Raw genomic sequence first — 63844 nt, forward strand, 5'->3', positions numbered from 1 at the left:
TAATTTTGCTTATTTTGTTTTTAGTAAATGAAATTCTCATTGAAATTATAATAGTATTGAAATGAAGTTTTAATATTTGAACCAAAAATTCATTTATTTTCACGTGTATAAATTATGTTGCATATAAAAGAGAAATTGAATGAATAAATTAATTTGATTGAACAGTAATAATTAGATTTTTTTTTTTTTGGTACAAAATTAGATATATTTAATTACCAGTTTTTCATAAGGATACAAATATAACTAATGTTCATTTAATACTTCTTATCCAGTGCCCCGGGGGCACTGATTAGCAGGACCCTAACTTTATATCTAATATCCTATTCTAAATTCCTAAGTGTGACATTTAATGATATTTTTAATTGAATAACTGTTCTAAATTTTAATGCAGTTGTACCATCTATGCATCATATTATATTATCATTAATCTTTAATATATATTCCATTTTTTAATTACTATATAATTTCATGTAATATAAATTCGGAATCTTATATAACTCACTTATCCAACAATTACATTTTTCTTATTTATATATAACTTTTATATTCAACGAAATTACATCTATTACTATTAACCACACCAATTATTTGTCCTATAATCTATTATTATTACCAACAATTTCTAAGTTTTTTTTATACTTACTTTATCTACTTACATGTAACATCTCATTTAATTCGTCATACAAACTAATACTTAAAACTTAATTTTACGTTATTGTTTCAATTTTTCTTTTTTTTTACAATTGATATTCTTTCTAAAGTTAATTTTACTATTAATCTAAATATTGGATAAGAAATTTATTTATCAATAATTTTTTTCTAATATTTGAAAACATTAAGGTGAAAAATAATACTATTGTAGATAAACAAAACAACTTTACTACTAATCTAACTTTAATATATGACACAAATTATTATTGTAATAAACAGTAACAACTATACTACTAATTTATCTTCTAAATAAAAAATATATTAATCAATTTTTTTTATTTTACAATTTCATTTTTCTTTCATTTCATTTTTATTATGTATTAAAAACAAATTCTCGTCCCGTACCAGTACCCGTGCGTACGCACGGGTATCCCGCTAGTTTTTAGAAAAATGAAAACACTCAAGATTTTTTGATAAATTCGACAGGTTTAGTAATTTTCTGGTGTTTTGGAAAAATATTATAGTTCATTTCTGATAGATAAAAAAACAAAAACAACAGTATCGGATTTTGTGAAAAATCCGGTACAATATTAGATTTTTTGAAAAGTTTAATAAAAACTTAAATTTTTGAAAAATTTGATAGTGTATTTGAAAAATCCGATAAAAACTTATAGATTTTTTAAAAATTTTGTAAAAATTTATAGATTTTTGAAAAATACGATAAAATTTTTTATAATTTTAAAATATTCGATAATGTATTTGAAAAATCCGACAGTTTAAATTTGGTAAATTTTAAAAAATTAGATAAATATTCATGAGATCTTCCAAACCTCCGATAAAATTTCATAAAACTCTAAAAAATCCAATAAAAGCTTGTGAGTATCTCCGAAAAACCAATAAAAGTTCAAAATTTTCAAAAATGCAAAGAACATACTAGTTTTTTAAAAACATAAAAAATCAATTATTATAAAAGCACCATTCATGAGGGTGTCAGGTAGAAGTCGCGGTGGCATCCCTCAGTTATGCTATTCTATCTAATTAATCTATGGCCCAACAAAGAAATGTATACTTATTATTTTGGACTTCAAAATCCAAGCCTACTTATCGCTGAATACTTAGACCCATACTAGGTTTCTCTCGAGAAGTCGAGAATGTTTCAGAATTTTCAAGATAACAGCACTTTCTAGATAATACAACATTATTCTTCCATCTCCTTTATATACCCGTGCACTCAAACAATTGTGATTCATACTAAGCATCGAAAGCATTTTACAATCAAATATCATTTTACTTCACAGAGTTCCCAACTAACTACTATATTATCAAACATGTCGCTGATTCCAAGTTTCTTTGGTGGCCGAAGAAGCAATGTTTTTGATCCATTCTCTCTCGATGTTTGGGACCCCTTGAAGGATTTTCCATTTCCAAGTTCTGCACTTTCTGCTTCATTCCCTCGTGAGAATTCTGCTTTTGTGAGCACACGGGTTGACTGGAAGGAGACTCCGGAAGCTCATGTTTTCAAGGCTGATCTTCCTGGGCTGAAAAAGGAGGAGGTGAAAGTTGAAGTTGAAGATGATAGGGTTCTACAAATAAGCGGAGAGAGGAGCGTTGAGAAAGAAGATAAGAACGATAATTGGCATCGTGTGGAGCGTAGTAGTGGAAAGTTCTTGAGGAGGTTCAGATTACCTGAGAATGCCAAAATGGATCAAGTGAAAGCTTCAATGGAGAACGGGGTTCTAACTGTCACCGTTCCAAAAGAAGAGGTCAAGAAGCCTGAAGTTAAGTCTATTGAGATTTCTGGTTAAACTTAGAGTGAGACCAGTTACTCTGTTGCTTTAAATTGTGTGCTTTCTTGGTTATAATAATGCTTACCTTTTTGTGGCGTGTGCAAGAAAATGTATGGTGATGTAATTCTGAAATGTTATAAATAAATTATTAAATACTTGTTGTTAGTTCTTCTGGGGTTATTGTTTGTATTCAAATTCTAATGAATCATAATGAATGTTTAGTTGAATGTAAACTAAACAAGAGAAACTATAAATAGAGCTTCAAGTTTAAAAATATCTAATCAACAATCTTATGAGAACTTGCAAAAAAGAGCAGACCCAAAAATAGCATTTTGATAATGAATCTTGTCAAATAGAGTAAGTTGACTTCACCATTCACCTTCTCTTTGAATTTCCCTAAGAAAGTAATTTGATCTTGTAATACTACATTTTATGAGTGGCTGATAAATATGATTATATGAACTTGGTATTGCAAATTGATAGGCAATAAAAATGTATGTTGCCTCACTATGTTTCAAATAAGTCTGAAAATATGTTTCTCAGCTTCAATTAGAGTGATATAATCAACTGGTGAGAAAAATTCCCTTTGATTACAAACCATGGCCAATTAAATTCTTTTGTTATATATTATTCAAGAGTTTTATTTTTTTTTCTTAAAATGGAAATAAATGACGTTTTTCTAAATTGGATTATATAAAAATGAAATCTAGTATATATATATATATATATATATATATATATATATATATATATATATATATATATATATATATATATATATATATATATATATATATATATATATATATATATATATATATATATATATATATATATATATATATATATATATATATATATATATATATATATATGAGGAGGGATCAAATTACACCCGAAGAGTTACACCACGAGTTACACTCGTTCAATAACTACATCTCGAATTAATATTTTTTAAATTCAACCATTGGATTGAAACATAATATCATATAGATCATACCTATAAAGTTTGAGCTTAATCTATAATGATTTACTATGTCATTGAATTACATCAAAATTAACGTTATATGAAAGCTCATTTTGACGTTAATCTTTGGATATCTTGATGTTATAGTAAATCATTATAGATTAAGCTCAAACTTTATAGGTATGATCTATATGATATTACGTTTCAATCTAACGGTTGAATTTAAAAAATATTAATTCGAGATGTAGTTATTGAACGAGTGTAACTCGTGGTGTAACTCTTCGGGTGTAATTTGATCCCTCCTCTCTCTCTCTCTCTCTCTCTCTCTCTCTATATATATATATATATATGACCCAGAGAAAGAAGCAAAATAAAACAGACATGATAGAAAATAAACAAGTCAAAAGATGATTTATTTCTCATAGTAATTAACCGATCCCCGGTCCTTGTCCTTAAACAAGTCAAGCAAATTTGTAATTCGGTAATTCTAACTTATATATAAGGAATTCTTCTGTAATGAAATGTGGAACCGACTCCCACCAATGAATGTCCATCACCCATGCTTGACGGGCTAGTCTATCTGCACATTTGTTTTTTCCTCTATAGACATAGATGAACTGTGTCATAATATTTAGAGTCCTGTAATTTTCCCACTGTCATGGTATTTAAAGCCTTGTAATTTACCCATATGTTATGAAGTTTTCCAAGGCATCATGTTCACTACTACCGAAAAATAATATGACAACAATTGAAAAAGGGATACCACAACATCTGACCAACCGTTGTGTGGTAAGTGGTGGTTGTATGTATGATGTTTTTCACCATGATAGCGCGACCGTGATTATTAGTCAAGAAATTCATAATAACTGCCATATTTTGATTAAGAATTGGATTAAACTTCCTAATCTTAACTCTTAGACATTGGTTAGTGATGAAGGTTTCAATATACTTTCTAACATTTCTAAACTTAGAAAAACATTTAAGAGTCGTGTATTCATCTTGCTTGTCTTGTGTGTTTATCTTCTCTTATTCGATATTTGGAGAGACTTGATATATCATTTCAAGAATTTCCCACATTTCCTTGACGGTATTACATTGATGAACACCGTAAATTTACTATCACCTAGAGACATTGATATATAACTCTTTTTTTTAAAATCTATTTTAAACGTTCTCTTTTTCTCTTTGGTCCAATCGGAATCAGGTGTATCTGCTACTTTATTATTTATTTGATGAGTATGGATAAACAGACCATTGATTATTGTTTCACACACCATTGGTTATTGTTTCTCGCAGTTCATGATTTATACTTTGAATCAAAATTCTAAACCTAGCTTGTCATATCTCAAATCTACTGTTGTTAAAAAGTGGTGGTGTGTTTAAAAAAGATTTCTTTTTGGAAGTCATTTTTCTCCTGAGACGATTAGTCCTTAAATAGGACTTAGGCACTGATGCCACTTATTGGAAATGTGACTTCACACACAAAAAGGGGTGAATTGTGTGTTTTTAAAAAAACTAGGTTTTAAAAAAAAAAGTTAGGATTACAATCTGAGTTAGAAGACATTTTGAAAATTGTTTTAAGATTAAGCAGCAGAATGTAAATTGCGGAAATTAAAGAGTTTAAGGGAAGACATAAGACACATGAAACTATGGAGGTTCAGTCAAACAAAGAAAAAGATCTACTCCTCTACCTAAGAATTGATCTTGATAGTATCCAATAAACTTAAGAATCTTTAGTAGGCTAAAGTCCCAAACCCCCTTATAAAAAGAAAAATGAAGTTTATAGCTAACTTCTAACTAAACAACAAACTATGGAGTGAAGCGTGAGTCTTCCTTCTAAATGGCGGATTAAAGCGGTTGGTCTCTTTTTCATAAGAATCTTGGAGAGGTTAGTCTTCAACCTTCTAAACAAACTTTGGGAGCTTTTAAAATCGGGCTGAGCTCATAAACCTTAAACATTGGCTTTATATCAGGCTAACCAATAACATATGAAATTTAAAACTGAGTTGATCTTGAACATTAACAATATTTTAATACTGAGTTAAGCCTTAACCTTAAATTGGTTTTACCATGGACTAACCAAGAACCTATGAATGTTTTTATCACGGGTTGAACCAAGAGCCTAAACAAGAGTTTGATCACACAATCTCCAAACCAAATCTTTTTATGTGTTTAGCTTCTAACAAAAACAAACATTTCCAAATAGAATAGAATGTTCAACCAAGGTATAAACAAAAGTTTCTTGGTGAACTTACAAATCCACCGTATAGAAAATATAGTTTCCTCACTTGCAAAAATACTTTCTCAAAAAGCACTTCGGCAAAATTATTAGTGAGAGAAAGTAAACAACACAAAATTTTAGAGAGAGAGAGAGAGAGTGAGAAGTGTGAAATGAAATACGATTCTGGATGCTTTGAAATGAGGGAAGAGACCTCTATTTATAGGCTATAGATAAAAAAGGAAATAGTTTTTAATGCACTTTATGACTTTTCAATTGATTGGCAACATGTCCCAATCGATTAGTTGCCTAAGAAATAATCGATTATTGAGTTATCAACGGTAATAAAAGATATTTAATCGTTACCCATCAATGAGATGTTTTTATAATTGTTTAGGGCACATTTTTGACCTCTTTCAATCAATTTGGATAAGGTGCCAATCGATTGGCAAAGACAAAATTTGGTGCAGAGCTTTTCATACAGCTTCCAACTCATCTGGCACGACCTCAAGACATTTTTGAAAATTTGTGTGATTAAGCCATGAACTTTAAAGATAAATAATTTATAAAGTATTCACTCAGACTAATCAAGGTAGGAATTTCTTGTACTTCAAGACTTTGTCAAATACTTTCTTTCTTGTAGACACTTGCTTGAGTTTATTTGAGACGAGGATTGGGTTATATTCAATTTGGTTTCCATCATCGTATAGTCAAATCCAAAAAACCTATTTCGTTGGTTTGCATCTTTAACCACTTAACTGCTTATGCCTGACTAGTCATTAACAACTAGTTGTCACCATTAGACATTAGTTGTCATCATCAAACGTTCGTGTCCTTGTTAAAGGCATATCACCTAAAAAATTAGGTTCCCCAACCACCACTCTTGCTCTAACCCCTATTCCTATTTTAGCTACAAGGTTTTTTATTTCTACATCTGAGGTAGACTGACTTGTGGATGTTGCGACCACCTTGACCGTTGAGGAGTCATCCATGTATATGGTTTCAACAAAGAGGAAACAAGATGGAGATCAACAATCCCATTGAAAAGAGAGTTTCCCTAAATGAACTTGTGTTATTGAGGATGGTGTTTTAAGAGAGATAACTCCCTTATCGCGTGTGCCAACTGTCTTTTCTTTCGGGCTTGCTCATATGCATGAGGAGGCCGTTGTTACTGTCTCGACGTTAAATATGACCTTTGTCCAAAATCTTTTTAATCGGATAAGTGGGAACTTATTTCTGAGACCGTATTTAATATGTACTAGACATCTTTGTTTTCTCTTACTGCTGCTGACATGGGTGACTTCTTAGATCTTGGAAATCCCTCCAAGGAAAGGGCCACTTGGAAAGGGAAATGTGAAGCCATAAAGCTGAGGTGCTCTACTCTTTAGGAGGAGCTGATTGCCTTGCAAAAGAAGGTTAAGCATGTTGATTCTTTGTAAGAAGAGGAAAAGACTCACGACTCTCCTTCTACCTTGGTCACCCGGTTAATTGAGCTAGAGACTGGTCTTAAGGAAGTAGAGAAACAGTATCAAGATACCTATGACGTTGTTACTTAGAAAACTCGTCTGTCGGATGAAGATTAGAAAAATATTTTACTAGAGTGCATGGCTCATACTAAGGTTCTGAAAACCTTTGAGGACAAGGTTGTTGTCTAGAAGGAGTCACTCAATAATTCCCTTCAGCAGACTATGAAGAGCGTGCACCGTATTCGTGATCAAGTCGTGGAGAAAGAAAGGAGATTATGTCTCGATGCCCTCATCTCAACCGAGGTGTTGAAATCGTCCCATCAGGGTTACTCTAGAAGGTGATCGTGGTACCTCAACTTCGGAGGCTTCAGTTTTTTCTCTTTCTATTATTTATTTCCTGTAACACTTTTCGATTTTTTGCACCACAGGTGTAACAATTATTAGTATTTATGAAAAATGATTTACCTAATGATTTAGGTCTTATTTATCTTAGATTTTTGAACTTGGCTCCATTTTATCATTATTGTTGTGTTGCACCTTTTACTATTTGCGAATTATTGTAACTCTGGGGCTTACTTTTTTACCCTGCAATGAAAAGTTATTTCGCCTCAGATAAAGGTCGGCGCTAACGTATTTCCTGCTCTGGGAGTGAAAACCCTAATTTTTTGCTTCACGGGGGAGAAAGTTCATTTTACTGCAGCAAAGTGATCGATGTGCTCCCTCATGCCTTTGTGATTGGTTATTTAGAAATTTCATTTAACCTTTTTTTGTTGCTACATTTGTTTGTTGTATTTAACGATTTTCTAGGGACCATTGAGATTAGAATGTTTTAGTCTTGTATTTGTACGACACTCTGTGTCATAGAGGACTGCTCCTTGGCCAGGAGTAGGATCCATGTCCCTTCCCCTGAGGCTTGGCTCGAATCAAAGAGTCTTCGGGCTCCACCGCCTAACGCTCTTGGATTGGCTAGATCCGAAGGAGGGGCGCCAGTTGCGCAGAAATGTGTGTAGTCTTTATTAGATGAGAAGTTATGTGAGGGATGCGTTAAAGCCATATCAAATGTGTTGGAACATGTTTAGTCTGTATCGGATATGCATTCACGTGAGAAATGTGTTTAAGCTGTATCATATATACATAAGTGTGCTTAGAATGTACCAAGTATACAACCATAAATTTTTTAAGCCATATCAGATACGCAGAAATGCGCTTAGTTTGTATCAGGTACGCAATCATGCAAGAAACGCACTTAAATCGTATCAGATACACATAAATGTGTTTAGCCTTTGATATCAGGTACGCAATCATGCAAGAAATGCACTTAAATCGTATCAGATACACATAAATGTGTTTAGCCTTTGATATCAGGTACGCAATCATGCAAGAAATACACTTAAATCGTATCAGGTACGCAATCATCCAAGAAATGCACTTAAATCGTATCAGATACACATAAATGTGTTTAGCCTTTGATATCCTTGTCTTTGAGCGTTCTATAAAAAAAAAGAGACAAGGAAGCACACATATTGGAATTTGAAACATGTAAAACACTCTCTCAATATGGGTTCATATTGTAGGAACCGAATCAGAATGACACTCCTGATTATGGGTTCATATTCTAATCCAAACATAAATTTTTGGTCGATATTTGATTCTTCAAAATATACAAACATAAACAATAACTATAATATCTATAATGTGGCATGAAAAAAAATATTATAACCAAAAAATATTATAATTCAAATAAATAATAATTAATGTTGTATACATGATAACAACAAAATTTTAATTAAATACAACCTTTTATTGAAATATTGTTATAATTAATTAAGAAAGTGACATTAGAAAATAATTTGATTTGATGCATTTGTAAAACTGAATTTACACTCTAAGGACCCATTTGTTTTAGTTTAAATTTTAAAAAAAATTGTATTTTAAAAGTAATTAAAAAAACTTTTTAAAACTGAATTTTTATAAATTAAGAATTTAATTTTGATATTCAATTATATAGATATATTATATAGAAGACTAAAACAGTCAAAATTATACCATTTTAAAAAAAATATCACTTAAAAAGTTATTCTAAATAACTTTAAGTTTAAGTGAATTTTTGAAAATTTAATATTTAAAAGAATCATAATATAAAGATAAAATATCTAAAATAAAATTTTGTGAAAATTTATTAATTTATTTTTTCATTTGAATTTTTTAAAAAAATCATTATTCAAAATACCAAATGAGCCCACTTTCTTATACTTTTATTTTTCTTTTATCCCATTTCAACACGGAATTCTTCAAAATCAAACAAGGATCAAATCAAGCAATTAAAAAATTTGAAGATCAAAATTAAACCATTAAATTTGAGAGACCAAAATTAAAAATTTGAGAAATTTAAGGGGTAAAACTAGATAAAAATCCAAAGTCCGTCTTTTATTGCTGAATTGTTAAAATAAGTTCTAGACCTTTCGAGGTCGGTCTCCAGAATTACAGATATTTCTAGACCATGATGGTGACAAAATGATTCCATAAACAGCACTTTCTCGATTATGCAAGATTATTCTACTATCTCCTTTAAATACTCGGTGCCTCTAGAGAAGGTGAATCACACTAAGAATCGATATCTACTTTTGCTTACAATTAATTCTAAATTTTACAGAGTTTTCAACTACATAAAAAGATGTCTTTGATTCCAAGTTTCTTTGGTGGCAGAAAGAGCAACGTATACGATCCATTCTCTCTCGACGTTTGGGATCCCTTCAAGGATTTTTCATTTCCAAGTTCTGCAATTTCTGCTTCATTCCCTCGTGAGAATTCTGCTTTTGTGAGCACACGAGTTGACTGGAAGGAGACCCCAGAAGCACATGTGTTCAAGGCTGATCTTCCTGGACTGAAGAAGGAGGAAGTGAAAGTTGAGATTGAAGATGATAGGGTTCTACAGATAAGCGGAAAGAGAAATATTGAGAAAGAAGATAAGAACGACCAATGGCATCGCGTTGAACGCAGTAGTGGAAAGTTCATGAGGAGATTCAGATTGCCTGAGAATGCCAAAATGGATCAAGTGAGAGCTTCAATGGAAAATGGTGTTCTCACTGTCACTGTTCCAAAAGAAGAAGTTAAGAAACCTGATGTTAAGTCCATTGAGATCTCTGGCTGAAGTCACACACAACAAGCTCGATTAATGTGTTGCTTGAAATTCGTGTGCTTGTCTTGTCTTGGTTGTAATGGTTACGTTTTTATGATTTGCGTGTAAGGGAAATATGATGATGTAATGTTAATGTATAAATAAATAACTAATTAGTTTTTACTCTTCTTCCAATGAATGCAAATGAATGTTTCGTTATGTTATAGAACTAAACAAGAGATAATACACTGCAACAAATTTCCATATTACTATTACACAAACAATACTTATGCACTGCGTAGCTCCAGTTTGGTGTCCTCTTAAAAAATGGTAATGCAATTTGATTGTTCAGTGCATAAACAATCACCTATTGGTTTCTCATGTTGGTGATTTTAGTATCATCAATGCATTTTGGTAGTAATGTGATTTACTATAGGCCAATGCAATTATGCGTTAAGTTTGAAACGAGTTAGGGTAGTGCGGAGTGCACGCTCGTCGAGCCAAACGCGTAATTGAATGTGAATAATAGAAACGAGCATAACGTTTCGTTTGAATAGTTGCACCCGTTCCCAACGGACATAACGATTCGTTTGAATAGTTGCACCCGTTCCAACAGACATAACTGTTTTTCCGAAAAGGTGTGTCTGTTCGTTTCTATTATTGGTCTCCTATATAAGGAGTCTTTTGGTCTCGATTTGAAATACGAAATTAGATACTTCCTCTCTACATTCTGATTTGTTCTCCATTGTCAGAAACAGATTGTTCTTCAAGAATTATCCCCGCAAAGATTTCGTGAACCCAGACAAGAATAGGGTCGAAATACTTTGTTCGGAAAGTGAACGAACACGATTCTTGAAGATATCCAGGATTATCATACCGTATTTCTAACAAACGAACAAAGTATTATTCTGATAATCATGGCTGGAGGAGGAAGCACCGTCAAGGAGATGACTAAAAGTTTCGGAAAATTGGACAAGTTTCAAGAACAATAATCGACAACATAAATTCGGGTATGGTTTATTGTTTCTTATAAAAAAAAATATTTAAAGAATTGTGAAAATAATATTATCAAGATTTTAAAGATATTTTCTAATAATTGATATAGAACGGATGTTAAGGTTTTCTATAATTTATTAATAAATATTAATCTGGAAATCAATTATACTTAAATTTCAAAGTGCTGTAAGAATGGTTTGTGATCTCCCTAATAAGCATATTTATGATGAAAATCACATATAAATATTATCTTCACGACATATTCATGCTGATATTTATCATGTAAGCATAGCATTTAAATATATATGAATATAATGCAATTTTGAGAATGTAAACTTAAATGAATATCTCAGTCACCATAGTGCATTAATATGCTGCCGCTATGTATTTATAGCATGACTATTTTATTTCATAAAATTATATATTTAATGGTTGAAGATATATATGCATGTAGAACCATGACTTGCCGCTGTACACAAATATATTGTATCATTTCGCGAATGAAATCAAGTGTGTATCACACTAATTATGTAAATTTTAACTTCTAACGTTAGAATTATTTCAAATGTTCAAGTGAAAAGTTACATATTCATAATTATTTCTTCAAAGGTTGTACTGTATCGGTTGGATGTAGAAAAGTACAGTTGCGAGTTGAAATGGAAAAAACACAACGATTGAATTAAAGTGAACAAATTCTTATCAGGATGTGTTTTGTCAAACGTTTTTATCAGTGTTGAATTATATTTTATTTCCACATTGATTAATTGTATTGGTTCGAAATAAATGATGAAATAATGAAGTAATAAACGGTGTATAAATTGACCATGAATATATGTTGGTCACATTGTCATACGGGAAATAAATTCTTACCGTATATGTACTTGTTGATTACTAAAGGTAGTCAAATCTATGTTTCAATGAAACTTATTATTATAAAACATATAGAGATCATTTAAAGATGATTCATAACGAGATATGGAATTTGAGAATCTTATCGCGGAGGATAAGGAATTCAAAATTCCCACAAATGAAAACCTCGTGAGGAAGGTTCTCTACGGATTTATTGAAAAATAAATCGAAAGTTTGTCAATGATTGTTGAAAAACAAATCGGACTTAGAATAAACAAAGTCTGAAAGGCTAAGGATATAAGACCGAACAAAATCACTTTTCGACTTATTTCTCTTGTGCAGAAGGAAATTGTGAGAATTTTGTTCGTAAGATTCCTATTATCCTTCGAGTGGAAGATGATCATAAAGAGTTACAATGAAGATGTAATTTCAAGGGACTTCTCTTGGAATGATGTTATCCAAGATGAAATAGAATCAACAATGTCAAATCATACTTGGTTGGATGCAAGTGAGTGTTTAGAAGGAAGTATCATAAAGATGGTACACTAAACACCTACAAGTTTAGATCAACAACCAAGTGTTTAGACAAGGAATGTGTTGATTATTTAAACACATATGCACTAGTAGCAAGGGCGGCAACAATTAGAGTATTGTTTGCATTAGTTTTTGCATGAACTTATAGTTCATCAAAAGGATGTCAACATGACATTCCTAAAATGGAGATCTCAATGAGGAGATTTACATGGAGATATTAGAAGGTTATATACTTCTTGTTAATGAACAAATAGTGTACAAGCTTGTTAAATCCTTGCATGAATTAAAACAAGCACCGAAACAATGACATTAAAAGTTTGACTTTGTCATTGTAAGATTCTCCGATTAAGGAGGAGACACACAAACTAAAGGGTTAAGGAACTTGGTATATGAGATTCCGATATGGCCTAAACCGATATCACCAATTTCAATCCGTTGTGATAGTAGTGCCACACTGGCTAAAGCATACAGTCAAATATACAATGGAAAGTCTAGACATTTGGGTATTAGACATAGTATGATTAGGGAATTAATCATGAATAGGGTGATATCTATTGAGTTTGTTCGGTCGTAACAAAACTTAGCTGACCACTTGACGAAGGGGTTAGCAAGAGACTTAGTGAAGAAGTCGGTAATTGGGATGGGATTAAAGTCCATTTAAATCTATTAGTTATGGTATACCCAATTCCCTTCTAATACAACGTTAGAAGCAGAATTCAATGTGGAAAGATCATAGTTAAAGATTGGAGCAATTGTGTTTATCTTCCCAAGGTATGTGCTCAGACCTGCAAGTGATGGCTAGGTTGAAGTATATCTTCTTAATGGTTCTTTTGAAAAATTGCTAATGCAGGTGCAAGATTAAAAGGATCACCTATGTGAGCATGAAGTTTTGCCGCTTCAAGAAGCTTGGACTTGGCTTCCTATATGCTTATTAATGGATAAGGACACATGGCTTGTAAAGTGTCAAGTATGAATAGTAGAGTATTGTAAGAAACATATGTGTACTATATCTTTAGATATTCAAATGGATTGACGGGTTCAATCATTATGACACCTCGATTTTCGAATATTTGGAATGTGTATTTGTACTAAGATGAAAATTCAATCGTAAGACATTTTCTTCTATGCATTTGTTTGATCGTTATACCTGTAAAGTAAATCAAGGATTATACTAAAATGGGGGGAGTTTGTTGGTGATTTTAGTATCATCAATGCATTTTGGTAGTAATGTGATTTACTATAGGCCAATGCAATTATGCGTTAAGTTTGAAACGAGTTAGGGTAGTGCGGAGTGCACGCTCGTCGAGCCAAACGCGTAATTGAATGTGAATAATAGAAACGAGCATAACGTTTCGTTTGAATAGTTGCACCCGTTCCCAACGGACATAACGATTCGTTTGAATAGTTGCACCCGTTCCAACAGACATAACTGTTTTCCGAAAAGGTGTGTCTGTTCGTTTCTATTATTGGTCTCCTATATAAGGAGTCTTTTGGTCTCGATTTGAAATACGAAATTAGATACTTCCTCTCTACATTCTGATTTGTTCTCCATTGTCAGAAACAGATTGTTCTTCAAGAATTATCCCCGCAAAGATTTCGTGAACCCAGACAAGAATAGGGTCGAAATACTTTGTTCGGAAAGTGAACGAACACGATTCTTGAAGATATCCAGGATTATCATACCGTATTTCTAACATCTCATGTCATCAATATAAAATTTTCAAAGTGGGAGTATTTAATACCATAATCTGCAGCTCCCTAGACATATAAAAAAGACTACTTGATGTATGTTGATGCTTCAGAGAGAGATATTTGTGAAAATGATTTCATTTCATCAAAAAGTGAATTACATAGAAGGGTTACATCTTATACACTCAAGCTCCTCTCGTGATAGATAGATGCAGATATTGAGCAATAACTAACTTTTTTCACTAATAGTGATATAGTTGAATAAATCCACTTAGGAAATGTAGAAACTAAGATTAAAGAGTCAATATTACAAGTTGGATAATCTGTTAATAACTTAACAAGCTCTGTCTATAAAACATCTCATGTAATCATCTTTAATCCTTTCTAATAGATTTAATAGAAGCTTCTTTGTATTTAGCATCCAATGATCAATATTTAATAGGTCAGTAGGTTCTTGATGTATTTGGACAGTGTAGTAGCATGGAATCGTTGTTCAGAGTTTTCACTTCTATCCCCGAGAAGTATTTGGGTCTACCTAACTTTTTCTAAGCTAATGAGGCATGAAAAGAGTTGATTAGCTTGTGAACTAGAGTAGATGATAAGTATGTCATCTACATGCACTAGTGCATAAAGAATTATGCCTTGATGAGTGTAAACAAATAATGAATGATCATACCAACTATGACAGAAACCAACCTGAATGAGTGCTTGAGTGAGTTTCTCATACTATGTTTTTGGGGCTCACTTGAGCCCATAAAACGCTTTATTCAACTCGTATAATAGAGTTTTATTTGGATGCACAAATCCAGGTGGTTGTGATATGTAACTTCCTCGAGTAGGGATCCATTGAGAAAGACATTATTTATTGAAGATCCTAGTTGTATATGAGAGCTAATGTAAGTATAACCATGGTTAGAGTTCGCCCTCATTTGGAGAAAGCATTTAATTAAAGCCAAAGTCAAATTGTTCGTTGTAGTCTCTGGCTACTAACCTTGTTTGTACTTTTTGATAGGCCCCATCTGGATTTTCCTTCACTTTGAACATCTATTTGCACCCAACTGATTTTCTGCGAGGTGGAAAATTGATAAGTGTCCAAGGTGCATCATCTTCTACTTGTATTGCTTGATTCCATTCAGGTTGCAATAAACATTGATTCAACACGAGAGAGAAAGGTCTTTGGTTTTGAGCGACCTGTTTTCCCTTTTGAGAGCATCGGATGATCATTTAGAAGAAGATTTTCCTGAAGTGCACTACTATGTATCAAGGAGTGTACACAATAGAGAACAAAAGAGTATATATACATATAATATTTGTCCAAACAGCAAGATTTAGACAATAGTACTTTCTTTATTATAAATATGCACATTACAATACTTCAAAGCATATAAAATGGAAGGAAAATTAGCATGGCCAAACTTGTAATGCCACAAAGAGCTAATACTTGATTTATTTACATTAGTAATGACAACAAGATATCGAACTAACAGGTTTATGTATAGTAGGAGACAGACCATGAGTTGTAGAATTCAAAAGGAATCTTGAAAGCTTCACTAGCAGTTGTAGAAAGAAGTATGAGTAAATTGTATCAAAAAATCTTTTAAGCCAAACATGTTTAGAACCATGAGATTTCACAGGACACTTATCAGTAAGAAACACAAATGCAACTTGGTTATCTCTTGAGAATTTTGACACTGACAGTAGGTTTCTTATTATTCAAGGCACATTAAGAGTATCATTAAGTGTTGGAATTTCTGCCTTCATTGCGGTCCACCCCTAGTCGCCTAACTGTGACATTTGACTTTCTTTCATTGCATCCTACAGCACCTACATTGTGTGAGATTTAAAGGGATAGATTTAGTCTCATATTGCTTAGAGATATGGCATGTGTTATGTTTATATGTGGGAAAAACCTCATCTTACAAGTCAGTTTTGTAGGGATGGATCAGACCCAATCCACACGTTCTAATATTAAGTGTTAAACTCTTTATAATTAGATTTGGAAGTAACAATGAAAGAGCCTACACACTGAATTTTTAAGGACTGGCCATTTGCAACAAAACTCTACTATGACCTACATAAAATTTCTTGATATGTAAAAGATAAGCATTAATTGTAAGATGATGCGAGGCAACTGAATCAGCAAATCAACCTTGAGCTTCAAGCTCTGTGGGTAAAGAATACTCTTGTGTTGTATTGTAGCCACCAAGGAAATGGCATGTGAATCAGAGGTGGATGTTTCAGGCTTGTCACTTGTTGTATGTTGATTTACTGATGAACTTGGTTAAGTACGAGAGGACACAAATGCCTCATCAAGCATGTTCCAATAATCCGCAACTGAGCGGCCATATTTTCCACATAGTTGGCATGCAAGTCGATTTCCACTTGAGTTGCGACCTCTGCTACGACATGTGCCTCAAGACATTCAACTTTTACCACGAGCACCAGACAAATTATCACGCACACCACCTATTTATTGATTTGTGTGAGCTACATTTACATAGACATTTGACACAACTAGTCCTTACCAAAATCTTTCCAATTGAGCTTCTTGGACGTAGGGCAAAGTTTCAACATCATAAAGTGTTGGTGAATCAGAAATCCCATATTACATCATAAATGGATTGTACTCCTTTGGTAGACCATTGAAAATAGAATCAATTTTATCTTGCTCCGAGATGGAATCACCAACTGCGGGTAAGGAATTGGCAAATGCTTTGATTTGCAAGACCTTACTCAATAATGGAGCAATTGCCTTTCATCGATTTAAACTCAACTCACAAATGTCTAACTCTCACGCATTGAAATACCTATGAAATTTGTCTCACACTTCAAACGCGTGTTAGCATAATAGGACTCTAGGTCGATTCAGAGATCATTGAAAGAAGCAATATGAACACAGCTTGATTTTGCACAATCCAAAATTCATACTCTTTAGAAACTTTGTCTTCAAGTCGATCTTGATCTGTCTTGAACTTCAGCGAGATTGAGGATTCACTATCAGTTTGTACATTCTCTAAGTGAGAATCACTCCCTCAATCTCTTGGTTCCATAGTAGGTAGTTGTTGTCTTGTAATGTGGTGGCTAGTGTAAGATCTGTAATGTGGTAGCTAGTGTAAGATCTGTCATGGCTTGAATTGGGTAATGACCTATGAAGCGCCGACACGCCATTAAGAAGGCGTGTCGCCGCGTCGGACACGTATCAGACACAGATACTCGTACGACACGCGTACGACACGTATCTGACACGTTTTTGCAGTGTCCAATGAAAAAAATAATTTAATTGCAGCGGACACGGATACGACACCTTGTTTCGAATAAAGGACACACCCAACTAAAAAAAATAGATTTTTTTTATAAAAAAAAGACCCAACTCAATAATTATCAGATTTTGATTTATAAAAATAATAAGATTTTTTTACCTTTCATATTTCACTTCTCCACTATAAAAATAACATAATTAGGATTCCTTATTTTTTTCTTATTCCATGGTTTAGAGACTGGTTTTATCAATATGGAATGACTATGATATGATATGTTTTAATGGATTTATGTCTTTTTTTTATTAATCTAAAGTACTAAGTTTAAATATACATAAATTTTGCTTCTCGTTTTTCATACATTGCATTATTATATTAATATATAAAAAATATATAGCCGTGTCCGTGTCCTATATTTTCTATATTAGTGGAGTCCCCGTGTCCGTATCTGTGTCGTGTCCCGTGTCCGAGTCTGGGCTTCATAGGACTAATGACTGATAATAGAAAGTTAGTTACATGTAACTGAATTTGTTAGAATAACTGAATTTGTTAGAGTAACTGAAATGGATCTATACAGATAAAGACATATGTATACATACTAGAGTTCTACTTCTCTAATACTTTCAATAATTATTATTATTTTCTAATATAATTCAATATGAAAAATTCATTTCTCTTTTTTTTTAGATTTCTTCAATCTTTCTTTAATTCATCAAATAATAGATATTTCCATCTTAGACATTAGAGAATGGAGCAGTGATTGTAGTAATTCCTTGATGAATATAAGCGAGTTGATATCGAGCTAAGATGTACGCAAGGTTGAGGAAGCCATTGAGAATGTGTCTGCGAATGAAGTAACAGTCTATGTCAATATATTTAGACTGAGCCTGAGTAATAGGATTGTAAGCCTTTAAACCGCAGATAAGATATCACAGAAAACCATAGAAAACTACATTCGGACTTCAAAAGTGTGCGAGATTTGCTTCAACCAAAGGAGCTCAGAGGTCAATCAGATGTCTGTGCTTCTGTGTCTGCTTTTTAGACATGCAGATGATGAGAGAAGAGTCTAAAAAATGAAGAAACATGAAGTAGATTTGTAGGGTTTCGAAAAGGGAACATGATACATTGGCCTGGAGAACCTTTGAGGTATGATAACAGGTGGCGAATGACCCGCATGCGAGAAATCCAAGGCTCAGTAATTGAATTGGCTGAGACATCCATTGTAAAAAGTACATGAGAAGACAATCAACCTACTGTATAAAGAGCTCATGAAATTTCTCACCATCCACTTCATTGAATTGAGTTTCGGGTTCATATTGTAAGGATTGAGCCTTGGCAGAGATGAACTTGGCATCTGTCAAAAGCTGCAAAGTATACATGAGTTGACATTTGTGTATTCATTCAGGAGAATAGTTCAAATTGCCTAAGACTGTGTTTGAAACACCTTTTTACCCGTGTAAGATTGTCATTTAATTAGTCTTTATTGAAGTGGATTACCACAACATCATCTACACAGTCAAGAGAAAAACAATGTGACTTCCAATGCCTTTGGAGAAAAGGGAATGATCAACTGAACTTTGGGAAAAACAAAAGCCTTTCACAGTGATAGATAATTTTGAAAGACATTGGCGTGAAGCTTGGTGAAGGCCATACAATGATTTGTTGAATTTGCAAATTAATCCCTTGGTATGTTAAAATAAAGATGAAACCGTGATAATCCAGAAAATTAGGAAGTGTTTTATGGACAGAAGAGACCAAGCTCTCGAACGATGGTGTGGAAGTGTTCTTTGATATTTCCTTCTTAAGCAGTAGTCTGATTGTGAAATTGTTTGAATATTTCCCATGTAAACTTCTTTTGGCATATGAAGACTCCATTCTGACCATGCTTAATAATTCCTTTCAATTCCTAGAAGATGAATATGGGGGAGGGGACTTCTACGTCTCAAATGTTTTGAGCAATTTAGCTTTAAACACATTTCATCACTTTTTCTTTTAAAGGGAAAAATTAAGTAATATATTGATAAGCTACAACCCAAACACAAAACATGAACAGATATTATTAAGATGATTACAGCCACGGTACTCCTAAAAATAGATATCAGAACAAAAAAACAGACAATATCATATGGAAAGAGCTTATTCAGCTAGAATGCCTTAGTGTTTGTAGCTTTTTGGCAATTCTTTAATGTGCCATATTCTCTCTCTTGCTCATGCTATCATAGGTTGAGGCATCCCTGCTTGGCATGGGCGCATGAATCATCTTTCAAACAAGGATGATAAATCAAATCTAAGCTTGCTCTGTTGTGATTGAAGTTTAAGATTTTTAATAGAGAAAGGTTACCTCTCTAACATGACACTTGCATCCTCAATGTCATGGATAACCAATTTCAAATGTAGCAATTAAAATAATGCAATTGCAGGTAATTTTTGGAATCCCAAACAAACCAACAAATTGTCCACATTCATTAAGTAAAACTAGAGCATAGTCATACACAAACCACATCATTAAGTAAAACTAGAGCATAGTCATACACAAACCACATCACAAACAACAGTTTCCAGGGCCATTACAAACCCAATACATAAGTTCTGAAACATAAAAGCTAAAGACTGAAACATAAAAAGCTAAAATCCACCACGAAGGCGCAAAACAAGGTGAAGAGTAGACTCCTTCTGAATGTTGTAGTCAGCAAGGGTCCTTCCATCCTCCAATTGCTTCCCAGCAAAGATCAATCTCTGCTGATCTGGTGGGATTCCCTCCTTGTCCTGAATTTTTGCCTTCACATTATCGATTGTGTCTGAACTTTCTACCTCTAAGGTAATGGTTTTTCCGGTCAAAGTCTTTACAAAGATCTGCATACCTCCCCTCAGACGAAGGACAAGGTGAAGGGTGGACTCTTTCTGAATGTTGTAATCAGCCAAAGTTCGGCCATCTTCAAGTTGCTTTCCAGCAAAAATCAACCTTTGCTGGTCTGGAGGGATACCCTCCTTGTCCTGTATCTTGGCCTTCACATTGTCAATTGTGTCTGAGCTCTCTACCTCCAAAGTAATTGTCTTTCCGGTGAGGGTTTTGACAAAAATCTGCATACCACCACGAAGCCTCAAAACAAGATGGAGGGTTGATTCTTTCTGGATGTTGTAATCAGCCAAAGTTCTGCCATCTTCGAGCTGCTTTCCAGCAAAAATGAGCCTTTGCTGGTCTGGTGGAATGCCCTCCTTGTCCTGTATCTTGGCCTTCACATTGTCAATTGTGTCTGAGCTCTCTACCTCCAACGTAATTGTCTTTCCAGTCAGGGTCTTCACAAAAATCTGCATACCACCACGAAGTCTCAACACAAGATGGAGGGTGGATTCTTTCTGGATGTTGTAATCAGCCAAAGTTCTGCCATCTTCAAGCTGTTTGCCAGCAAAGATGAGCCTCTGTTGGTCTGGTGGAATGCCTTCTTTGTCCTGGATCTTGGCCTTGACATTGTCAATGGTGTCAGAGCTCTCCACCTCAAGGGTAATGGTCTTTCCTGTGAGGGTCTTGACAAAGATTTGCATACCACCACGGAGACGGAGCACCAAGTGGAGGGTAGATTCCTTCTGGATATTGTAATCTGCAAGAGTACGGCCATCCTCTAGTTGCTTGCCAGCAAAAATGAGCCTCTGCTGGTCTGGAGGGATTCCTTCCTTGTCTTGAATCTTTGCCTTAACATTGTCTATGGTATCCGAACTCTCAACTTCGAGAGTGATGGTCTTGCCAGTGAGGGTCTTAACGAAAATTTGCATCTATATTATCAGAAAGAAACAAATCAATCACAAATTCGTATTCAGATTATCTATAATGCTCACCACCACACAGAAGGACCACATATAACAAACAAAAGCTTCAAGCATAAAATCATCCAATATAACCACTTCTATTTACAGGAAGCATCTTACAAACTTCATCAATTTCCCCTAATAATTTGGGTGACAATCCTAAATTACACATATACAGAACAAAAAACTGAACTAGAGATTTGATACACATATAAATTAGTACCCCTGAACTAATCTAAATATTGAATGCTTTATAATCATACGATCCTGCTATGAGAAATTCAGTATACAAAACCTAAAAACAGATATGAACGTCTTCTTCCATTATAATTTTTTTAGAAATTTGCCAATTAATCAAGGAAAAAGTTTCGCAATGATAGAGCAAAATTACACAAACAATTAGATCAAAATCATAGCTAACATGTTCAACAATCAATGAAACAATAAAACAAAACCCTAATAACGAAATCTGATATACCAAATAAAAATCAAATTTGATTCAATAATTAATCAATCGAGAGAACACAAAACCCTAATAATCGAAATCTTTGTGAGAAAAAGATGAAGAGTAGAAGAAGGTACCTTGATTGAGTGTGCTAGGGGTTTCTTTTCTCTGAGAAGAATCAAAAGTTTATCTGAATATATGAGTAATGTGTTAATGGGCTTTCGAATTTATAGCCTAAAATTGTTTGAGATTGCGTGAAAGTAACGGCAGATCTGCCAATTACGCCGTGACACGTGGAAAAATTTGAGCTATTAATCATTTTGACACGGCAATGTTTGGTATCAGCGTCGTCTTCGGCAACGGATAAGATGATAACGCGTTCCCTTCCAAACACGTTTTCAGTCTGTTGGCTTATTTCGTTTTGTACCGCCTCTAGATAGTTCTTCGTTTCTTCTTACTTAGTTTTTCTTTTCAATGCATTTTTTAAAATTAATTTTGGCAATTCTTTTTTTAATATAAAAGAAGATTTTATTAATTGGGCTATGTCTATTTTGGCCTGGACTTGTATACAAAAGGTGGAGATTTTGTTCTGCCAACCCCAATTCTACCTGATAACCCCTTTATTTTTATATTGATCAAAATGTCCTTTTATCATTTACCTATCTAAAAAATTACCGTTGATAAAAAAAACTATTTTGGAGAAGTGGTAAATTTTGAAATATTTCATAGTTGTAATAAAAAATTCAGTACGAAAATTTAAAACTTTGTATTTTTTACCAAAATTAAAATTTTTTATGATTTTTATCGATTCTTTAAAGTTCGTATTTTCTGCAAAAATAAATAGTTTTTACCAAAAAGTTTGAAAATGGTGCATTTATACCGTGTTTTTTTAAGTCCTGTATTTTCTAAGAAAATAATTATTTTTGAAAAAATCGATAGCCAAATTTTTTAATCTTTTGAAAATTTTGGTATACCACGGGTTTTTAACCCAGTTTGAAAAATCTGGTAGTTCAATTCAGGATGTTTGCTTTGTGCGCTCTTGAGATGAACGGTTCTTCTATAGATTTTACACAGTTCTTCACAACTGACAATGTATGTTTTACTTACATTTTTGGGTATCTCTACAATTGATAACTCTTTCTTTATATGTTATAAATTATAGATATTTTCCTCCTAGATTGACGTGTTAGCACAAGCACAGTCCATTGGTAAATAGTAGTGTATTATTGTTATTAATGTTCCTTCTGAAATCGCAAATGGGATTAGAAGGAGGAAAGATAAATTGATTATGGGTTGTGAGAGATGGAGAAACTACAAGAAGAATAATTCCTCTCAAGGCACTTTTAGTTTGAAAGTTAAATGTTCATTTATGCTGAGATTTGTGTCAAGTGGTAGCGGTTGGAAGGCAATAGTTAGGTGTGGATTTCACAATCATGAACAAGCTATGGATTTAGATCGTCATGATATATTAGGCCGTTTAAAACATTATGAAAGACAGTTTGTGAATGAAATGACAAAATAGAGTATGACTCTCAAGTACATAATTGTTGTTTTGAAAGATAGAAATTTAGAAAACCTAACTAGTATTACGTAGGTGTACAAGGCAAGATCTACATACAAGATGAGAAATACATGCACTGGTTCAAAACATGGTCGAATCAAATGTTGCTGCTGATATCTTTTGGGCACATTTTAATCTAGTGAAGTTATTAAACTTGTTTCATTTGGTGTTACTTTTTATTGTACAAACAAAACAAACAGGTACTGTCTTCTCCCATAAATGTAACATTTCATTTACTTGATTTTAGGAAGCTATTGATTAAATTTCATATTATGTCAATTATTGACTATACATACATAACAAACAGGTATCATCTCCCACTACTTGAAATTGTTGGTGTTACGTTAGTGAAGTTGACGTTTGGTGTTATCATTGAATGAGACTGCTCATGTCTAGGCCAAGGTCTAACATGAAAATAAATAGGTCACTTATGCCTTAGTACGATGGGCAACCCAAGACATAGGCATCCCAAGAGGTAGATTCTCCTTAAGTTTGGCAATCCAAAAGATATATAATCCAATAAATAAGCATCTCATGCCTGGAGATTAGCATTATGACATGTATATGATCCATTATATAGGTAGCCTAAGAGTTATGATACATAGTAAACAAGTAGCCTAATAGATCAGAAATAGACCCAATAGATGGGCAGATTTGAACCAAGGCTCAATATGCAGAGAATCAGGTCATTCGTGCCTTAGAACGTTGGGACGTCCAACTGATATACATTTCCTAGAGATACAATTGATAAAGTTATACCGACCTTTATTCACAATTAGATAACAAAGACTTACAAGATTCTCTAACATTTTTCTTCTAAGATAGCTCTAGGAAACATATGGTTCTAGGTCATTGAAAAATGTTGGGATATCACTATAAAATCTTAAGGAAGGCCTCAAATCCAGGCACACATAATTATATCCATGAAACTTCACACTTAGGGTCTTTATTGACCTAAGTGTCTGAGTGTTTGCAAAGTATTCTTTCACTAGAGTCATGACGTGAACTAGTCCATATTCCACCATGGCCTACGATGTGTACTAGTCCCTATTCCACCATGGCCTACAATGAGATCTGATCCTTTAGCAACCAAGGCCTACAAGAGAAACTATTCCCCCTTCCACCTTCCACTAGGGCCTACGATGAAAAGTCTTATTAAACCTCATCTTCACCTTTCCATCAGACTGCCATCATTGTTGTTAACCTAAGTTATATATTAAAATATTGGCGTTGTATGTGGAAACGACCAATTGTTCTTATTTTTGTTCACATTCACAATGGATCGGAGTAGCCCACCAAGGACTAGGATCCATTCTAGATAGCTTCGGAAAAAGAAAAGTTGTAATCTTTTCCCTAAAATCGTGCCCGTAGTATAAACAACCCTCTTTAAGCTCTTGGCCTAAGGACAATATTGATGTTAGCTTCAACAAATCTAATAAATGCTTCCCTTCAAAGTTGAAATATCAGGGAAATAAGAAACTTAAATTTGCATTCAATTTACAATTATGTAGTTGTTTAAAGTAAACCTAAGAAAGTAACAACCAGGAGGAAGAGGAAGTCGAAAACCCCATAATGTTTACCCAAAATGAATAGAGGTCATGCAGAAAGTGTCTGAAGTAAAGGCCAAAGGTTGTGTATGAGAAATACAAAGATAAGGCCATAGGCTATGTAAGAAGAGTCTGAAGCCATTTTCAAAGGTCGTCTAAGAGGAGTATGATGTCAATTCCAGATACAGTGTAAGTTCCAAAAATCTCTTAAGTCCTATGAAAGTTCGAAAATATCTCTTTCCCTAAAAATAAAAATTGATAAATTGCACACACAAAATATTTGTCAAAGTTTTTGTGCCAACAGTTGCTCCCAAACATCACTCAACTTCTGATTCAATAACTATATTTTTAAGTCAAGTTTTATAATCATAATATATATTTTAATTTTTGATACATTGTTTGTTATATAGTAAAAAATGGGTTACAAACTCAAGGGTTTGCACTACCACCAATATCTAATAGAAATTAACTTGTCACCCCCACAATTATACCTGGCACCTCCCCCTCCCCCTCCAAATTTCACTATTTGACAAAATTTACAGGAGATTATCGAAAGTTTCAAATTCCAAGGGCGATACCGAAAATTTGGAGGCAATTACCGGAAATTTCAAGAAATAGTAAGATTTTTGGTTATTTTGAGAAATTTCCGGTAGAAATTCACTGAAGTTTCAGTTATTTCCGGTATTTCTTACTGGAAATTTTAAATTTTCCAATACTTTTTTTATGCAATTGTACCGAAAATATTTTCGGTAGTTCTTTTAAAAAAATATTTTTTTTTAAAAAAAATACTTGAAATTTAAAAACTTCTGGAAATTTAAAAATTTTAATAGTTCATTTTTTAACTAATTTTTTTGTCTTATTTATTTGTTTCAGTAAGGCATATGCTTCCCAACTACGGGCTAGAAGATATCCTCCGATCGGTTCTCACCAGAAACGAATGGCTAAGCAGGAGCAGTTTCGCGCACCCCGACACCGGAATGTTAGAGTTGCTACTATGGAGGAGACACTTGTACATGTGTTTGTGTCTGAGCAGGTACTTGTAGAGGAGTCAGTTGTGCGTGTACTCGATGTGGAGGAGGCAGTTGTGGAGGTACCATCTGCGGAGGAGCCAATTGTATAGGTACCCGTTATGGAGGAGCAGGTATCTGATGTGGAGGAGCAGTTACCCGCTGTGGAGGTGGTTGTTACGGAGGCTCATGCGGCGGTTAATGAGGTGTCTCCTGCTGATGCAGATGAAATGACATGTGCGTCTATAGAGCCATTAGTTCATCGTGATGAAGCTTTTCCAGGAGGACCTACTAACAGGTTCGTGCTCACAGGATATGCTGACTATGTCGTATTCCGTAAATGGCAGGGTAAGATATATATGTTATATTTTTATTGAAAATTATTCATTATGGCTCGATTGACTATCTGAAAATTTATTGATTATTTTTTTTAATTTTGTTTCTTACAAGAGCTTCTGACACTGCAGGTCGCATACCATGGCTCGAAGTTGAAGAACTTCCCAAAGGGGGAGTTTCCTAAGCAGGTCATGTGTATTGTTACTGACTTTAGCCTGATGTAGTTCGACGAGTGTTCACTTATCATGTTCGACGCATCCCTCATGTCAGCTTTTGTTGAGCGATGGCACCTTGAGACATCATCTTCATTTAGGGATATGACGATCACATTGGATGATGTCCCATCATTGTTTCATATTCCCATCGTTGGTACATTCTTCACTAGTCCTCATATTAACTAGGGGACGATGCTAGCACAAGTTGTAGAGGATATAGAGGTTGATAAGGGTGTCGTGCGTGAGGAGTTTGCCTTTAACGAGAATTACACCTTAAAATGTCTTAGCTGAGGGAGAGGTAAGATGAACTTGTGGCGGCAGAGAAGTATGAGGTTGCGGCTATGGCATACGTTTTACATTTAATGGCATGTACTCTCTTTGAGGACAAGTCAGTTGTTTATATAGATGTTTACTATCTTTGGCTATTTAGTAGCTTAGACATTCTAAATTGGGCTTGGGAAGTGGCGTTGTTAACTATGCTATACACGTCACTTTGAGTTGCTTCCCAGCCTAAGACCAGACAACTAGCTGGTTATTTGAGCCTATTGCATGTTTACCAAAACATTTCTTTATTGATTTTTACTTTTTTTATTTAAGTCTATTAGTTATTTGTTGGATGTCATAATAATCATTTTTTATTTGTTCGGTGTTGGATATACGAGCATTTTCCTCGCATCTGTGATAGGGGACTGCAATGTGTCCCAACGAGTGCTCCACTTACGAAGAGATGGAAGGGTAGGCAGACGGTTTGTGGTGATGTTATGGAGTACAAGAGGAGGCTTGATGCTTTGATAGTAGATGATGTCGTCTAGACACCATACTCTGCGGATCGTCCCTACCGCCCATTTGACGATGCAATATTGTATCCATGACATATGAGGTGGGAGAACCACATGGCTAGACACATTTCTGAGAGGTGTCTGCGACAGTTTGGTTTTGTCCAGGGAATCCCTCGTATAGTACCTGAGGCTCCAACTTGTGAGATTGACAGATGGTTTCAGAGCCACGTCATCTTTGCGCGTGAGATTATAGCTAGCACATTTTCGGTACAATATCCTTCACATTGCGAGGATGGTTATTTGGAGTGGTATCACAATATATCACACTCACACCTCATACCACCAACTGTAGGGACTTATGATGTTCCAAGGCCTTTTGGTGCTAGGGTTTCTGATGTTGAGGTACAAGCTGACGACGTGCCGCCACCACCACCTTCACCTCCCACGTGGGATCAGGATAGGCGCTTCCAATTGATTGTTGTTCTTGCAGATAACTTCACGGGTTTGGTAAACCTGGATGGTGCGGTTTTTACATGATTATCTAAGATATCCGACATTACCCGTGGGGGCCTATGTAGATGTATTATATTTTGCTTGTATTTGTTTTGTCTGTGGATATGTTATTTTGTGACACAAACTTCTTATGACCGTACTTATTTATTGCATGATATTTTGGGGATTACATGATTCAAAGATGAACACAGCATAAAATATTACAACAAACATAAATTAAAAAAATACTAAACATGAAAACCTAGGTACTACCAGATGATTCTAGATGTTTCAACATCTTCATTATGTCGTCGACGGATCTTGTCATCTACGCATCAAACTCGATTGGACCTTTAGTTATCCTATGGCGAAATTATTTCCACATGGTCTTGACATCTTCGTTGGTCTTCAACTCAATCAAGTTGTATTTCACCCTTTCATTACTATCAATCCAATTTTCACGAAACTCGATCTTCCCCACCCTTTTGTTATCAATATCATGCAGTAATTCATTCAACTTATTTGTCAAATTGGCGAGAAATGTGGCGCCATCTAGAAGCTTGAATTCAACCGGAGGGTTGTTTCTCTGAAAATACACTTCCGCCTTAATTAGAAATTGAGGAATAGTCATTTTTTTTAGATGTATTTTTCTATAAAATATGCCCCTATTTATACAAATGACGATTCATTCTAGACCACACAAATTTATCAGTCTAATAAGAACCCTCCAAATATGTTGGCAAAATCCTGATCATTGAAAAATTTCAAATGCTACACTACTGAAAATTTCAGTATACCACTAAATTTCTGGTACTCAGTGATAAATTTGAAATTTTCATTAAAATTTTATCAATAATGAAAATTTCAAATGCACTAGAAAATTTCGTTCGGAAAAATTATTCCCCCTTCACCAACGGCATTTCTGAATAATAAAAAATGAAGGTGGAATGTATAATATGGAGGTGGCAAGTAAAACTCTCAATATCTAAACATAATTTAAACCTTGTCCTCTAATGAATTTTTTTAATTGGATCTATCTATAGTTAATAGTTGGAAGAAACAAGCCATCAAATGTTATTCAAAACGCCTGCATAATATATACCAACCAACATTTCTGTTGGAGCAGTTCTTGATTACGCAAGGATTCACAAAATAAATAAATAAAATACAATGCTTTGATTGCGAATTCCACATAGTATTCTTTATTAGGTAGTTTTGCCAAATCAAAATCAGCACATAATATAAGATTCTAAAAAACCAATGAATTTGTCATATTCAGTTCAGTTTGAGCCAATATGACAATCACAAAATATACTTTCTTTTCTTTTAGATAAATAAATGATATGATATATACAACTATCTAAAAACAACATGAACAAATCAATTCTTACTCTCACTACATTATAGATTCTTCGGACAATATAGTCAACAATGAATATTTTGCCTTGATTGAGATTCTGCCACCTTCTACACATAGCTTTGCACCAGTGACAACCCAATATCCAGGTGGATCCTCTGGACCTCTTACCTTTTCCTGTGTGTCCACAAAGCTAAGCATTTTGGGGGCCCTTGTAGGCACAGGCGGACCGGCATTATAAATTGCTGAGTTTATGTCAACTTTAGTCGGTTTCTCAGGTGACTGCAACTCTTTGCTAAGCTTTGCACTCATCAATGCTGAGAAAAATCCTGACTTCCTAGATGAGGTTGAAGGTCCATCCCATTCTGATCTGCGAATTTTCGCTGTAGCTACTGTTGAGAATCCAAGCCTTAAGAAAAGAACTTTCTTCATTCCCATTAGCTTAACCTCAAGCCAAGCCTTTGTCACAATAGCTGTGGACTCGTCCATTGTTGAGCTATTGTATTGTACAGGTGCTGTGTAGACATGAGAAAACATGCTCCACTTTACTGGTTCGTAGTAGCCTCGGTCGTCAGGTTCGTCGATAGGAACATAACTGTTATCTTCTGAAATTTCAAGGACACCTGGAACCTCTGAAAGATGCTGGAGATGGATTGATAGGTGGTCATTTTTCTTTCCTTCTAAGTATAATCGAATACCTGTTACAGGCCGGTTTCCAGACTCAACCTGCTTATTGAAAAAAATATCTAATATGAGTTGTCTAGAGCTATTTAACCCTGATAAAACCTTTCATTTAAATAAAGTATGCAAATTTGGTAACATAATCTTATTGAAGGCGCGATCCAAAATTTTGTCCTTTTTCAAACAGTCATAAGCAATTAGAGCACAAGTAAAGTCGGGGCAGGCTTTTTTAAACTTCTTGAGACAATTAAAGAGTATTGGAACTTGGAAGAAGAAATTACCTTCACAGTATTAACATAAAGTTTGGGTCCCATGAGAGTGAACTGAAGCGATGGAGATGCATTTCTTTTATACTTATGATCGAATACAAGAGGCAGATCACCATACATTGGCGCCCATTGTCGTGGCAACTGAAACTCGAGAAATTGATGAAGTTCTTCTATTGGAGGTTTATCTGTTTGAAACAGAAAACTTTTAAGCAAATGTACCAACATAGAAAAAAACTCCACAAGAAAAATGATAATAACTCGGCAGAGGGAAACTTAAGTTGCAGGTATTTACTCACATCTAAGATACAAATTCACTGCGTGACTTAAAAATCCATTTCCTGGAACAGAATTCAGTAGGGAAGTAATAGGCACCAATGACATTGATATGACATTAGGAGATTGTGATATGGTTGAGAGCCACTGGTTATAAGGTTGACCTATATCAGTACCTCCTCTTCGAACCGATATGCTTACTATATCCTGAAAAAGACGTTCATATAATAAGTTCAAGTATTTATTAGATGCAAAATAGCTACTAGGTTCGCCTGATAAAGTAAACTTGTTAAAACATAACAAAAAAGGAAGAGAAAAATACTAACATCATTCTTGGAGTGACTTTTTACAACTGGCCTGCCAATAAGCAACGGAGGTTTGTGCCTGTTTTGTCCCCTAAGCTTCCCATGACCATCCTGCAAACAATCGAAGATATGTTTTCATAAGTTAAAACTTTTTAGATTTCCATTTCCATATTTTTATCTTCATGTTCTAGAACGACAGGCATATTTATTTATTTATACCTTAGGTTGTCCTGATATTGCCGCAGAATTGACATTAGAACTTTGATTTGAATCTGCGGAAAATCTCTCATCAGCTAATTGCTTAAGCATTTTCTGCAGTTCCGTCGGTTGAACATCTGAATTTTTTGACTGCTTGATATGAACCACATCCTTGCCTCCCATCTTTACCCCAACAACTACATGGGTGCCATAATTTTCAATGAACCTGAAGAGTCATGTTTAGTTTGAAACACTGTTAACTCAAGTCTAAGCAACATGTAGAAGAATCTTATTCCTACCAAAGTAGGAAAGAACTAAGGATTTTCAAACAAGAAAAAATGAAATAAACTCTAAGTTGAATCATACTGCGAGAAACTTGTAGTCAAAGTAAAAATAGTGTGTTCATAAAAATCAAAGTTAGTTATGCAATATTTCATTACGACTATTAACAAAAAGAGAACGAAGAACAACAGTACTAATACTTACTCAGCAAGCGCAGCCGGGTTCCACGAAGAAGGCACTTCTTTTTTCACCTTTTCAGAGAGCGAAATGTTGGTTCTATCTAATTCAACGGTATACAACGTTATGAACCACCCATCAAACGCAATGCTTTTAGTCGAAGCCGCATCCCTAGACCAACATTTTCTCATGTCAAGCATTTTATTGAATTGGCCGGTCGGAATCTTTCCCGACAAAGATAGTTGTCTGTTGAAATGCTCAGACATCTGCAATAGTCCAAATTCACCAAAATTCAGTCTCTCTCATTTCATCACATCCAATAACACATGTTCAGTCTTCAAAAGTCAAATGATTAAAACAAATTTCAGAAACATAAACTCAAACACAAACAAACATAACATAACCTATATAAGGCAATAATTGCAACTTCTACATCTGGTTTCACTAGTCAATTTTATTTCAATCAAACAGTTGAAAAAGAGAACAATCTTATATAATCACAAGAAATTAAATCAAAATTATTGCAATCAAGAAAGGTTGTGATTGCGATGATGATCTACCTGATTGAAAGTAAGAACATCAGAACGAAATCTCGTGCAATCACCTTTATCAGACTTAATAGATAAAGGAACATTCGGTACAACAACACCAGAAGGAAACACAAGGTCTCTTGTATGTGAACTACTATTCGGAATTTGGATCAACCTCTTTGACTTGCAAGCGGAGAATTTGATATCGTTGCATAGATCATATCCTTGACCAATAACACTGACAGCTTTCTCAGCTGCTAATTGAGGATCTAACCCTGCATTTCCATAGCTATAGCTATTAGTTTTAACATTGAAACCCATAGGTTTAGGTTTAATTTTCTACACAGAGAATGGATGATAATAACAAGAAGAAGAAGAACGAGTGTTGAAGTGGTTTATATGTTATCATGTTTGAAAGGGTCATATTCTACGCGGGTTATTTTTTAACTTGTTATTGTTGTTTTTTTTTGGGTTGAATGAAGGGGGTGAAGAAGTAAAAAGGACGGTTAAATTTTGTATATATATATATTCAAAGAAAGATTAATTGGACCTTTGAATTTTTATTTTTTTTTTGAAAAGGCAAATTACCTTGAATTGGAGATGGTGACAAACAAGTTGACAAGTGAGTGGGAACGAGGAAGGAGAGAGAGAGTGAAGAATAAGGCGGCTTTGCGTGTTTGTAATATCGTCCACGTGGCAATATGGCGTGGTAATTTGGCCACTTTTTTCAAGTGGATGGAACTATGGAAGAACTGGTCATATATCCTTTGCGGTTCCAGTGTCATGCTAACCAATTAAGGAAATTCTTTGCATGGAACACATAATATAGTATTGATTATGTAAATTGTTGATTTGGATTAGAAATAGTTTATTTCAATACAATGTGTTTCCATCTTAGTGTTTATGTTTAGGTGTACAATTTTTTTTTTAATGTTTATATTAAATATAAGATATAGTTCGCAAGGCCGGATACTAAGATTTTCTAAGAGAAAAAAAAATGGTTTAGATTGTATTATTCTTTCCGATTTAATATTAGGAGTTTATAATAGAGTGTGGTCTATTATTCACCATAATATAATCATCGTAAGCATGATATAGTTTAGCATGCATATAAGTCATGCACATGTAGAGTCTTTATCATGTGTATGGAGTATGATCAAACATGGATGAGAGACTATATATAGAAGCTTTATCATTGTAAATAATTAACTTCAATTAAACAAAGTAAAATGAAGTTCACAAAATGTTTCTTCATTATGGTATCATTTTCCTCGTCGATTCCTTTCGCTCTCTAATAACTCTAACCACTTTAATCGAATTCAGTTACACTCCACTCGTGTAACTACTTCTTCCTCTTTGAGCAATCATGATTGAACTCATAGAACTATTACAAGTTATGTTGTCGAAAACAATGGCGACGCAATTTCAAAACCTTGCATTCACTGCATCAGATTCTTCATATGCACATCACTTCGGTCCAAAACTTTCAATCAAACTACAAGAAAACAACTACTTGTTGTGGAATTAACAACTTTAGGGTGTCATACTTGCCAAGGGAGTGCATAAAGTAGGGTTAATCCTCGCATTCCTCAAAAGTTCAAAATAGTGGAAGATCAAGCTAAAGACAAGGTTTCCGATGAATATGAAACATGGATTGTGCAGGATCAGGCGATCTTATCTGGCTTTTATCCACCATTTCAAAGTCAATGTTATCGCGAGTACTTTGCTGCAAACACGTGTTTGAAGTATGAGACGAGATCCACAAGGACTTCAATACTTACATGGAGGCTTGTGTGAGGAAACTTCGAGTAGAACTAAAATCAGTAAAAAAAGATAACAACTCAATCACTGAATATGATCTTCGTGTTAAAGTAATTGCAAATTCGTTATTAGCTGTTGGCGATGCTATTTCAGAACAAGATCAAATAGATTCTAGACTCGATGGATTACATGAAGAATATAATTCATTTGAGATGCAAATGTATGGCTCAATGGAATCTTTTTCTCTCTATGATGTTGAGGCGCTTCTCTATGTTAAAAAAGCACGACTGGACAAGTTTTAGCAAGAATTGGCTGTAGCAACTGTGTTAGTAAATGTGACTCACGCAAATCATTAAACAGGTAGTATGTATGATCAGAACACAAACTCTCGTGGCAAAGGACGTATGTTTCGTGGAAGGGGTGTGGTAGAGGACACATCATGCTTGGTACTCGACCTACTTGTCAATTGTGTGATAAATAGGGGCTTGTTGTAATGGATTGTTGGCATACAATCGATGAAAACTTTACCTCTGCACCTGCTCAGGTGAAAGATCTTGAACTCTTTGCTAAATCCACTAATAAATAAGTTGATGTGACAACATACCCTTAAGCCTCGGACTTGATGGCTCATGCTCATGAATACTCATTGCCTAAGGACCTTGAAAGCCAAGCTTGGTTTGCTGACTCAGGTGTTTCACATCATCTTATCCCTAACCTTTGTTTCTTGCAATCTAAGAAAACATATAATGATTCTAAGTCATGTCAATGTAGTTAATGGTCAATCTTTAACTATTCAATGTATAGGCTTGCTAGTGTAAATGCACCTTCTTGTCCTTCAATTTTTATGTCTCTCGATGATATCCTACTTATGCCTTATGTTACACAAAACTTGTTATCAGTTTCCAAATTCTCTAAAGACAACAAAGTTGTGTTTGAGTTTTGTGCTAACAAGTGCTTTATGAAATCTCAGGTTTCTAAAGTCATTCTACTTGAAGGCTTTCTTGATTCATGTGAATTGTACTGCTTTCCACAATTAGTTATGGAGCCTTTAAGGAATCATTCACAATATCAGGTTTGTTGTGAATTCAATGCCAAGAACAAAGTATAAAACAAGGAAGAATAAAGGACAAGGAAGAAGAGGAACACAAGAATTGGTTATAACTGCTATTCTTTCACTTTCTCTTAAAACAAGATTACAAGTTTACAAGAATAACAAATAACCTCTCTCACCCTAAATTAGGATTTGCAGCTTAGCAATGATGAGAGACTAGTATGCTATTTATAATAAAACCTAACATACTAACTAATGGGCTTTTTCAGCAAGGCCCATTACACAAGCCAACTTAATAAACAAGCTAACTTAACAAATTAGGGTTTAAACACTAAAACCTAATTTAACATGCTAACAACCCTAGCATCTTCGACATCTGCATGCTAGACCCATCTTCGACTACAGCATGCACACTTCGACACCAGCATGTGAACAATCCTTCGACTTCATGCTTAACTCTGTCGAACTGTCGAACCAAGAAGCTACCCTTCGACAATACTAGAGTTCGATCCAATATCTCACAAATCTCCACCTTGGACCTAACTCTACAACGTCAAGGAACAAACTAGCTTTCTTCATGCAGCTTTATCAACTGCATACAGTGGAAAAACTTGCAACACAGCAATGTCTTGGTGATCATATGAGCAGCATTGTCTTCAGTCGAAACCTTCAGCACTTGGACTTCTCCACGCTCGATTACTCCTCTGACGAAATGCAGCCTCATATCAATGTGCTTAGTTCGCTCATGATAGGCTGAATTCTTCGACAGGTGTATTGCACTTTGACTATCACATTTAACAGTGATACCTCGACCTTGAAGTTTCAGCTCCTTCGCAAAACCTTCAAACCACAATGCTTCTTTCACAGCTTCAGTGAGAGCAATATATTCTGTAACGCCCGTATAATTTTAATATTAATTTAATTTTATTATTGAATTAATAATTAGAATTATTAAAGAAATTGTGGAAATAATGAATAAATGAAGTTTTTGGCTTTTGGGCCATATGTGGAAATAGAAGAAGAAGGGGGGGTGATTCTCTAAAACCTTTTTCTAATTTTATTATTTCATAAACATTGGAATTGGGAAAAAGAAAGAGCGTGAAAGAAAGAGGTCTGAAGAACGAAGAACGCGAAGGAGAACGATAGAGGGAGAGACCAAGAATCCAGAATTATCTGAGGTAAGGGGGGACTTGTCTTGATTATCATCTATTATCGGGTTAGGGGTTAGTAATGCTGAATAGATGTAGAATTCGGATCAATTGAGTCATATGATAGGTTTAGGGATTGTGTCAATCGTATGATATTTGACCCCTGTGTTTGAATCTATGATGTATGTGTTGTTATAATCTCAATTGATGTGTATTTGGTGCATTACGAGACGTAATTCGTGTTGTTTGTGCATTCTAATTTTCCATGTTCGCACTGGTATGTGTTGGGGTGTTTTGGGATACATGGAATGCTGTCTTTTCTGCAGATTGGGGTTTTAGAATCGCGGTTCGCGCCGCGTACATAGGGGAGGCGCCGCGAACCTGAAGGCATATGGTAAGGAAGTCTTGTTGCGTTCAGTACGCGCCGCGAACAGGTGACCGCGCCGCGAAGGCGTTGTTCCAAATCGTTCCGCGCCGCGAACATGTGTACGCGCCGCGAAGGCGTTGTTTCGATTCGTTCCGCGCCGCGAATGTGTGATGGCGCCGCGTGCTGTTGATGTTTTGTGATTTTTTTAAGAAAGTTCAAAGAGGCATAACTTTCTAACCGTTGGTTCATTTGATGCGCCGTTTTGGGCTAAATGAACCTTATTAATCGATCTATGTGATGATGATTTGACTAGTTTTAGAATGATGATAACATATGTTGCTATTTCTTGATGATGATGATGATTGTAGCAATATGTGCATGTTTTCGACATGATGATGATAGAATTGTGGTTGAATGATGTTGATATATATGAACATACTTGAATGATGATGATGATTATTGAGGATGATGGTGATAATGATATAAGTATGTTATATATGTTGCATTCATTCATGTGCATTGTTGATACTGTATCCATAAGGGATGTGTTGGATCAGTGAAGGGCATGATTCCCATTGTGTGGAATCTGTGCTGGCAGGGCCGTATCTGGATGATGATAGATCGGTCATGGGTTATACCCATTGGATGACGTTGGTACCACATGCATAGTGTCAGTTCATTCATATGCATGATTTATGACATGATTGGAGGTATTCCGGTGAGGTAAATGCTGATAATGCGTTGATTGTTATTTGTTTTGTTTTGTTTGTCTGTTTATGAAACAATTGGGTGAATGATGCAACTGTGACGTGTTATTGCTCATAACCTTATAACATTTGTTAATTATGATGAGACTCACCCTTACATGTTGTCATTTTCAGACTGAAGATAGCGGCTGTTCGACTCGGTGAGGATTAGCTCATGAGTCAGTGTTTTTAGTTAGCGTCAGGTGTCATGCTCTGGTAGTTGTAACACTGGGAACGTTTGTTTGTGGTTTTGAATGTAACTCTATATTTATCTGTTTTGATTGAAGTCTGAAACATTTAGTAATAATGTAGACTTGATGTGGTATTTTCCGCTGCGTAGAACATGGTTTGGATAATGAGTTATGATTTTCAGGTGTTCGAATGATGCATGACTTATGTGACGTGTATATTTGTTATTTATGAATTGTGATACCTCTCTACATGTTACTCTGATTTAATATTATGTTTAATTGCCGCGGGTTATTTAGAGGGGTGTTACAATAGTGGTATCAGAGCATAGTCGGTCGTTGTGACCAGAGTCTTAGTGTCAGTGTCAGTTTTCCTGTGTATACGACTAATACGAGTTATTGTCGATACTTGTTCTGACTGGATTGTTGTATTTAAGCAGAACAAATGGCTGGAAGAGGAGGAAGAAACGATGATGCTCTTGCTGAGGCTCTGGGCATGATTGCTGGTGTGCTTGGAGGAGGGACTGTAGGAACAGGGATTGGTGCTGATAGGCAACTGGGGAATTTTCAGAGGAACAATCCTCCATTGTTCAAAGGCACGCACGATCCTGAGGGTGCTCAGAAATGGCTCAAAGAGATCGAGAGGATTTTCCGAGTCATAGATTGTGCTGAGAATCTCAAGGTGAGGTTTGGTACCCACATGTTGTCTGAGGAGGCTGATGACTGGTGGTTGACAACAAAAGCTGAACTGGATGCCGGCGGTACAGCGGTTACTTGGGCTATATTCAAAAGGGAGTTTCTGAGGAGGTATTTTCCTGAGGATGTCAGGGGCAGAAAAGAAGTGGAATTTTTGGAGTTGGTTCAAGGTAACATGACTGTACCAGAGTATGCTGCCAAGTTTGTGGAACTGGCAAAGTACTATGTGCACTACAACAACGACGAAGCCAGTGAATTCTCGAAATGTGTCAAGTTTGAGAATGGCCTTCGGGATGAGATCAAGCAGGGTATCAGGTACCAGAGGATCCGGAGATTTGTTGATCTGGTGGATTGTAGCAGGATTTTTGAGGAAGATAGCGTCAAGCTGAAGTCATCTCACTCTCGCGAGTTGGTTGACAGAAAGGGGAAGAAGCCTATGGACAGAGGTAAACCATATGGTAGAGGTAAACCTGTTGATTGGAAGAAACCCAGTGGGGGAGATTCCAGTGCTCGTATCAGATGCTACAATTGTGGTGAGATGGGACATCGTAGGAATGAGTGTAAGCTGAACCAGAAGAAGTGCTTCAAGTGTGAGGAAGTGGGTCATGTCGCGGCTGATTGTAGGAAGAGGGTGGTGACTTGTTACAACTGTGGTGAAGAGGGTCACATTAGTCCTAATTGTCCTAAGCCAAAGAAGAACCAATCGGGAGGAAAAGTTTTTGCCTTGACCGGGTCAGAGACTACTCCAGAGGACAGATTGATTAAAGGTACGTGTTTCATTCATGGCACACCTTTAGTTGCGATTATTGATACTGGAGCAACTCATTCTTTTATTTCTTTGGACTGTGCTACGAGGTTAAATCTTGAGATATCTGACATCAATGGAAGTATGATTATTGACACTCCTGCGTCGGGTTCAGTAACTACTTCATCTGCATGCTTGAATTGTCCGATTGATATTTTTGGTAGAGAATTCGGAATGGACTTAGTGTGCCTTCCGTTGAAAGAACTTGATGTAATCCTGGGAATGAACTGGTTGGAGTTCAACCGTGTTCATATCAACTGTTTTGAGAAGACGGTAACTTTTCCTGAAGAGAGTTGTGCTGATAATCTGGAAATGACAGCTAGGCAGGTGAATGAAGCTATCGGAGATGGTGCAACAGTATTTATGTTATTCGCAATGATGAATGTGAAAGAAAAGGTGGCTAGTAGCGAATTACCTGTGGTGTGTGAATTCCCAGAAGTTTTTCCTGAAGATGTAAATGAATTACCACCGGAAAGAGAAGTGGAGTTTTCTATTGATTTGATTCCGGGAACCAGTCCAGTGTCGATGGCACCGTACCGTATGTCGCCGTCTGAGCTAGCCGAACTGAAGAAGCAGTTAGAAGAATTGCTGGAGAAGAAGTTTATTCGTCCTAGTGTTTCTCCGTGGGGTGCGCCTGTGTTACTAGTAAAGAAGAAAGAGGGTTCGATGAGGCTGTGCGTAGATTACAGACAATTGAACAAGGTTACTATCAAGAATCGGTATCCATTGCCGAGGATTGATGATTTGATGGATCAGCTGGTTGGAGCGCGGGTATTTAGTAAAATTGATTTGAGGTCTGGGTATCACCAGATACGTGTGAAAGATGATGATATTCAGAAGACTGCTTTTAGAACAAGGTATGGACATTATGAGTATTCTGTAATGCCGTTTGGAGTTACTAATGCACCTGGTGTTTTTATGGAGTATATGAACAGAATATTTCATCCTTATCTCGACAAGTTCGTGGTGGTATTTATCGACGATATCCTGATATATTCTAAGAATGAGGAAGAACATGCCGAACACCTCAGAACTGTGTTAGAACTGTTGAAGGAGAAGCAACTTTTTGCCAAACTGTCGAAGTGTGAATTCTGGTTAGAAGAAGTTAGTTTTCTTGGACATGTGATTTCTAAGGATGGTATTGCTGTTGATCCTACAAAGATAGAAGCCGTGTCTCAGTGGGAAGCTCCGAAGTCAGTATCAGAAATTCGTAGTTTTCTTGGCCTTGCAGGTTATTACAGGAAGTTTATTGAAGGATTTGCAAAGTTAGCATTGCCGTTAACTAAACTGACCAGGAAAGGACAAGCTTTTATTTGGGATGCAAAGTGTGAAGAAGGATTCCAAGAGCTGAAGAGAAGGTTGACTAGTGCTCCTATCCTGATTTTGCCAAGTCCGACAGAATCATTTGTGGTTTATTGTGACGCATCACTAATGGGTTTAGGTGGTGTGTTAATGCAAAATCAACAAGTGGTCGCTTATGCGTCGAGACAACTCAAAGTGCATGAAAGGAATTATCCGACTCATGATTTGGAGTTGGCAGCTGTGGTGTTTGTTTTGAAGTTGTGGCGACACTATTTGTATGGTTCGAGATTTGAGGTGTTCAGTGATCACAAGAGCTTGAAGTACCTCTTTGATCAGAAGGAGCTGAATATGAGACAGAGAAGGTGGTTAGAATTTCTGAAGGATTATGATTTTGGTTTGAATTACCATCCGGGTAAGGCAAACGTTGTGGCTGATGCATTGAGTAGGAAGACTTTGCATATGTCTAAGTTAATGGTGAAGGAATTGGATTTGATTGAACAATTCAGAGACTTGAGTTTAGTGTGTGAAAGTACTTCTACTAGTGTTAAATTGGGCATGCTGAAGCTGACTAGTGGTATTCTTGAAGAAATCAGAGAAGGTCAGAAAGCTGATGTTGGATTAATTGATAAGTTGACTTTGGTAAATCAAGGCAAGACTGGTGAATTCAGAGTTGACGAGAATGGTATACTAAGGTTTGGTGATAGAGTTTGTGTTCCTGATGTTGATGAACTCCGAAAGCGTATTTTGGAAGAAGGACACCGTAGTGGATTGAGTATTCATCCTGGTGCTACTAAGATGTATCACGATTTGAAAAAGTTGTTTTGGTGGCCGGGAATGAAGAAGGAAATTGCTGAATTTGTGTATTCTTGTTTGACTTGCCAGAAGTCAAAGATTGAGCATCAGAAACCGTCTGGGTTTATGCAACCGATGTTTATTCCTGAATGGAAGTGGGATAGCATATCAATGGATTTTGTTTCGGGTTTGCCGAGAACTGTCAGAAATTGTGAAGCTATCTGGGTTGTGGTAGACAGGTTGACTAAGTCTGCACATTTTATACCGGTGAGGATGGATTATCCGATGGAGAAGCTAGCCCAGTTGTATATCGAGAAGATAGTTAGTCTTCACGGTATTCCTTCAAGTATCGTGTCAGACAGAGATCCGAGGTTTACGTCTAAGTTCTGGGAAGGTTTGCAGAAGGCTTTAGGTACTAAACTGAGGTTGAGTTCTGCTTATCATCCGCAGACGGATGGACAGACGGAGAGGACAATACAGTCGTTAGAAGATTTGTTACGTGCTTGTGTGCTGGAAAAAGGAGGTAATTGGGATAGCTATCTGCCTTTGATCGAGTTTACTTACAACAATAGTCATCATTCGAGTATTGGTATGGCTCCGTTTGAGGCTTTGTATGGTAGGAGATGTAGGACGCCGTTGTGTTGGTATGAATCTGGTGAGAGTGCCGTGATTGGGCCAGAAATTGTACAACAGACTACGGAGAAGATTAAGATGATTCAGGAGAAGATGAGAGCTTCTCAGAGTCGTCAGAAGAGTTACTATGATAAAAGAAGGAAGACACTTGAGTTTCAAGAGGGAGATCATGTGTTTATGAGAGTTACTCCTATGACAGGAATTGGTCGGGCATTGAAGTCAAGGAAGTTGACTCCGCGTTTTATTGGACCGTTCCAAATTTCTGAAAAGGTGGGAGAATTGGCATATCGTGTCGCTTTGCCGCCGATGCTTGCAAACTTGCACGACGTGTTTCATGTGTCTCAATTGAGGAAGTACATTCCAGATCCGTCCCATGTGATCCAAGTAGACGATGTACAGGTAAGAGACAACTTAACGGTTGAAACATTGCCTGTGAGGATTGAAGATAGAAGACTGAAGCAATTGCGTGGCAAGGAAATAGCTTTAGTCAGAGTAGCTTGGGGAGGACCAGCTGAAGGGAATGTAACCTGGGAGCTAGAGAGCCAGATGAAAGATTCCTATCCGGAGCTCTTTGCTTGAGGTATGTTTTCGAGGACGAAAACTCTTTTAGTGGGGGAGGGTTGTAACGCCCGTATAATTTTAATATTAATTTAATTTTATTATTGAATTAATAATTAGAATTATTAAAGAAATTGTGGAAATAATGAATAAATGAAGTTTTTGGCTTTTGGGCCATATGTGGAAATAGAAGAAGAAGGGGGGGTGATTCTCTAAAACCTTTTTCTAATTTTATTATTTCATAAACATTGGAATTGGGAAAAAGAAAGAGCGTGAAAGAAAGAGGTCTGAAGAACGAAGAACGCGAAGGAGAACGATAGAGGGAGAGACCAAGAATCCAGAATTATCTGAGGTAAGGGGGGACTTGTCTTGATTATCATCTATTATCGGGTTAGGGGTTAGTAATGCTGAATAGATGTAGAATTCGGATCAATTGAGTCATATGATAGGTTTAGGGATTGTGTCAATCGTATGATATTTGACCCCTGTGTTTGAATCTATGATGTATGTGTTGTTATAATCTCAATTGATGTGTATTTGGTGCATTACGAGACGTAATTCGTGTTGTTTGTGCATTCTAATTTTCCATGTTCGCACTGGTATGTGTTGGGGTGTTTTGGGATACATGGAATGCTGTCTTTTCTGCAGATTGGGGTTTTAGAATCGCGGTTCGCGCCGCGTACATAGGGGAGGCGCCGCGAACCTGAAGGCATATGGTAAGGAAGTCTTGTTGCGTTCAGTACGCGCCGCGAACAGGTGACCGCGCCGCGAAGGCGTTGTTCCAAATCGTTCCGCGCCGCGAACATGTGTACGCGCCGCGAAGGCGTTGTTTCGATTCGTTCCGCGCCGCGAATGTGTGATGGCGCCGCGTGCTGTTGATGTTTTGTGATTTTTTTAAGAAAGTTCAAAGAGGCATAACTTTCTAACCGTTGGTTCATTTGATGCGCCGTTTTGGGCTAAATGAACCTTATTAATCGATCTATGTGATGATGATTTGACTAGTTTTAGAATGATGATAACATATGTTGCTATTTCTTGATGATGATGATGATTGTAGCAATATGTGCATGTTTTCGACATGATGATGATAGAATTGTGGTTGAATGATGTTGATATATATGAACATACTTGAATGATGATGATGATTATTGAGGATGATGGTGATAATGATATAAGTATGTTATATATGTTGCATTCATTCATGTGCATTGTTGATACTGTATCCATAAGGGATGTGTTGGATCAGTGAAGGGCATGATTCCCATTGTGTGGAATCTGTGCTGGCAGGGCCGTATCTGGATGATGATAGATCGGTCATGGGTTATACCCATTGGATGACGTTGGTACCACATGCATAGTGTCAGTTCATTCATATGCATGATTTATGACATGATTGGAGGTATTCCGGTGAGGTAAATGCTGATAATGCGTTGATTGTTATTTGTTTTGTTTTGTTTGTCTGTTTATGAAACAATTGGGTGAATGATGCAACTGTGACGTGTTATTGCTCATAACCTTATAACATTTGTTAATTATGATGAGACTCACCCTTACATGTTGTCATTTTCAGACTGAAGATAGCGGCTGTTCGACTCGGTGAGGATTAGCTCATGAGTCAGTGTTTTTAGTTAGCGTCAGGTGTCATGCTCTGGTAGTTGTAACACTGGGAACGTTTGTTTGTGGTTTTGAATGTAACTCTATATTTATCTGTTTTGATTGAAGTCTGAAACATTTAGTAATAATGTAGACTTGATGTGGTATTTTCCGCTGCGTAGAACATGGTTTGGATAATGAGTTATGATTTTCAGGTGTTCGAATGATGCATGACTTATGTGACGTGTATATTTGTTATTTATGAATTGTGATACCTCTCTACATGTTACTCTGATTTAATATTATGTTTAATTGCCGCGGGTTATTTAGAGGGGTGTTACATATTCCGCTTCAGTGGTTGATAGAGCAACAACCTTTTGAAGAGTTGCTTTCCAACTAATTGCTGTGCCAAACATAGTGAAAACATATCCAGAAATAGACTTTCTAGAATCCATACAACCTGCATAATCAGAGTCGACATATCCTTCTATTGGTGCTTTACTATCTTCACCCAAGGCTCCACCATAAATTAAGACTCTGTTTAGAGATCCATTTATGTACCTTAAAATCCACTTCAATGCTTGCCAGTGAGCCTTTCCAGGATTCGCCATGTACCTGCTTACAAGACTTACTGCGTATGCTATGTCGGGTCTAGTACAGACCATAGCATACATCAAAGAACCAACTATATTAGCATATGGGATGCTATTCATATAGGCTCTTTCGACATCAGTACTGGGACACTGATCAATACTCAGCTTGAATTGAGGGTTTGTTGGAGTCACAACTGGCTTCGAATTCGACATACCAAACTTTTCAAGAATCTTTCGTAGATATGCCTCTTGAGATAGGCATAACTTCGACTTCTTTCTATCTCTTCGAATGTCAATTCCAAGAATCCTGGAAGCAGCTCCCAGATCCTTCATATCGAACTCCTTATTGAGTTCAGCCTTCACCCTCATCACATCTTCGACACTGTTGCTTGCTATGAGAATATCATCCACATAAAGCAACAAAATAACAAATGAATTACCAGGTCGAAATCTGAAGTAAACGCAGTGGTCGAACTGACTTCTAATGAAACTTATGCGTGCCATGAACTTGTCGAATCTCCTATTCCACTGTCGAGGAGATTGTTTCAGCCCATACAAAGATCTCTTTAACTTGCACACATAATCTTCCTTCCCCTTTTCGACATACCCTTCAGGTTGCCTCATCAGGATCGTTTCATCTAGATCACCATACAAGAACGCAGTCTTCACATCCATCTGTTCCAGTTCAAGATCGAACTGTGCCACCATGGCAAGCAACATTCGAATGGACCTATGCTTCACAACAGGAGAAAACACATCATTGAAGTCGACACCTTCTTTCTGAGTGAAACCCCTTGCAACTAACCTTGCCTTGTATCTTTTCGACGTCACTCCTTCAATTCCTTCCTTAACTTTGAAAATCCATTTACAGCTGACTAACCTTGCCCCAACAGGTTTCTTAATCAGTTCCCAAGTATGATTATCATGAAGAGATTTCATCTCATCATCCATGGCCTTCAGCCATTCAGTCTTATTTCGACTCCTCATAACTTCCTTATAGTCTCTAGGTTCTTCGTCTAGAACCTCACTTGCAGAGATTAAGGCATAAGCTATAAGATCTGCATATCCAAGTCTCTGAGGTGGCTTGATGACTCTTCTCGACCTATCTCTCGACAATAGGTAGTCATCGTCAGTTTCCTCAACTTCAGCATCTTCTGCTTCTTCTTCGACTTCATCTGGGATATGCAATTCAGCATCAACATGCTCCACCTCAACAGGAATCTCTACCTGTTCCAGCTCTTCGTCAGATGTTTCTGTACTTCGACCAACATCATCAGTTTTCTTAAAAGCCATTTCAGCTTCATTGAAAACTACATCTCGACTGGTGATACACCTCCTGTGACCTGGCTCTAGGCACCATAGCCTATAAGCTTTGACTCCATCAGGGTATCCCATGAACATGCATTTCAGAGCTCTAGGTTCGACCTTGTCTTGCCTAATGTGAGCATAGGCTACGCAGCCAAATACTCTCAGTTTGTCGAGATCTGGTGGATGTCCCGACCAAACTTCTTCAGGTGTCTTCATATCTAACGCTGTCGAAGGACATCTGTTTATCAGATATGTTGCTGTCGAAACAGCCTCAGCCCAAAACACCTTCTTTAACCCCGCACTAGTCAACATGCATCTGACTCTCTCCAAAATAGTTCGATTAAATCTTTCAGCCAAACCATTTTGCTGTGGAGTACCTGCAGTAGTTCTGTGCCTTGCAATACCAAAGGCAGCACAAAAACTGTCGAATGCCTCATTGCAAAATTCAAGGCCATTGTCGGTTCTCAACCTCTTGACCTTCCTGCCAGTCTGATTTTCAACCAGAGTCTTCCAACTTTTGAAATTCTCAAAAGTTTCATCCTTAGTCTTCTGGATGAATACCCATGATTTTCTGGAATAATCATCTACTATGGATAGAAAATACCTTGCTCCTGAATGTGATGCACACCTTGCAGGCCCCCAAAGATCAGCATGGATGTAATCAAGGGATCCATGTGTTCTTTGTTTGCCTTTGTTGAACTTCACTCTGCAAGATTTTCCAAGTACACAAGGTTCACAAAACTTCAGCTTTTCGACTTTGTCTCCACCAAGCAGATTTTGTTTCCCTAATTCGACCAGACCCCTTTCACTGACATGGCCCAATCTCATGTGCCAGATTTCTGTCTTCGACAAAGGTTTCGTGGATACAACATTTGTCGAACCACTTACAACTTCAGCCTCAAGGGTATACAAGCCTTGTTTCTTCACGCCTCTCAAGACTTCCTTCGACCCCTTCATGACTCTTAGGATACTTTTCTCTCCTTGGAAAACATATCCTTTCTTGTCGAATTCACCAAGAGAAAGCAAATTTCTCTTCAAATCAGGAACATACCTGACTTCAGTCAACAACCTTATTGACTCATCATGGAGCTTGAATCTCACAGATCCAACACCTGCAATCTTGCAAGCCTTGTTGTTTCCCAGCAATACTGATCCACCATCTTGATCACATAATTCCTCGAACAAGTCTTTGTTTGGAGTCATGTGCCAAGTGCAACCTGAATCCATAATCCACTCCTTCTTAGAGTCACTGCTTGAAACCACAAGAACATCAGATGATTCGAAATCATCTTGAACAATGGCAGCGTTGCCATTATCCTTACCTCCATGATATTTCAAGCGTTCAGGGCACACCTTTCTTGTGTGACCCTCCTTCTTACAATGGTAGCATCGAATGCCAGATGCTTCGCCACTGTAAGTCTTCGACTGACTTTTGCCTTTCTTCTTGTCGAACTTACCATCCTTTCGTAAGAGTTTTCCTTTAACGGCCAAACCTTCGCCAACAGTCGAAGGTTTATGCTCCTTTCGTTCATTCAAGTCCTTAGAGTACAAGGATGATTGAACTTCTTCAAACGTCAGGGACTCCCTTCCATACAAGAGAGTTTCTTTGAAGTGAGCATGTGATCGAGGCAAAGAACACAATAGTAACAGCGCTTGATCTTCATCATCGATCTTCACATCAATATTTTCAAGATCAAGAATCAGCTTGTTGAACATATCCAACTGCTCAGCCAATACTTTGTCTTCAATCATCTTGAATGAATACAAAGCTTGCTTCAGGTAGAGTCGATTTACCAGCGATTTGGTCATATACAAACTTTCAAGTTTCACCCATAACCCTGATGCCGTCGTCTCCTTTGATACCTGCCGGAGAACCTTATCACCAAGGCTCAACAAAATTGCGTTGTGTGCTTTCTCGATCATATTCGTCTTCTCCGCTGCCGTTAATTCTGCATTCATGGTTGCCTCTCCTTTCAACGCTTCCAAACAACCCTGCTGAACCAGTAGAGCTTTCATCTTCAAGCGCCACAGACCGAAATCATTCACTCCGGTGAACTTTTCAATCTCATACTTTGTTGAAGGCATCTTCTCCATGCTCACCGCACCAATTTGTTGTGAATTCAATGCCAAGAACAAAGTATAAAACAAGGAAGAATAAAGGACAAGGAAGAAGAGGAACACAAGAATTGGTTATAACTGCTATTCTTTCACTTTCTCTTAAAACAAGATTACAAGTTTACAAGAATAACAAATAACCTCTCTCACCCTAAATTAGGATTTGCAGCTTAGCAATGATGAGAGACTAGTATGCTATTTATAATAAAACCTAACATACTAACTAATGGGCTTTTTCAGCAAGGCCCATTACACAAGCCAACTTAATAAACAAGCTAACTTAACAAATTAGGGTTTAAACACTAAAACCTAATTTAACATGCTAACAACCCTAGCATCTTCAACATCTGCATGCTAGACCCATCTTCGACTACAGCATGCACACTTCGACACCAGCATGTGAACAATCCTTCGACTTCATGCTTAACTCTGTCGAACTGTCGAACCAAGAAGCTACCCTTCGACAATACTAGAGTTCGATCCAATATCTCACAAGGTTTCTAAAGTCATTCTACTTGGAGACTCTTTTCACTATGTTCTAATGTTAATTCCATTTCTTGCTCAATAATATCAGATGTAAATAAGTATAAATCTAGTCTTTTTATGGCATTATAGACTATGTCATGCATGCTTTCAATAAATCTAGTTTCTTGTTCTGCAGGTCATGTTGTCTAGGCAAGTCATGCTATATTTTTTAATTTTAATCCAAAGTACAAAATACAATATAATAATGAAGTTATCCATTTTTATTTAAATAGACCGGTCTGATAGGCTTAAAAGACTTTCTTTATGGCGTGTGACCTGTCCTTTTTAGCTAAATAGGATTATAAAAAAAGCCTAGATCTTTTCTATTTAAAAAAAGTCTGGTCTGGCATGGGTCTGTGTAAGTTATAGGTCGTAGGTCTCTGTTAATTGGTCTGACCTATTTCCATCCCTATTGATCCTTAATGGTAAAAGAAAAAAATGTGTCAAATTATGTATATGTGTCTACGAAAAAATGTTATGATGCTTTAGCTTTAGAATAAATGTAGATGACATTGCGTCTAGTGCCTCAAGGAATGGTCTCCATAGAACGAAATTGTACATATTTTTTTGGAGATTACCAAAAAACATGTGTTCACGGTCCTTTGGCCCTATTCTTTGCTGATAGAAACTAGCAGTTTTACAACCCCATACGGGTAAGTAGAAGAGTTATTGAATGCCAGATATTTCCACCTTCATATGGCATAAGATCCCACTCGTATAGTCCTAACCACCGAAGATGCCGAGGTACATAACATCACAAAAACTTCCGTCATCAGTTAGGATTCTTGACACCGAGTGACTCACTATGGTAGCAGTTACGACCCCGTGAAAATGTCGCGTTAGGACTCCATCCACTTTTTGCAGTCTAAAAACCCTAAGATATGGTTGTCTTCTTCTTGTTGTCTAGTTACCATTGGTAGTCTTGAAGAGTTTCGTAGTGAATGCTTTTAATTCCCCTTTTCCTTCCTAAACAATCCACCTTCAATTGGAGAAACGATAGGGTAAAGGAATGATCTTGGAGTTGATATACCTATGGTGACTTCAGCAAGTGGATTGTAAACCATAGCCTTCTTCATATCGAGATCGCAAGAACGATTCATGACTTTGGGATAAAAGAAGTTGATCATGGAAATTCGTGAGAATTAGAATCTGATTCTCACAAACTGCGCTATTATTCCATACTGAAACCAAAAATATGTGTATATCCAACTGACTTGGACTATGATGTGGTGGAGTTAACTTTCGGTACGACGGAGCAGAGTGGAATTGCAAGATTAATACTCCAACATTCAAGTCAATGAATGAAAGAGAAAATAATTTGTGTGCGCGAATGAGAGAATATCTAAAATGACGTGTGTTAGACTTTATATGGTATGGATAGTAAGAGTCGTTCCTGCGTAATCTCACGCTTTACACTGGAGTCTTCCGATTATATCTGACATTAGTGAGCATTCTGAGTCAAAAATGTCTAGTGTGCATTGGGCTTTACCACCCTTGGACTTGCAGTTAGTCCGAAACAAAACAGTAAATTGATAATATTGAATAAATAAAACCATTAATTTATTCAATATAAATATATTTTTGATGGAGTAATATTAAAATATTTAAAATGCACATAATTTCATTTTTTATAAATCTTAAAAAGTGTCCTAAAGTTTGACTGGTGTTTAAGACAAAAAGATGAAACCCGTGCCTTATATTCGAGAGTTTTATGTTTTTGTGTAAAATATTTCATAATTTAAAGTGCTTTGAGTTTATTTATTTCTATTAAAATAAAACTGCGGTTGTTAAACTAGGATATCGTATATATTCTCTAATATATTTGACTTTCCGCATAATATATTATACAAAACTGCATGTGATTATTAAACTAGCAGTGTGAACAAAGTTTCTCCCACGCTAATTTATATAATTTCATATTTAACTAGAAACCTAAACTTGTGTTTAAAAACTATAAGCCAAAAACTAACAAACAGGTCGTTGTTTTTATATGTATAATAAAGAAGGAAAATTATAGGGTATATTGTTTTAAAGTTTCCATAAAAACTACATATTCAGTAAAAAATCATCATAACATTCCAAAACAAACTTAAAATAGTAGAAGATAGCATGACCTTGCAAAGTGTAGTATTTTTATATAAGTATGATTGAAACAAAAGTTAGACATATAGACGTCATAACCTTTTCAAAATTGTCGCTAGTATTGTTAGAATTAAAACATGGATCGAATATACATGTTTAATAAAATGTGGAAGTCAGATAATCATACAAATATATATAGAATTAAAAGGCCTACAAGTTAATTTAGAATTCTCATTATTCTGAAATGGGTCATCATGACATCTATTTGTATTTGAGCCCATATTCAATCATTAATTAGTTCATTAAATAATTTTTAAATGAAATTTAATCAGTCTTTTAATTTTATTTGATCACTTAATTATTTTTCATGACACCATCATCATCAAACCTAAATCTTTTCCAGTGAGTGAAAACTTCATCCATTCGCATCGGACTATCAAGTTTCACCTTCTTAGATATAAGACAAGCACATGAGAGACCATAGATTTTCACAAGTGTGCAACCGCACTTTGAGCTATCAGAACCTACATTATCAGCTCGTTTGGCTTCATGAAAAATATAATTCAGACCTGCTCGAGATATGTTGTCGACCAGCTGAGAATAAAGATTTGTTGTCTTTGAATTTGTGTTCTAATATTGTGATACTACGACCAAATGATGTTTGTATTTGAGTATGCTGGTTTTGGATCATTTGGTTTACAGGGTCTCAATCTCTACATAAATCACCCTTACTCTTTCACAACCAATTCTTCAGTGTAGCATGGGCAGACTCAACTCGGTTTGGTGTTGTATTTCTAAGGTGTCTAACCTGATTGGTCTAAGCATAGACAATCTTCTCCTTCACCTGGTCCAAATTGTACTTTCAACATATTTCAATAAATCTAGATATTTCTCACACACCTTCCTGAAATGTATAACAGCATCGGCATATAACTCTTTTGTAGAAAAATTTATTGTAACATTCAATGCATCCATTATTTTTTTCCACTATGACGCCCGCCTTGACCATTTTTTCATCTTCTCCCTCTATCTGTTTTGTCTCTACCACGCGTTTAACCCGACTTCACATTCTTTGTCATGTGATACCTACAAATTAAAGTAATGCATAAGAAGTAGGAAATATCTTTGCAAGCGAATTAATCAAAGTGGTATTGGAATCGATAACAATTACTTTTGGCATTCTTGATCCTTAAATATTTTTAGACACACCTCTAAAGCTTTCGCTCTCTAGAAATGAAAATCCGACAAAATAAGTCTTCTCAATATAGGTAACACCAACAATTTTCAATAATGTAAGCTTGTACTTGTTGGTCACATGCGTTGAATCTATGATGAGCACAGTAGAAAACAAGTTGAACAACTTTATAGAATCAGAATGACTAAAATATATCTGTAACGGTTACTCAATCCTCGCACGTTCGGCACCTAGATACATAGTTGTTATCATCTAAAAGTTTTAAGATGTGTTGTATTTTAGTTCTATCCCCCTCAGCGCCTTGTTAGTTGGGTACCGAATATTGTACACTTGTTTGTTTTAGAAATGGCCAAAATGTGGTTCTATCCCCCTCGCCTCTGTAATTGTGGCTAAAGTCCTTTCACGACTGAGGTGAAATCTAGTTTTCTTAGCAGTGATAGGCGTTAATGACGACATTTAAAAGTGTTTGAAATATTTATAAAAAAATAATTTTATTCCTCAATTTAAGTCTTACAAAGGTGTAAAATTATTTAATTCAATTTCAGCTTGTATTATGTGAATCGGGTTGAAAGAAATGATGTAAATTTATTATTATAAAAAATTATAATACAAAAACAATTATTTTTCATTTATAATAGTAGTAAAAATTTAAAATATATTTTATTACTTAAAATTTGAGATGAAGTAGTACATTTTTACAATGAGTTTATTAACTAACATGAAAGAAAAAAAAAAACAGATGTTTGATCAAGCATACCCCGCAAAAAAGAATAACATTTAGACTGATATATTTTAATTTTACTGTAAATATGAAAGTTGCAACATAGTTAAACTAGAAAATTCCATGAAACATGATAGGATGCTAATCCTATCAACACTATAAAACTAGGGTTTTCTAACTAAAAGGGGAAGAACACTACAAAGTAAAGGAAATTAAAATTAAAGATAACTTGATTTCTTTGATTGATTTTAAATGTCTCTATGAGACTACAATATATACTACTCTTAATGGATATTAAACCTAAAAGCCCAACAACTATTAAAGGCCCAAATACAACTAGAATCCATTAACAACATTAATAAATAATAACTATTATACCCTTCTATCATTGCCGACGGGTTCACTTGAACCTTGTCCTCAAGGTTCTAAAATTACTCCGGATCCCATTGCTTAAATGGAACAACCATAACAAATAAAATCCAACCACTAATGTTTGATCCATAATGTGTATCAAGTAGTAGTATGGATAATGAGATGATGGATAGGATAAATATGGGTTATGATTAGGTGGATGGGGTGAATATCCATGATTGAGATAGAATTTTGGTGATGAAGATCCATGAGTGTAGTAAGGTGTAAAGAGTTCCCATGGAAATGATGGAAAGGATGGTGTGGTAGGAGTGGTGTTTATGGTGGAGTAGTATGGAAATGAAGGTGAGTGAGAAGAATAATCCATTGTAGGGTTTTGGTGTTCAAGAATGAAAGCACCAATTGATAGGATGCTAATCCTATCAACACTATAAAACTAGGGTTTTCTAACTAAAAGGGGAAGAACACTACAAAGTAAAGGAAATTAAAATTAAAGATAACTTGATTTCTTTGATTGATTTTAAATGTCTCTATGAGACTACAATATATACTACTCTTAATGGATATTAAACCTAAAAGCCCAACAACTATTAAAGGCCCAAATACAACTAGAATCCATTAACAACATTAATAAATAATAACTATTATACCCTTCTATCAAAACACGTTTCCATTTTTCTATCCATGTTTGCTTTTCGTCTTTGGACTAGACTTTGCTTTTTGGTTTTTGGTCAACATGTAATACTAAACTTAATTTTCTGTACGCGTTTAAGTCATAACTACTTTTTTTCCCATTGTCAATGCAATCAATTCATAAACAATATTATGAATACTTTCTTGAACACCCAGAGTTTTAGTCCACAGTATATATATATATATATATATATATATATATATATATATATATATATATATATATATATATATATATATATATATATATATATATATATATATATAATTATTTCATTATATAATATCAACAATTTATATTTAGATTTATGTTTTAATTTTGTAAATCAATATTTTTTTTAATAAGTATCATATTATTATTTATTTTGTTTATTTTTAAATCAAACTAAATTTTAGATTTAATTACAATTTTGATTTTGATTTTATTAATTTATGAAACGAGTTCTTAATTTATTTTATATTTAAATAGTTTTGAGTTTTTTATTTTTAAATTGAAAATCGAAGAGTTTTATTTTTTAAATTATATTTTCATTTGTTCCGTTTAGGAATCAGAAATAGATGCTCTAACTTCTCAAAGGAATCAGAAATAAAGAGAGTTGGATAACTACTGATCTTGAACGGTGGCTTTGATCTTCGTTACGGCGACGCGGGGTGGATTTGCATGGTTAGAACTACAACGCTCAAGTCAGTTCAAGATTGAAGATGGGCATAGTGAAATAGGAGATTAGAGATTGTGTACTTTATCATCGCATGTGAACTGTTTTTATATTTTGGATCGAGTATAGTAGGCTTGAGGTGGATTGAGCCTTGGTCAATTGGGCCTTTTGCCAATTCAGAATAGTTGCCCGCAAGGCTTTATCGGGCATTGAAGAAGTCAGGGAAAAAGCCTTAAGTATCATTGATCGGCCTCCATGTCGTTGTCCGAGGTGAGGTAGAACTGAATCGTTTGGGATCAGTTTTCTTATGAAGTAACGGGAGCAGACACATTTAATGCAATCCCATCGATGAAATGCTTCGAAACTCATTTTTGGAATGTGCGACGACATGATCAGCTACAGTGTGGCGCAGTTTTTAGAGCACTTGAGTGCACTCGAGTTGGTGTGTGTCTATGAGTGGAAATCTAATCGTTGATATGGTGGTCTCTATTTGTGGTTAATCCCGATCCTTCAACTGCCGTTGCTTATAAATAGGGTGAGTTGAATATTTGGAAGTTCTTGTAACCTTTTATCTTTCAAGCTTTCAGTCAAATTTCTAGAGATATGCTTAAAGCTTTCGCCTTTTTCATTCTTCCTGCTGCATCAATATTTTTAATTAGGTAACCTACTAACTCAAACTTTCTCCTTTAATGTTTCATGTTTTTTCCTCAGTTAGGATGAGTGATAACGCCGTCAATTTGGTGAGTGATTTTGAAGTAGAAAATTAATTTGGGTCGTCCCATGATTCTCACCATTCTTCCCTTAATAATGATCACGTAGGACCATAGATTATATCCATGTTTGACTATTCCAGGTCATAAAGGATGTCTGCGACGTCCTTGGAGGAAGAAACTTTTTCTTCTAGGTCGTTAGATACCCTTATATTAAATGTTGGCGGAAGAATAACTTATGCCAAGGTCCCTATGCCTCCTCATGTCTTGTTAGAGGATGAGATGAAGGCTAACCCATAAAGGAGGGAACTTGCTAAAGATTTCATTTAGGTTTTCTTGAGGATTGAAGTTCGTGATCCAAGCGACGCTGAGGTGCTGGAACATTTGAATCTTCGACGTTGTCTGGTGGCATTGGAGTATGATTGAGTATATGCACAAGTAGCAAGCATTTCCTCGACTTTGAGTACCGAGGTCACCCTTAGTAATGCTGACATTGTAGTTAGTGATCCTTCGGAGTGATTGGTCCTTCTAGTTAGGGATGACAAGCAGAACTAAACCCGCGGGCCCACTCGCACCCGAACCCGAGTCAAGGGTTGAAAACCCGATTTGACCGGGTTTGGGTTCGGGTGGCACCCAATATTTTAGGTGCGGGTTTGGATAGTGTGAAACCCGCACCTGAAATCACACCCGCTATATATATATATATATATATATATATATATATATATATATATATATATATATATATATATATTATATACATATTATATATATTACATATATTTATATATATATATATATTTATATATTTTGTGGAAAGTTGTAGGAAAAATATATTTTGCTGCGGGTTTGGATTTAGGTGAAAAAACTCGAACCCAACGAGTGTGGGCGTGGGTGTTAATTTGTCACCCGAACAACTTTTGAGTTTGGGTTCGGGTTCGGATGCCGATTTCGGGTGCGGGTTTGGATAGTGTGAAATCCACACCCGACCCGTTGTCATCCCTAATTTCAGTGCTAGAGGATAAGAGGATATTAACCTTTTTTATGACAACATGGTCCCATTCTATGAATGTTTGTTAACATAGATAGGACTTCAACAAATTACCTTTTTCTGAATTTGAGGTAGCCATCCTGAAACATTTAAAAGGTGCTCATTCCCAGTTTCATCCGCGATCTTGGGCATACATAAGAGTCTTCCATCAAAGAGGGCCCGAGAGGATGAACAACACTATCTACGGACGGAGGCTTCTCCAAAACAGACTCGGATTTATCCTTCATTCAGAATTTCCATGAGGGGGATAATATGGAAATGGATTATGAGCTTGCATATAACGTGTAAGGATTGTCTTTCTGTTTTTGGGAAAAGTTATTTGAATCAAGGTGATTCAAAGTCCACCATAGTTGTCGGTGTTATTGGAAATTAAGAAAGTGGTTTGCTTCTTTGTTGTTGTTTGAAGATTATAGGAGAACTCTTTGTGTGAGGCTTATACAACGATATAACAATAGTGGAAATCTTTCTCAAGGAGTGAGGAGACTAAATGTAACCTTGGTTGATAAGGGGAACTAGTATATATACTTGTGTCAATTTTCTTTAATGCACTTTATTTTTTTTCCAACAATATCGTTCATTCGTTCATCATATTTTCCAGAAAAATAAAAGGAATCATAACATCTCTTAAATTACCGAAAAAGTCTAAGAACCTAATTCACCCCTTTTAGGTTGTGCACTCAATTCTTACAAATCGCGTTTTGAGGGGAACTCCTTGGATTTTCTAAAATTCTTGGCTTATTCTCCAAGAATGGGATGGTAAAAAACTATTTCCGGCTTAGAATTTTCAAAATCTCCCATATGGATTCAAATTTGGGGTCTTCCTACTAATGGTAAGACATAAACAAGAGCAAAGCTAGGAGATAAACTGAGAGAATTTTCTGACGCTGTAATGTTTGAAATGCTAGATAGATCCTTTAAAATCAAAACAAAAGTGAAAATTAGTATGGAGAAACCAATGAAACTGGATATGTACATAGGAAGCACATCCAATGGAGTTGATTGGATTGACTTCAAATATGAGAAGCTCCTTATGTTCTGCTTCCAATGTGGGATTATAGGGCATAATGAGGAGCATTGCAAAAACCCTTCAAACCCAAGCCATCGCATTACTGAAATTGACCTTCTTGGACCATGCTTGAAAGCAACCTAAATAGGTAGAAAAATCTTACAGAACAAAGAAAAACAGTTTAGTAGAAATTCCACAAGAAACCCCACAATTGGATAATATAGTCCTGTACCTAAGGCAACAATGGAGCAACTTGAAAACCTAGCTATGAAAAAATATGGAGAAAAACATAAGGCTTTGATCACAATAGAAACTATTATGACTGAGTTACAAGAGGAAACCACTAAGTTCATATAAAATAGGAGACTTGTGGAGATAGAGATCTCAACACCAACTTTTACAACACCAATGAGATGACTAACTTTCTTGAGAAGGAAACCAATGAAGGATGAAGATCTTTATGTGGAATTGCAGGGGGTTAAGAACCCCCATACTATTAAAGATTTATAAAATGATTTTCCTAAACTATCATGATGTCTTATTTCTATGTGAAACTAAATATTGTAATAATACTAATGTGTTTTACAAAATTATGAATATTGACAACTTAACCAATATTCATCATATAAACTACATTAGTTCAAAGGGGGAGGGGGACGGGGGATTAGATTAACTTTGGTGTAATGATGTTAACCTCCATATTATTGATTCTAATCAACACCTAATTAATTTTTACATTGTGAATAATAATAATAATAATAATAATAATAATAATAATAATAATAATAATAATAATAATAATAATAATAATGATAATCTTAAACGGAGAGGGACTGGTATTTATGATTATCCTAAAAAAGAAAATCCTTACTTGCAATATTATGACTAATCTTGTTTGAAGATATGATTTAATCAATCGACTTATTTTTTTTTTATTTTAACCTTGTGACTAATCTGAATGAGAGATTGGGAGGAAATCCCATTGACCTCAATATTACTAATGCTTTTGACAATGTTATTGCTAATTGTATGTTGATTGACTTAGGTTTTAAAGGAGATATGGCTACTTGGAACATTAACCAGGAGGAAGACAACTTCATAGAGGATAAAGTTGACATATTCCTTGCCACTACAAGTTATATCACTCAATTTCACTTCTTTAACAATGTTATTGCTAATTGTATGTTGATTGACTTAGGTTTTAAAGGAGATATGGCTACTTGGAATATTAACCAGGAGGGAGAAAACTTCATAGAGGCCAAACTTGACATATTTCTTGCCACTACAAGTTATATCACTCAATTTCACTTCTTCGACAATAATCATCTATGCTCTCGTAGACCTGGCGACATTCCTCTCTTATGACTAGATCAACACTTTCATTCCAATAAATGGAACTAATCACTCATTGATTTTACTTTCATTCTAATAGATAGAGAATCTATCTCCAAAATCCCTCTTCATAACACACATGAAGATGATTTTATAAGCGAGATGAATTCCAAAAATGGGAATTTCATCACTAAATTTGGTTATTAAAGTATTTTAAGTTGGAGGAAAGCCCTAGAACCGCAATGATCTTTGGAAAATACTAAAAAATATGGACAAAAATTGGACCAGTCAAATTTCTCATAGACCACGAGTCCTCATATGGAGACTTCTTAATAACACTATCACTGTTAAAGAAAATCTTACTAATATGGGTATCCTTTACAACCATGTGGTTAAGTTGGACAACAAAGCTATTGTTTAAGCCTTAAAGGAAACCAAAAAACCTAGAATCCATTGGGGTATGATCTGCATAAAAGTAGAGAAGGAAATGAATAATTTCAGACAAAAAAATTCTCTCACACAAAAAGAGATGGTAATATTGTGGCGCACATGGTCGCTAAAGAGGTTCTCAACACAGAAACTAGGGTTTGGTTCGAAAATGTCTCTGGTCATGTTAACGCCCAAATAAATTTAGAAAAATCTCAATTTATTGTAATAGCCCATATGTATTTAGATATCAAAAACTCGTGAATGAACTTCTTGTTTTTTTTTTTTGAACCAAATAGAATATATTAATTCAAAAAACCATTACAAACATGGGCAATCCAAGGATTCAGCCAAAACCTATAAACCTATACCATTAGATTTGCAATATGCAACCTAATCTTCCTATTTCTCCACCCTCTATATACAATGTTATCAATTATATTTTCCTTTGTATTGTTCCTATACATATCATTGTTAAACACTATAGAGTTTCTAAACAACCATATGCCATGAATAGTTTCAACTACTGCCAGCTTTAATATCCTAGCTCTCCACCCTTTTCCTTTTGTATTAGCCAAAATCCATTGTATCTCACGATCCCAGCCCTGCGGATTATGATGCACACCTAACCAATGCAAAATATCAGTCCATATATCCGCAGTTTTTGAACACAGGAAGAATAAGTGACTAGCACTCTCTTCCGCTGCACCACACAGACTACACACAGTGTTCCCAATGATACCAAACCGATGCAATCTATCTTTCATAGGGAGGTGATTGTGACAAAGCATCCACACTGTGATGCATGCTCTGGGCCGAGCCAAATTATGCATTAACAGGGAGAACCAAGGGACACTAACATTATCCACCAAGCAATTATAAACCTTCCTCATACAGAACTTACCCTCATTGCTCATACTATTCCATAACTGTTGGATCAGATCTATCAGGCTCTTGCACTTTAAAACTTTCTTGATAATCCAGGTTGAGTTACTTCCTAACTCCACATCCAACACATCCCTTCCTTTAAGATACACTTTGTGAATCCATTGAATCCACAAATTATCACTCTTCTTACATATATTCCAGAGGCACTTTAGGAGTGTGACTTTGTTCCATATTGTTAAATTCATAATGCCCAGACCACCTTGCTTAATCGGGCTACAAACTTTGCTCCAAGCCACTGGACTTTTTCTGCTCACATCAGATTTCCTAGTCCAAACAAAGGTGCGACAAATAGAATCTATCCTCTTAATGACAGCCTTTGGGAGAGGAAAATTTAACATCCAATACTGTGTTATTGCCCCAATGACACTCTTTATCAACTGAATCCTACCTGCGTAGCTTAAAAGTTTTGACGACCAATGTCTAATCCTCGCAGTGATCTTATCAATGAGTGGCAAAAATTTATATTTAACATAAATTTATCAAAAATTTAACATAAGTTTTTGATAAGAAAGAAAAGAGAAGTCTGTCTTTTAAAATATATATTTAACATAAATTTATCAAAAAATTTCATTTTTTCATCTCTAAAATAATTTTCAAAAATAAAATTACTAAATATGGTGTTTTCTTTTTGAGTTTAAAGGTAGTGCATTGACAGTGTATATTAATTTTACACATACATTCAATCAAAATCCTTACACTTGTCATGTCATATTAGTTTTTCTAAATTAAAATTGTGTTTTAGTTAAATACTGTTAGAAAATATAAGTTTCAATCGAATGGACCGAGGCTGGAATCGTGAATGGAATCACTTTCCTTATAGTATTTCAAGCACTCTCGAATGTCTTAGAGTTTCGATGCAGGAATACCCAGGATAATTCAGCCTTATCGAGTTTGCGCAAGATCAGCAAAACTCAAAATGCAGCGAAGAATGCTTTGGAATTTTTAGAGGAATTTCGTTTTTGTGATGTGACATTTTGAATCCGGAATCATGTTTTTATAGGCCAAAATAATATTGTTTCATAAGGTTGCGACCTTTGGTGAAACAATATAATTTTCAAAAGTTATGACCATTGGCACTTACACTGATTCATGCACCATTTGCATGGTTTCACTTCTGCATTATTTCGTGAACAGTTTCCAACTTTCCGAATTCAAAATTCAAATCACGGACACTGAGCAAAATGTAACAACCGGCTGAAGGCCGGCCGTCGCCCGCCGGAGCCGCCTCATTAACGCCGCGAATAGCCCGATCGCTCAGATGCGACGTGCCTAAGTGCTCTAGTGCCGTCTACAAGCCGCCACTAGCGCCTCTACGCCCACGCCCCCGGACCCGGAGTCAGAGCCGGAGCCGGTGTCGCTGGTGGCGACACCGGCGAGTGGTTGTAGGATTGGGACAAGTGGCATAATGCTTAGGACCACCATATTTGTCAATGTGGCACTTTATCCTCTTTTATCCTTTTGTTGAGTTAATGGTATTAACTCTCTATAAAGACTTTCAAAGTGAGTGAATCTTCCAATGTGAGACTTTATTACATGCATTTATTAGCATTTACTCACTTTCACCATTTTGTCATTTTAGAACACAACTTGTAATTTTCATTGAATTAATTACAACAATCCCCCACTTATTCTAATAATGAAAAATCCAATTCTAGAATATAGAAGATAAAAGTGTTAATATAGTTAGGTATCTTTCGATTTGAACTTAACCTTAGTAAAGACAACGCAAAGTCTAATCAGAATGTTAGGTAGCTATGCTTTGAACCATTATCCCATGTGATCAGACCGACATTGTTATACACACACTTTTAGAGTTTCTTTGCCTACATATCTCGCCTAGCACTATTTATGGCCATGTGTTTTTCCTGTTTTTCATGAATTTTTCATTAGAGAAAACTCCAACTCTCACTTTGAGACGGCACCAACTCGAAATTTATATAGGTGAAGTTTCATTAGTATCTCTTCAGATACATATCCTCAATATAGAACTTCATTAAGAGTTTCTTTAAAACTCAACCCTCGATTTCTAATAGTCAGCATTGTCACGGAATGTTGCACCAATTTTCCAAATCAACGACTTATGGTTACCCATTGAATCTTAGGTTAAGATGTATTAACTTCAGATTGGGTTGCTATCATTGTAGGAACCCTCATTCAAGGAGTTTTAATCCCATACCTTTCGAGGTAGACTTTACTAAATCTCTGGCCAGTGGTTTAGTAAACGGATCATCCAAATTATAACTTGTTTGTATATATGTCAGTGAAATGATCCCATCCTTTATCATTTTTCTCACGTGAGAGTGTCTAAGACCTATGTGTCTAGACTTTCCATTGTATACTTCACTGAATGCTCTAGCCAGGGTGGCTTGACTATCACAATGTATCAATACTTTTGAAACATTGTCTTTAGCTAATGGAACCTATAATAAGAGATCCCTCAACCATTCTGCTTCTTATCTTGTAGATGCAAGAGCCACAAACTCTAATTCCATGGTTGAGAGAGTAATGCATGTTTGTTTCTTGCTCTTCCAAGAAATCGCACCTTTAACTAATGTGAATATCCACCCAGTTGTAGATTTATAATCTCCAACGCTTGATATCCAACTTGCGTCGGTGTATCCTTCTAGTATGGCAGGAAACTTACCATAATGAAGGCCAAGATTTTTAGTCTTTAACAAATATCCAAAAATCCTTGTTATGGCCTTCCAATGTTCATCATTTGGATTGCTAGTAAATCTACTCATCTTACTAACTGCAAATGCTATGTATGGTCTAGTATATTGCATTAAGTACATTAGACATCCAATGGCACTTGCATATTCCAATTGTGTTGTGGATCTACCATTGTTCTTTTGAAGTTTGACACTAGGATCGAACGGAGTGTTTACTTCCTTAAAGTTAAGGTGTTTTAACTTTTCCAATATTTTTTCAATATAATGTGTTTGATTAAGTTCATAACCCCCACTATTTCGTTTTACTTTGATCCCTAATATAGTGTCAACTAATCCAAGATCTTTCATCTTGAAAGTGGAAGTTAGAAATCCTTTTGTTTCTAAGATTCCATTCATTTCATTGCTAATAATCAACATGTCATCAACATATAGACATAGAAATATTATAGCATTTCCACACACCTTTGTGTACAAGCATTTGTCACAAGAGTTTGGGATGAACCCATTTGAAAGTATGGCAGTGTCAAATTTTTGATGCCATTGTTTTGGTGCCTGTTTTAAACCGTATAAAGATTTGACAAGTTTGCATACCTTTTGTTCATTTCCATGAAGTATGTAGCCTTCTGGTTGCTCCATATAGATTTCCTCATCGAGATCGCCATTTAGGAATGTTGTTTTAACGTCCATTTGATGTACAATCAGGTTGTTCAAGGAAGCTAGTGCAAACAATATTCTAATCGTCGTAGTTTTTGCTACTGGTGCATATGTATCAAAATAATCAATACCTTCCTTTTGTCTAAATCCTTTTGCAACTAGTCTGGCCTTGTAGGTGTTTAATGTACCATTGTTGTGATACTTCTTCCTAAACACCCATTTGCATCCAATGGGTCTTGATCCCTTCGGAAGATCAACTAGTTCCCAAGTATGGTTTGACACAATTGAATCCATTTCATCTTGGATAGCATCCTTCCAAAAAGAAGCGTCCCTAGAAGTCACCGCTTCTTTATATGTTTTAGGATCATCTTCAATTTGAAGAATAATAGGAATTTTATGAACATCATTCTTGTTATTTCCTTCAACTAGATAAACGGAAATAAGTTGAGAATCGATTTCATCTGGTCCTAGACCCTTATTTTTACTTGCCCTTTTGCTTCTTCTTGGTTCGGGTTATGTTTCAACAATCCGCGTCGAATCATTGTCACAAGACTCTTTGATCGTGGGATTCTCTGGTTCCTTATTCTTTGTGATAAGATTTTCGAAGAATTCCACATCTCTAGATTCGACATTTACATTAGACTCTAAATTTAAATGTCTATATGCTTTGCTATTTGGTGCATATCCTATGAAAGCACATCTGATCCCTCGAGGACCTAATTTTGTTCTTTTGGGATCCATATTTTTGTAATATGCTACACACCCCCACACTCTAAAATAATCAATATTTGGTGATCTTCCTTTCCATTTTTCATATGGAGAAATTCCAGTTGTTTTTAATGGAGTTCTATTCATTATGTGACATGCGGATAATAATGCTTCACCCCACAAATTAAATGGCAATTCTGAATGCATTAACATAGCATTAATCATTTCTTGATGTGTTCTATTTTTTCTTTCGGCCATGCCATTTTGTTGTGGTGTGCGAGGCGTAGAACATTCGTGTATTATGCCATATTCTTCACAATATGCATCAAATTCTGCTGAAAAATACTCACCGCCTCTATCACTTCTAAGTACTTTTATGGTAGTACTTAATTGATATTCCACTTCCGCTTTATATGTTTTAAAGACATTAAAAGCATCATATTTATGCCTTAGGAGGTATACATGTGTGAACCTAGAACAATCATCGATAAACGTTATAAAATAACGGTTTCCCCCTCGGGTTAACATTCCATTGAATTTACACAAATCAGAGTGCACAAGGTCAAGAACATTTGTTTTTCTTTCAACACTTTTGAAAGGTTTCTTTACCATTTTTGATTTAACACATATTTCGCATTTTCCGAAATCAT

At 35.6% G+C, this 63844-nt stretch overlaps 4 protein-coding genes across 4 annotated transcripts; 2 read left to right on the forward strand and 2 right to left on the reverse strand.

The window, feature by feature from the left end:
- Positions 1-1878: 1878 nt before the first annotated feature.
- Positions 1879-2603, forward strand: LOC131602663 (18.2 kDa class I heat shock protein-like). The gene has a single exon (XM_058874833.1). It carries the CDS (start codon positions 1980-1982, stop codon positions 2454-2456), a length of 477 nt encoding a protein of 158 aa, XP_058730816.1. The 5' UTR covers positions 1879-1979; the 3' UTR covers positions 2457-2603.
- A 7069-nt stretch (positions 2604-9672) lies between these two features.
- Positions 9673-10390, forward strand: LOC131602665 (18.2 kDa class I heat shock protein-like). Its single transcript, XM_058874834.1, has one exon. It carries the CDS (start codon positions 9764-9766, stop codon positions 10238-10240), a length of 477 nt encoding a protein of 158 aa, XP_058730817.1. The 5' UTR covers positions 9673-9763; the 3' UTR covers positions 10241-10390.
- A 9584-nt stretch (positions 10391-19974) lies between these two features.
- On the reverse strand, positions 19975-22076 carry LOC131602666 (polyubiquitin). The gene is made up of 2 exons (XM_058874835.1): positions 21919-22076; positions 19975-21303 (listed from the first exon to the last, which is right to left on the reverse strand). The coding sequence occupies exon 2, from the start codon at positions 21301-21303 to the stop codon at positions 20158-20160; it is 1146 nt and encodes a 381-aa protein (XP_058730818.1). The 5' UTR covers positions 21919-22076; the 3' UTR covers positions 19975-20157.
- Positions 22077-29014: 6938 nt separating this feature from the next.
- Positions 29015-32235, reverse strand: LOC131607467 (MACPF domain-containing protein NSL1). The gene is made up of 7 exons (XM_058879469.1): positions 31821-32235; positions 31288-31526; positions 30823-31027; positions 30625-30714; positions 30322-30505; positions 30038-30210; positions 29015-29801 (listed from the first exon to the last, which is right to left on the reverse strand). Exons 1-7 carry the CDS (start codon positions 32109-32111, stop codon positions 29115-29117), a joined length of 1869 nt encoding a protein of 622 aa, XP_058735452.1. The 5' UTR covers positions 32112-32235; the 3' UTR covers positions 29015-29114.
- Positions 32236-63844: the final 31609 nt, after the last annotated feature.

Source organism: Vicia villosa, linkage group LG5 (genome assembly GCF_029867415.1).
Source record: "Vicia villosa cultivar HV-30 ecotype Madison, WI linkage group LG5, Vvil1.0, whole genome shotgun sequence".
Classification (NCBI taxonomy): Eukaryota; Viridiplantae; Streptophyta; class Magnoliopsida; order Fabales; family Fabaceae; genus Vicia; species Vicia villosa.

What these genes read in the sequence shown, in the direction of transcription:
- LOC131602663 (XM_058874833.1), top strand. Translation starts at nt 1,980, where the DNA reads ATGTCGCTGATTCCAAGTTTCTTTGGTGGCCGAAGAAGCAATGTTTTT.
- LOC131602665 (XM_058874834.1), top strand. Translation starts at nt 9,764, where the DNA reads ATGTCTTTGATTCCAAGTTTCTTTGGTGGCAGAAAGAGCAACGTATAC.
- LOC131602666 (XM_058874835.1), bottom strand. Translation starts at nt 21,303, where the DNA reads ATGCAAATTTTCGTTAAGACCCTCACTGGCAAGACCATCACTCTCGAA.
- LOC131607467 (XM_058879469.1), bottom strand. Translation starts at nt 32,111, where the DNA reads ATGGGTTTCAATGTTAAAACTAATAGCTATAGCTATGGAAATGCAGGG. An exon ending in AACCCGGCTGCGCTTGCTGA is followed by an intron (nt 31,028 to 31,287) that starts GTAAGTATTAGT and finishes ATGACTCTTCAG; the next exon opens with GTTCATTGAAAATTATGGCA. An exon ending in CAATATCAGGACAACCTAAG is followed by an intron (nt 30,715 to 30,822) that starts GTATAAATAAAT and finishes GATTGTTTGCAG; the next exon opens with GATGGTCATGGGAAGCTTAG.